This window comes from Larus michahellis, chromosome 2, assembly GCF_964199755.1.
Source record: "Larus michahellis chromosome 2, bLarMic1.1, whole genome shotgun sequence".
NCBI lineage: Eukaryota > Metazoa > Chordata > Aves > Charadriiformes > Laridae > Larus > Larus michahellis.
In genome coordinates this window covers 167,901,614-167,956,803 of record NC_133897.1, presented here as the reverse complement: position 1 = coordinate 167,956,803, position 55,190 = coordinate 167,901,614, and the positions used below count along the sequence as shown (strand labels likewise).

Here is a 55,190-nt window from a genome sequence, read left to right as displayed (position 1 = left end):
TTGACGTATCGGGACCACAAACCTCTTCTGCTAAATGACGTGACGCAGAAAGCAGTTCACCTGGAGCTGGAGATGAGGAAGAAGTGCGTTAGCTCAGTGTACTCTTCACCGTATCCCAAGCATGGAGACACCACAGCTTTTTTGGTCTCTTGTTCCATTTTTTTAACACTCACATGGAGAAATAGTTTTTCTTATATCTGACAGAATTGCTTCCTGCAACTTGTTCTCAATGGGTGTCTTCAAGGAAAGCCTAGCTCAGCCTTCTCTTTGACCCTTTTTTATGTCAGATGCTTTTAGACCCCCTGAGCTGTCTCCTCAGCCTGTTTTCCAGACTCTCATAACTCCTTGCACTGTCTGCCGTCAAGTCCCTGGCCAAACCACATGAAAGCTTGGGATCACAGAGACGTAGCAGGATAGCTCACATAATTGAGTGCTACCATGGATAGATACGAAATGCTTAGGAAGGGCAGGCCAGAGGTGAGGAAGGTGATTTGCTTTGTATGTGAGAGAGCAGCTGAAGTGCATGGAGCTCTGCCTAGGGATGGGTGATGAGTCAGCTGAGAGCTTATGGGTCAGGATGAGCAAGCAGATCAGCATAGGTGATGTTATAGTGTGTGTGATAGAGACACCTCATCACGAAGAAGCAGCTGAAGCCTTCTTCAGACAAGCCTCACATTCACAAGTCCTGGTCCTCATGGAGGGCTTTCACCATCCCACTATCTTCTGGAGGGGCAACGCAGCAGGGCAGTAGCAATCTAGGGGGTTTCTGGAATGCACTGGTCACAACCTTCCTGACCACAGGTGGTGGAGCAACCAACAAGGAGAGATACTCTTATGGACTTCATACTTGCAAACAAGGAAGAATTTGTTGTGGAATTGAAGGTTGGGGGTGGCCTTGTATGTAGCGACCATGAGGCGTTGTTAAAGATCCTAAGAGTGAGGAGCAAGACAAAAAGCAGCATCACATCCTGGAGTCAGCATATGTTCACAAAGGGGAAATTACACCTCACCAGCCTGATAGCCTTCAATGATGAGGTGACTGGCTTGGTGGATGGTGTGAGAGAAATGGATGTCTCTTATCTCTACTTTATTAAGGCTTTCAACATTGTCTCCCACAACATCGTCATAGACAAGCTGACAAAGTATGGGTTAGATAAGTGGACAGTGAGGTGGATTGAAAACTGATGGAGCAACTGGGCCCAGAGGCTTGTGATCAGTTGTACAAAGTCCAGCTGGAGGCAAGTCACTAGTGGGGTACCACAGAACTTAATGTTGGAGTCAATACTGTTCATCATCTTCATTAATGACCTTGAGGATGTGGCAGAGCTCACCCTCAGCAAGTTTGCAGATGATGCAAAACAAGGAGGAGTGGCTGATACGCCACATGGGTGTGCTGCTAGTCAGAGGGACTTGAACAGGTTGGAAAAACAAGGGAACCTCAGGAAGTTCAGCAAATGGAAATGCAAAGTCTTGCACATGGGGAGGAATAACGTCAGGCAACAAGGCAGACTGTGAACGGATTAGGATAGATAGCCGTTTTGCAGAGAAGGAACTGAGGGTCATGGTGGACACCCAAGCTGCATATGAATGAGGAATATTCCTTGGTGGGGAAGAAGGCCGGAGGGCTGCGTTAGGCTGAGTGTTGCCAGCAGGTCAAGGGAGGTGATCCTTCCACCCTACTCAGTACTGCTGAGGCCCTGTGTGGAGTCCTATGTCCAGTTCTGGGGTCCCCAGTACAGGAGAGACATGGACATACTAGAGAGAGTCCAAAGAAGGGCCCCAAAGATGATGAAGGGACCAGGGCATCTATGCTGATTCAGTCTGGAAAACAGAAGGCTCAGGGGGGATCTTATCAATGTCTATAAATACATGAAGTGAGGTGCAAAGAGGATGGAGCCAGGCTCTTTTCAGTGGTGCCCAGTGCCAGGACAAGAGGCAATGGGCACAAACTGGAACACAGGAAATTCCATTTAAACATGAGAAAAAAAACTTTCTTTAAGTGTGTCTGAATACTGGAAAAGGTTACCCTGAAAGGTTGTGGAGTTTTCATCTTTGATGATATTTAAATCCAACTGGACGCAGCCCTGGGCAACCTGCTGTAGTGACTCTACTTTGAACAGAGGGGTTGGACTAGACGATCTCCAGAAGTCCCTGCCAGACTCAGTCATTTTGTGATCTGTGGGAGTGTTTATGCTCCTCTGCTTTGTGACAAGTGCCCATGAACTGATCTTGTCTCCTATGAACCTTCTTTTGCCAGGACCATCAGATGGGCTGAACTACTCACCTGGCTGGGCAACATCACAACCAGGCGGCTTTCCTCACCTTTACCAGCACAAATGCTCCAGGAGCCAGAAGCTTTTTGGTCAGAAGACTTTTCCTGAAATCCTAAAGTGTCTGGAGGACAAACCTGGGATGTTTCTTGCAGCTGGTGCGAGATGGGTTGAGCCTGTCACCTGGGCAGTTGAGATATCTTTAGGACACTTAGGTTTTCTACTGGTTTGAGCAGACTAAACCTGAGAACACACGCCTACCAGTCCAAAGACATGTGGGTATATCCAGCTTCAATGCCAAACACTGTGGTATTAGAGGGAGATGGAAAGGGCCTGGAGGCAAAGCTCTTTCCTTTCAGTCAGGTCATTTACTGTTTTACATGTGTTGTCCTTTTCTTCCAGTCTGGGTCAATGAGAAGTGACTCAGATAAAAAAGTATCTCTTGTTCATTGGATTAAGTCTTGAAGAAATGTAGGGGATAATTAAAGCAGGTGACAGCTAAGCTGAGCAAGTGATTTAAATTCCTGCATCATTAACAATGCCCTGGAAAGCTGAATGGAGCAAATAATCTTGAAACAAGTGATTACTTCCTCAGTCAGTCAGGGTTGATGGGAAGGGAAAAGATACCAGCTTGGAAACAAAAAGAAAAAAAAGGAAACTAGAAAAATTTGATAGGGAAGGAAGCCAAATTCTCACTAGTTATAAATATATGATCAATCCTTTCTACACACATTATGAACAGAGAGGGAGAACAATTTGGTAGTTATTAACTCCTGTAAGATTCTCCCATAGGACCACTGTATCCATATGCTGGCCACTGGCAAGTGATAAATATGAAGGTCCCACCCAGAAAGTGTTAAGGTTAGTCTAAATAATAACCTAGAGATAAGAGGTACCTGCAATGAATTCAAAGGGAAAAAAAACAGGTTGGGAAAAAAAAGAACAAGCAGGTGAATCATTACATACAGGGAACAGGACTCGTTATAAAAATAAATTCTCTTCCCTACCTTCCTGTCCTGGTGAATACACAAAGCATCACTAATTCTCAGGCACGGCATACAACGCGTGGCTGGGGCAGTGGGGCAGGTATAGTGAGGTCTGGTGGGAATATGGGAAGAGAAGCAGAGTTAAAGAAACCCTTCGTACTTGCAGTCTGGTCTGATCTGTCTGCCCCAGGTCTTGCACTAACCAGCATCCCCCGTGTCCCAGTCCGCTACCAAAGTGGAAACCAGTGTGGAGAGAGCTGCCAAGCTTTCTGTACCTATCTGCAGCTCCAATCTATAGCAGACTGACCTGCTACCAGGTGTGAAAGTCACAACTCCGCTCAGCAGGATGCTTTGAGCCCAAGGCTTGTCACATGGAGGGGACACATGCCATTTCCCCAAGGGCACCTTCCAATCACTGAGTTCCAGGAATCACTCGACCTTTACATGCTAAATAGACTTGAAAGAGGGCTGAAGTGCCTTGCAAAGCTGTGCCAATGTAATGACTTTAAAACCACGCAGAGACATGTTGGATCTTGGCCATACATTGTAGGGAATTGTAGTAAAATCAATTAGTAGGAATAAGGCTGCTGTGACTAATGAGCTAATGAGCAATGCCTGAGTGGAAATGTTTCTAAGAGAGCTGCAGGGTTGGATTCCTGATGCATTATTCATAGGGATAGGCCAGATTCAGGCTTGGCACTGTTAATTTTTTACTTTGTTTTTCCAGGTTACTCTCTAACTTTTAAAGACGTTCCTCATCAATGGAGCAAACAGAGGAAGGCAAAGATATCTGTTTAATTCCTCTCTTTCCAGTGCAAAGTGGCTGTCATCTCTGGAGAATTGTGATTTCTATGACAGGTAGAGGGGGCATGCTGCATCAGAGGTGACGTTCATGGTAATTTAATCCCTGGCACTCTGCATATCAACAGGTTTACTGATTAGACTAGCCCATCCTTGCTGTTGGCTTCCTTAAGTGGCTTTCCTCATTGATGCTGTTATGAAGCTACTAGGAGAAAACTGTGAGTCGTTCGAACAAATCTCCTCTTTAGTCTTTCTAATACATAGGTTATATTGTAGTTATGATCCACAGTACCACATGCACCAACTTTCTATCTAGAAAAGGGAAACAGGTTAATTTTCCAAGGTCAGCTTGCAAATCCTTGACAGAACTTAGAATAAGTCTCTAAGTATGTGGCTTTCTGGCCAGTACTCCTGTTGCTTCTAGTAACTCATGCACCTCCTATCAGGGTTGCACAAAAATAGATGAGCATTGATGAAAAAGAAGCATTAACTAGTGGTTAAACCATGTGGAATACAATGCTGGCTCTATTTCTGGAGTCGCTACTACCTGGCTTCACGAACCTAATTAACCTCTCTGCATCTTGCCTTCCTTATGTCTGATTTTGAGATAATAATATTTACTCATCTTACACAAGTGTTTTGGGGTTTAACCTACTTGTAGATGTGCAGCAAAAACTTAGCACCCCATATGACACTGCCATATCAGCGCCCCTCCACATCTACCTTTGAATCCAATCAGAGCTTTTGGTCCTGCATCTGTCTGCTCTGGAAAGCTGTGGGACTCCTAGGAGATATATAAAGAGCTGATTAGAATCAAGAAAATGGAGAGTTTAAAATCATAGAATCATCTATGTCAGAAGGGACCTTTAAGACCATCGAGTCCAACCATTAACCTAACACTTCCAAGTCCACCACTAAACCATGTCCCTCAGCACTATATCTACCCCTCTTTTAAATATCTGCAGGGAGAGTGATTCCACCATTTCCCTGGGCAGCCTGTTCCAATGCTTGATAAACCTTTCCATGAAGAAATTTTTCCTAGTACTCATCCTAAACCTCCCCTGGTGCAACTTGAGGCCATTTCCTCTTGTCCTGTCTCCTGTTACTTGGGAGACCAACTCCCAACTCTGTACAACCTCCTTTCAGGCAGTTGTAGAGAGTGGTAAGGTCTCTCCTGAAATGATCAAGTCAAGAAGGCTCTCAGTGGAAACCAGTGCCTGAACTTCTCTAAGCGAACATGCAGCCAGCCCGTGGTACGTGAAAATCTGCCCTGGAGGAGGATGGGCATATCTTAGGACTTCTCAACCGGACCTCCTCAGCCTGGTAATTAGGCATTGTGAGCAAGTCTATTGGGATGTTATGGGATTTAGAGACTATTTCCAGCCTGAATGCAACTGTTGCAGGACTGTTCACATCAGATGAAGATGCCTCCACTCAGACACTGTCTCAGCTGGCCAGGTAGGTTAGGAAAGGGGTTTGGCAAAGGTTTCTTAGGATGGAAGTAACATTTGCCTCTCAACTTTTCCTTTTATTTATGATAACAAACTCCTCTGAAATGCAGAGTTCTTGTACTAGTTTGCCTAGAAAATGTCTTTTTTGTTTTTTGTTTCACAAATCCGTCTTGTGGGTTGTTGAGGCAGATTTGTACAGCTTGTGGCTTTTTATCTTTTTTTTTTCTTTTTTTTTTTTTTTCTCTGTAGTTAATGGAAAACCCCCAAGACAATAGGCTGTGATTACCCACAAAAGAATAAAAAGAATTCAATAAAACACTGTTTGGATGTTCCTATTATTTCTTATTATTTCTTTGGTGACTTGCCAACACTGCAAAGCAATTGCATAGGGTGTGCGTAAAAGGGGAAACCTTTCAGGCCATGCTTAAAGACTCAGATAAGATCAACTGAAACTATAAACAAGGGAGGTATGTTGTCACCCCCACTTCCCCTAAAACAACCCTCCAAACTGAAGGAGGGCACAGGTTTTAAGCAGGGTGTTGGCCTATATTCTTCCATCCAAAATCTTATAATGTAATGAAGATCACATTTCAGATGTGCACGTGAAACCAATCATCTGGCACACATTGTGTGAGGCCATTTAATACCAGAAACCAGGAACCACTCCCTTTTCCATGTTTAGGTTTGTTTTGTTTTTTTCCTAAGAACAAAGCAAACACGATCAGCATATTTCCCCTTACTTAACAGGATTATAAAATTCTCTGCTGAACATGAGGAATGCCTAACCAAGAATATACAAAAAATGCCTTTCCCTAGATATTTTTGGGCTCGAAATAACTTCTAAACTTTCATAACGAACAGAATGACTGTATTATGGAGGCCACGTGAAAACAATGGGTCTGAATTCCTGAGGGCATAGATCACACAGAAGTGGTGTTTGTAAGGGATGAGACTGTCCCTGCAGCTTTTCCTTTGGAGAGATGAGGACTGGATTGTTTACCTGGGAATAAGAGAAGACTGTTCGCTTTGAACATTTCAAGAATTCAAGTGATACTAAACCTGAATAAAGTTCTTCTGACGGTGTGAGTGATAACAAAGGTGATGGGAACATCTCCAAGAACATCTTTGTTTCAGCTTTCCCTCCTTTCTTTCCTTATTAAAAGTGTGTGTTGGGGGGTACGGCGCATAACCACAGAAAGGCTCCTTACCAGTTTTTGCATCCCCCAATCAAACTTGCCCCTCACACATGGCAGGAGGATTTATTAGCACGGGGCTGGTCTGAGGCACAGGAAAAGCAGGAAGATGCCTGGTGCAGCAGGGCTTGGGGATGGGAAAACCAAGGTTTTTGGCAAGCAAAGATGTTATGGGCTGACTGCCACATTTGGAGAAGGTTGGCTTAGACCAGAGTGGCTTCTCCACACACCATCCTTCCGGAACGGCTCAGGGTAGTGAGCCTGAGACACTCCCTTGGCCCAGACTTCCATGGCCTGGTCCTGTTTTCTTCTCAGTGCTCCTGTTGTGGAAAAAAAAGGGCTAAGAGTCACAAAAAACTCAGGTTTCGAAACCAGGTAGGTTTGTGTAGTTGGTGAATGGGGAGACAGGAAGAGACTGCCCCAAAGAGACCTTGGCATGCCAAACTGATCTCCAACAAAGATGGGAATCTTGAGATAAAAGAATGGAAAATTTCTGCTTTCATATGAAGAAAGACTGACCAATGATTTACTTTACTGTAGTTTCTTCTTTTTTGTTATTTGGTGTGTAAGACCTGGCTTATTTCTCAAAAAGTGAGCTAGCTTTACGAATTACCACCTAGCACACTTTTCTGCGCAGAACTGGGATAAAACAAATGTCTCTACTCTGTGTGTTGATTGGGTTTTCCACACTGGGGTAAGAACACAGATTTGGGACAGCATTCCCACCACCTGTGTCTTGTAGAGGACAGAGAGACGAGAGAGGGAGACGGCATCCTCCCACCCACAGTCCCCTGAAACAGCTTGGGGAGAGGTTTTACAATACAAAAACCCCAACCATGCTGTTTCCAGGGAGTTAGGGATTACAAGTGAGCTTTCCACTTCTCCTCTGGTCATAAACTCTGGCCCCTGCTGAGGGTAAAAACACAGAGGAGAAAAGTAAGTGGTGTTTAATGCCTTGCTGTTCACAGCTATGGACTCTTTTTTCCCCAAGGTTCGTGGAAATCACCCAGGTCTCTCTAACCACTACAAAAAAGAAGACATATCAACAAGCTGTAGGGCAAGGCATAGGCACTGGGATTATTTAATACCTCTGGGTTTAGACGTCATGCCTAGACACAAAGTACAGAGTTTAAACAAGCTCAGCTATTGTCCACCATGCAAGCCCTCATTTTCTTCTCCAAGGAACATGAAAAGAAATGACGGTAAGGCAGGAGGTGGGGCCCTCTTTGTAGCTCATTCAATTCATTTATAGCTCAATCAGACTAGTTTTTCCAGTAGAATTGGATCTTGGGTCAGAATAAGTACATGGCAAGCCACCAGGGGGTGTCCCATTAAAGCCTGTGGTGAAGAGAGGTGGCAGCTCAGTGACCAGGTGACGAGGGTCCGTGCAAGATGAAGGTGTTTCTGTCTCTTCTGTTGGTTGCCGTTGCTTGCATGGAGTTCGGTAAGTTCCTACTCTGACTTATCCAAACTCCTACAGGAGCTGCAGGAGATGCAGCATGACGGGATGGGATACATCCTGATCCCTCTGAAGTCCATGCCTCCCATTTTGAGCAGTTTTCAGCAAAAAATCTGTCTTTGGAATATTTCTGGCCTGTCATATAGAATTGTAGAATTGCCTAGGTTGGAAGGGACCTTTCAGATCATCTAGTCCAACCATATGTTCAGGATCATTATGGTCTCATTGGGATTGTTAGTTAAAGATCTTTAGGAAGTGTTACAAGACAAAGTGTGATTATATCATTTCATTTCTTTAATGCAATTTCTTTAATGCAATTTCCAGCTCTCACCTTTTACTGTGATACAGTAAAAGTACTTATTACATCTGACTTTCTTATTCTGGGGGCAGGGGGGTTATTGCTTTTTTTTAAAATATTTCTGTTCCTCTTTTGATATTTAACCCTGAAGCCAGCTAGCCAGTTAATGCAGTGTGTATAGCGGCTCTCTCTAATTATAAGCTGCATGTGCCATTTATTAAACTTCAGCCACTAGAAGTGAGAAAGATGGTCTGGGACACTAAGCTGGTGGCTCAGATACTGCACAGCTGATATTTCCAGCTCTGTTTAGTAACACACTGTGGTTTGGATGAAGTCAAAGACAATTTTGGTGGGCCACCTTGGAAAACAAACAAGTGTGAGGTGTCCTGGGGACATTCCACAATTGCAGGAGGATTTGAGAGTTTGTCACCACAGGGAGTGACCCACCACCATCCTCTCTCCCTCCTTTTTGTCCCCATGGACATTTTGTCCATTTTGGCCCTATGTCCCCATGGTGGCTGTCTGCCACCTGTCTGGAGGTGGTAGGCTTGAAACACAGTCAAGGTGGGCAGCCAACAGCAGCCTGATATTGGGGGTGACCCATCTGCGATGTGGAGGGAGGGAAAAAGCCCCATGAGTCCAGTCTGTACAGGGATGCCATGCAAACCTTACCCCTCCATTTTCATCAGTGTGATTCAGTTGCTTCTTCTTCATCACCCACTCCACAAAGCCAAACATGGAGGGTGTTTTAATTCCCTAGGAAGTAGAGATTCCCCTCATCACAGGCAGTCCTACATGAGTGGTCATGCCATAACCTCTAATGGTGGAAGGTGACTGCATAGTGGACAGGACACCCTGGCGTAGACTCCCCATCCCCTGATGCTGCCACCAGAGTAACTTCTTGCATAAAAACTTATTTTATAATGCTATTTCTAAGCTCAGAGTTGGTGTTAGCCTGGATGTGCAAGGTAAATCCTGTGTTGGGTCAGTGCAGGAGATGTGGTTGTTAATTGATGTATTCACACGCTCGGCAAAACTCTTCCAGATCCAGACAGTGTAGAGTCTGATTTTATCTATGCCTAGCTGGGATGTGGAGCTACATTAGGATTTTTTCCTTTGTATTTATTTCCTTCTTTTATGTAAGGACTTTTTTCTTCCTCCATCTTTGGGTCTGTAGAGCAGATTCTGCAGGGAAGGGACAAGTGGGTGGAGAAAGAAGGGGGGTTTGGAGGATTTTTGGAGAGAACACAGCTGCTGTTTGGAGAGGCAGACCCAGAGCTGTAACAGTAGCCCTGTCTTTATGTAATTCACTGACTGTCCTGTTGTCTCTGACATGTGTCCTGGCTCTGGTCATTGGTAATTTAAAGCCTTGGGGTGCTTGTGTTGTGTCAAGATCAATGGGAGCTTCCTATGATCACCACAGCTGCTACAGTAGAGATCAGTCGTCACTGGTCTCCAGAGCAGAAGGTCTTTCCTTTCATCATTATATCCTGTTCATTCTGGGGATTCATGTCTGCTTGTCAATGGAGAGACTGCAGTTCAGAGAGGAACATCATTATTTAATAGAGGAGTGAAGGGGACTTTATAGACAGATCTCCTTAGGGGACAGGTAGGAATCTGAAAGGCAGAATGGATCAGCAAAGGAATGGGGTGGGATACAGATTTAGTCTAGGATTGACTCACCAACCTAGTTTTGTCATCCTACTTAATAAGACTTTGTCAAGAGTTGGGTAGATGGGGAGGAGAAGCTCTTGCTGTGACCCAGTGCTGCCACATTTCTCATTTCTGGTCCATCCCTCTTTCCCTACCCCATTCAGGTAGTGATAGTCAGGATGGATGCTTTGCTTTGGAGGGCAAACATTGGCAGATTTTGGAAACTTGACAGTGAATATAGCAACCAGAATTTTCTTCTGCACACTCTCTCCTCTGCAAAGTTGGGATTAGACATGAGGTATCTGCAATTCCTCCAAGCTTTCTTCTGAGCATGAGTGGAATCTGTGTAATTTTGTCATGTCCTGGGAAGACAGTCAGGGTTGAAGGATGGATGATCTGCCAATATCTAAGTGAAGCTAGTAAAATCTCTTCTAAGAAATTCCAAGATTTTCTGCTTTTTTATCTCCTCGTTTGATTTCAGCACTCGGAAAATAATGTGTTATAACTACATTGAAATATTTTAGCATTTTATGTTTACCTCCTCTTTTAAAGAAGGCTTCTAATATGTCACTATTCCATTTTATAGTGTAATTTCATTTTTAAGCTACTGCATGTCTACTTGTCTATGTGCAAGTTCATAAGCTCTTAAAACAAAAAAGGACCACTACAGTTTTGTTATCTTCACAAGTATCTACCTTTCACAAATAGATCAACTAGATATTCCAAAGCTTGCTTAAAACAGGGCTTTTAGACCACAAGTCTTTAAGTCCCTAAGTCATGGTGTTTCTTCCCTGCTCTGTGAGGTGCCAGCTGACTATTGTTGCTGAGGAGCTGCCTCATTTGCAAAAGTAAAGTTGTTTCATTCCAGCTTTTGATTATTTTACTGTGTTAATCACTTCCTAATCTGCTGTCTTTTCCATCTCAAAAAAAAACCAAAAAACCAACACAACTCATAGCTATAGCTTCTATGAACCTGATAGTCTCAGTAAGGTTAATGAAAAAACTGGGTTTGCACAAGTTGGGGACAATGTTCTCTTAATTTGATATCCTTTGTGCTTATATTTTGGTGGGTTTTTTTGTTTGTTTGTGTTTGGGTTTTTGTTTTGTTTTTGTTTTTTTTTTTTTTTTTTTTTTTTTTTTTCCCAAAGAGGAACACAAATGCTGTGGCTTTGACTTGTCCAGTGATGAGTATCATGAAATCTGGGAATAATGACGAAGCTTCCTCCCTAAAGATGCATTTGACAGCTGACAGACGTAGAATTAATGCAAACAAAACATCAATTCACAATGGGCAAAACAGAATAATAATGTTTGCTTTGAATACAAGCAAGATAATTGCTGTGTCTGTTTATAAAAGGGCTCTTTCTGGCTTACTAGTTAGGGTGAAGTTGCATTATCTGTTTTTGTAAGGTGGCTTGCTTGCCTGAGCCTGCTGTTATGACACTCCATTTTAGATGTGCTGAGATGAGCTGAATTGTTTTTCTATTTTAATGGGTTTTAAAGGGTCACACAGATGTCACACAGATGGGGTAAGAACTTCTTTCTAGACCAAGAAGGGCTGCTGGTCTGTGATGGTACCAAAATGAGTTGCTATGCCTGTAAAGCACACACATTCATGTGTCTGCTAGGGGGTGGAAGACAAGACCTAGATCAAGCATTGGGTTCCTCAAAAAGGCCTGCAGAGCTAAGTGTCCTTAAAAGCTTGTCCAAAAATAGTTTCCTTGGTGATAGGAAATATGAGACACTATTTTGGCTTATTATTTTTATCTCAGAGAGCATAGCAATCTGGGCTCTTCACTGTGTCTCTCCAGAAACTCTTCACTTCAAAGGACTTTAGGTACTGAAGGACCTGGGCTGTGGTTATTCTGCATGTCTAGGAGCTACTTGGCACCTGCAGGCTTGCAAGGCCTTTTGCAGCTCAACCGGGAGGTGACGAAGAGCGCCTAGGAACTGGTGAGTGATGAGGCAGGGTGAGCTACCTTGGACTAGATTTGGGGACTTGGGTACCAAAGTCCTTTTTATGGTCTGTGTCTAAAGCGGCACATGTTCCAAGGAGTCTATTATTATGTCCACTGTCATCTTTTTAAAATAACTTTTTACACATTCTTCTCATGAAACCAGAATGTCAGCATAGGGGAAGGGTTGTGCTTAATTTGTTCTCAGGGCTCAGTAAATTTGATGGAATCAGTTCCTTCCCTCTTGGACATTCTCCTAGCCGAGAGCTCCTAGTCTTTGGAAAGAGCTGACAGAGCGGACAGTACCAGAAGAAATTCTCCCTGCTACAACTCACATTCAAGTCTGGCTTCTCTGTGCATCCAGATCCTTCACTAAAGGGAAGTAGTGCTTGACCAACCTGATAAACTTCTGTGATGAAATGATTGGCCTGGTAGATGATTGGAGAGCAGTGGATACTGCCTACTTGGAGTTCAGGAAGGAGGATCCGGGAAACTATAGACCTGTCAGTCTGACCTCAGTAGCAGGGAAGGTCATGGAGCAGATCATCTTGAGTGCCACTGCAAATCATATAATGGATAACCAGAGGATCAGGCCTAGTCAGCATGGGTTTATGAAAGGCAGGTCCTGCCTGATGAACCTGATCTCCTTCTATGACAAGATGACTCGATTATTGGACGAGGGAAAGGCTGTGGATATTATCTACCTAGATTTTCGAAAAGCATTTGACAATGTCCCCCATAGAATTCTCATGGAAAAACTGGCAGCTCATGGCCTGGATGAGCATACGATCTGCTGGATCAAGCACTGGCTGGATGGGCGGTCCCAAAGAGTGGTGGTCAATGGAGTTAAATCCAGTTGGCGGCCGGTCACAAATGGTGTCCCTCAGGGCTCAGTGTTGGGACCATTTCTGTTTAACGTCTTTATTGACGACCTTGATAAGGACATAGAGTGTATCACCAGCAAGTTTGCAGATGACGCGAAGCTCAGCGGTAGTGTTGATCTGCATGAGGATAGGGAGGCTCTACAGAGAGACTTGGACAGGTTGGATCGATGGGCCAACACTAATGGAATGAGCTTCAACAAGGCCAAGTACCAGGTCCTGCACTTGGGCCACAACAACCCCATGCATCGCTACAGGCTTGGGGAAGTGTGGCTGGAGAGCTGCCTGGCAGAAAAGGACCTGGGCGTTCTAATTGACAAGCGGCCGAACATGAGCCAGCAGTGTGCCCAGGTGGCCAAGAAAGCCAATGGCATCCTGGCTTGTATTAGAAATAGTGTGACCAGCAGAAGCAGGGGGGTGATTGTCCCCCTGTACTCAGCACTGGTGAAGCCACACCTTGAGTATTGTGTCCAGTTCTGGGCACCTCAATACGAGAGAGATATCGAGGTGCTGGAGCAAGTGCAGAGGAGGGCAACGAAGCTGGTGAAGGGCCTGGAGAATAAATCTGATGAGGAGGGATTGAAGGAGCTGGGACTGTTTAGTTTGAGGAAGAGGAGGCTGGGGGGAGACCTCATCGCTCTCTACAACTACTTGAAAGGCCATTGTAGAGAGGTTGGTGCTGGTCTCTTCTCACAGGTGATTAGCGATAGAACAAGAGGGAATGGGTTCCAGCTGCAGCGGGGTAGGTTTAGGCTGGACATTAGGAAAAAATTCTTCCCAGACAGAGTGGTCGGACACTGGAATAGGCTGCCCAGGGAGGTGGTGGAGTCACCATTCCTCAATGTGTTTAAGAGTCATTTAGATGTGGTGTTAGGGGATATGGTGTAAGCGAGAACTTTTCAGAGTGGGGTTGATGGTTGGACTCGATGATCCCAAGGGTCTTTTCCAACCTAAATGATTCTATGATTCTATGATTCTTTGACACTGTCTCCCAAAAGATCCTCATGGACAAGCTATTGAAGTATGAACTAGATGAGAGCCAGTGAGGTGGATTGAAAACTGCCTGAATGGTCGAGCCCAGGGGGTGGAGATCATGGGTACAAAATCTACTTGAAGGCTAGTAACTTGAGGTGTACCCCAGAGGTCAATACTGGGTCCAGTTCTTTTTGACATTGCCGTTAACTATCTGGATGATGGGGCAAAGCATACCCTCAGCAAGTCTGCCGATGACAGAAAACTGGGAGGAGAAGCTGGTATGTCAGTGGGTTGTGCTGCCACCCAGAGGAACCTTGCCAAGCTGGAGAACTCAGCTGACAGAAACCTCAGGCAATTCAACAAGGGGAAGTGCGAAGTCATGCACCTGGGGACGAACCACCCCATGCACCAATATATGCTGGGGGCCATCCATCTGGAAAGCAGCTCTGCTGAAAAGGACCTGGGGGTCCTGGTGGAAACCAAGTTGAACAAGAGCCAGCAATGTGCCCTTGCAGCAAAGGCGGCTAGTGGTATCCTGGGTTGCATTAGATGAAGTATTGCCTGCAGGTCAAGGAAGGTGATCGTCCCCTCTACTCAACACTGATGAGGCCACACCTGGAGTCCTGTGTCCACTTCTGGGCTCCCCAGTACAAGGGAGACAAGGACATAATGGAGAGAATCCAACAAAGGGCCACAATGATGGTGGAGGCACTGAAGTATCTCTTCTCTGAGAAAAAGCTGAGAGAGTTGGGACTGTTCAGCCTGGAGAAGAGAAGACTCAGGGGGAGATCTTATTAATGTGTATAAATAGCTGAAGGGAGGGTGCACAAAAGATAGAGCCAAGCTTTTTTCAGTGGTGCCCAGTGACGGGACCAGAGGCAATGGGCACAAACTGAAACACACCAAGTTCCCTCTGAACATCAGAAAACACGTTTTTACTGTGAGGGTGACTGAGGACTGGCACGGGTTGCCCAGGGAGGTTGTAGAGCCTCCATCCTTGGAGATATTAAAAACCCAGCTGGACACAGTCCTGGGCAACTGGCTCTAGATAATCCTACTTAGGCAGGACTGACTAGATGATCTCCAGAGGTCCCTTCCAACCTCCACCATTCTGTAATTGTGTGAATTCGTGAGTGAGTCTATGATCTCTTTCTGAGGCTCTGCTAACGCAAAGTCAAGGAGAAAAGCAGATGCAAAGTAAGAACGGGGTTGAGGTAAACCAGCTACAAGTGTGTTTATTCTCCTGTGGGAATAACACAGATTAAAGGAATTTGGGGATGTGGTTGGTTGGCAAGCAGAACAATTAGATACTAGTCATAAACATGTGAAGCAGGGCCTTTTGACTAATTGTGATAATGATTAAAATAAAAACACCTGGTTAATTGCACAGTTGAAATATTTGACTTCTCCTGGGTCCCTGCATATCTTAGGATGCTGGTGGCACCTGGGGCAAGATTTTCAAAGAATTCAAGTGCTGAGATGTCACATCTTGCAAAGTCTGTCTGCTGGCATCCAGCCACCACACAGAACAGTCAGCCCTGTCTTAGGCAACCCAATTACCTTCATGGTGATAAGGCAGAAGAAGGTGAGCCACGCAGCTCCTCCACTCTATTTTCATGAATTTACTCCTGCATTTTTTATTAATTTTTTTTTTTATCACCCTCTTCATTTTTATTGGTATTGGGATGTCCTGGCACTTTCAGCCCATATTTACTGCACGTTCTAGGGTGCAGATCCAACAATTAAATAAAATTACCCTTAAACTCTCTTGTGGACTACTTAAGACCTATTTACAAAAAAAGCCAACCCACCAAACCCCCAACAACAAAGCAAGAGCAGAAGGACCATTTTTGTGCCCCAAACATTCAGCAGCTTGGTGTTGATAGGACTTTCCTGTATCATGGGACCTTCTGTGTGCGTGGCTCGGTCCTGCTTGACTTGTTACAAGGGATCCAAACCTACATCTAAAGCTGTGCTTTGACCACCAGACTACTGTATTTCTCATTCCCATTGGTACAAACAGATTTTACTATCCCATTCCTGTTCTCAGTATGAATATTTTGGAAAGATACCCTCCCCAGAGGTACCTGGAGGGGCACGGACAGAATCTGGTGGTCCACACTGAGGTCAACTTCATATTTTTCCTCCTTGCAGCGCAAGCCTTGCAATGTTACACTTGTCATGAACCTACCGCTGTTGATAAGTGCATGAAGACCCAGAACTGCACAAAGAATGAAACCATGTGCAAGACAACCATGTATTCCCTGGAGGACGGTAAGGGCAATTACTTCTTTATCCATATTTTTAATATGATTCAGTGTTTCTACAGTGACGACTGCTGGTGTGGGGAGCAGTACCTTTTCCCACTTAAATACATAAGCCTGGAAGGGAGCATCCGTGGGGCAGAGAGCAGTCTCCTGATGTTGTGGAAAGCAATCTTCATGTGAGTGAAAGCTTAGTGAACGCAAGCTCATAGTTAATGCTCAGTGTTGAGCATGGTTAGAAATAACAGGTTGCTTTGAGCTGGAGGCGTGGAGCTAAAGAGTTCTAGCTCTCCAGACCATTTGCATGACTTGCACAATGGATGTGTGTTAAACAGTGCTCTCTCAACCCAAGAACTGTTTATGAAAGCTGGGTGGAGTAGAGAGGCCAGTAGAGATAAGCCAAGACCAGCAAGGTGGGAATACCAACTTCTGGTCATTTGGAGACAAAATAGAAGTGCCTTTGAGTTCTCTGGAGCTCTCAGGAATGTATCTTCAGTCTGACTGGTGATCCTACAAGTCATAAGCTGTGCAAATAAAGAAATGCACTGCAAAGATGCTCTCTTTTGCATGGTCCTGCTGAAAAGGCTCTGGTTGCACATGGGAGAGACAGGAGATAGTGAGTAAGAATCAAAATAGAGGCAGAAAAAGTGCTTAATTGACCTCCTGAAGCATCGAACTGATCCAGAAAGGACACAGAGAATACAAGGTGCTGTTCAGCTTGTGGCCACTCAGTCGGAACTGTTTTTTATATTACTAGTAGGAAGTAGACCAATTGTGTTTGAACTGAAGCTAAGACTTTGGTGGTGAGGCAGCTAATGTTTCACTAGGGATAAGGTCAATTCTCCTCCATTCGTCCCGTTCATAACTGTTCCTTCTTTCCTTCTTTGTTGTAGTTTATCCCTTCATGGGAGTCTCGACAGTCACCAAAATGTGCTCTTCTGTCTGCATCCCATCTGATGTGGACGGGATTGGTATGACTCGCCCAGTTTCCTGCTGTTACTCTGACTTGTGCAACACTGATGGCGCAGGTAGTTTAAGGATGAGCTTTTTGCCAGTTGGGATGCTAGCAAGTTCCCTTTGTGCCCTCTTCTGGACTAGACTGTGAGGAGCTGATGGGGAGGTCTTTCATGCTGAAGAACCCAATGAAGAAGACAATAAACCCCTGCCAGCCCAGCTTTCCATTTGGATGCTTCATGGATGACCCTCAGCAACTCCTAGAAATTGTTTTTTTTTCAGTACCTGCCCTTTTGCCAAAACCAAGAGAGAAGCAAAACTCAGGAAGTCCTGACACAAATTTTTGAATTGACTCTTCGACAACTCCTACAAAACTAACTATGAAGTTTCTTTGCTGTGCTGGTCTGGTTGGTTGGTTTTGAACTAAAAAAAAATTGCTGTATGAAGTATGCTTAAAGCAAAAAACCTTTCACTAAGAGCTTTCCATACTTCCTTAGAGCATTTTTTTCACAGGTGTTAGCCAGCAGAATAGTGGAACTGGCCATCTTCTCAGATGAAATTCAATTATGTGACAGGTCTTCTCCATCCCACAGTTTTGTATTGGCTCTTTTTTTTTGTCTAGATCTCCTTCTTTGTGCACAAGAGATTAAGGAAACACTTCTGTGTCCAAAATATGAGGAAGGAGACTAAACTTCCCATGCCAGTGATCTCATCCAAGGAGGCTAAAATCTCTTGTTTTCTGTACCCTTTTGAGCAGAATAAAAAGAATGTTGTGTTAAAACTGTAGTGATCACTAAAGTTATTTATAGTGTGCATGTCCTCTGATAAATATATTTTTATTTTATTATTTTATTTTATTTTATTTTATATTTCCAAACTCTGGTTCCAACTTTCAGTATTATTTATACAGTGAGATGAGTTAGGTATTGTGGTCAGTTCTTCCAGAAGATGTGTAAAGCTTTTCACATTATTCCCAACTGGCAGTAGCCTTCCATCAACATTTCTTCTACCTGTTCCACTGGTATGAAACTATCTTTACTGGGAAGACTGGGTGATTTTTGTAACAGTTTTGGCCTGAATTTGGGATTCAGTGGAATGACTTTGCCCCTTGCTTCAATCCTCTAGAGCATCATCTGCAATTCCACGTGTGTTTGTAAGGGCTCCATTTTGGTGTTATCCATCCTGGTCTGGTTCTTCATTTTCCTATAATCCCCTTTACAAGATTCAGCAAAAATGTCCTCTCCAATTATCACTCTGTTTGTGATATATGGAATAATCCTCTCCAATTATCACTCTGTTTGTGATATATGGAATAATCAATAACGATGTGATTTAAAGTCTTCCATGTAGCATATATGTTAGAGCAGGTTTCCAAGAGAGGTGGTACAATTTTCATCCTTGGAACATGACTCAACTGGATGAAAACGTTGGCTGACCTCATAGTTGAGACCTTTGATCAGGAACTTGTATTAGAAACCTCCTGAGATCCCCCTTCCAACTCAAGTTTCCTGTAATCCTATGATGCACCCACTAAGATCACCAGAGCGCAACCACCATCATTTCCAGGCATTCTGCAAAGTGTGGTAGGTATTTCAGCCATGATTTTCACCCGTCCTGCATTGCTTCCCATCAAAATTTGGAACAAACTGCAATTCTGGATTCACAAACAGCTCCCAGGTTGCTCAAATATAATTCCTTTGCTGGAACAACACTGTGTAAGTGGTCAGGGTGGAGGAACCACATCCCTGGCTATGGAAGGACTTTGGAAACAAGCTGCAGGCTTGCATTAGCTGGCAGTGTGTGCTTTGCAGTGCTCTACCTGTGAACTACATCCAGAGCTCAGTCCCCAGAGGTGTTTGATATGTTTTTGGCTTTCTGCTGCACAAGGGTGGTACATGGAGGTTGTCTTTTTTTATCTGCCAGTTCCAGCAGTCAGAAGTCTCAGGTTTTGCTGGCCCAGGGGCTTCATCAGGACCACTGTGTATAGTAACCAACAGTGAAACACCACCAATATGTCTTATTGCATGTTGACTTTGTTCACACTCCTGGCCTTCACAGCACCCTTTTAGGCTTAATGCCACCATTTAATTAAAGGTGGTTTGTTTCTCTTTCAAACTCTCTGCCTCACAGTTTCATTCAGACCCCTTGTTCTCGTAGATGAGCAGTAGTGAGACTCCTTGTCTACCTTTTCTACACCATTTGTTATATAGCCCTATGTCCACCCTGGTAGCTCTTTTCCAAGCCAAAGATCCCTTGTCTAAATCTATAGAATCATAGAATTGTTTTGGTTAAAAAAACTCTTAAGATTATCGAGTCCAATTGTTAACCTAACACTGCCAAGTTACCACTAAACCACGTCCTTCAGCATCACATCTACATGTCTTTTAAATCCCTCCATGGATGGTGACTCCACGATTTCCTTGGGCAGCCTATTCCAATGCTTGATAACCTTTTCCGTGAAGAAATTATTCCTAATATCCATCTTAAACGTCCCCTGGTGCAACTTGAGGCCATTTCTTCTTGTCCTATCACCTGTTACTTGGGAGAAGAGACTAACCCCCACCTCGCTACAATCTCCTTGGTGGTTGTAGAGAGCGATAAGGTCTCCTCTCAATCTTTTCTCCAGGCTAAAAAAACCCAGTTCCTTCAGCCACTGCTTGTAAGACTTATACTTCAGACCCCTCACCAGCTTTGTTGCCCTTCTCTGAACATGCTCCAGCACCTCAATGTCTTTCCTGTAGTAAGGGGCCCCAAACTGGTATCGGTCATCAACCCACGAATATACAAACCCATCTGTACTCCAGGTACCGAGTGAAATAGAGAGAGAACCATTAACAACCCTGAATGAACCCCATGGGTAAAGAAGGGTGTCAAATATTCTCACCAGTCCCAGGACATGCAGAAATGCCAAGACGTGAAATTAACACTTCATGTTCTTGCTGTGTTACTGCTAAGACCTAACACAAGTGTCTGTCACGCACTGGTAAAACGCAATGGCGACAGGCCACTTCATGGCCACATGTCTCTGTCACAGCCACCTCTCTGCTTTTCATTGCATCATGGAATGATGCTTGCTACATCCAGAAGCCCGGGACACTTTACCATAGCTGATAACTTTCTTCTACAGCCTGAAGAAATGGAATTTGCCCTGAAAGTAAAGCTGGAGCCCAGATATGTGGATAAATATTTCCTCATCTCTGTCCGTAGGCATTTGTGACAAACCCTATTTTATCTTCTTTCTCCAAATAAAGCTGAAGAGAGACACATTTATTTTACATTGTTGTAATTGAAGGACTTATTAGGACATGGTTAAAATACCTGGTTACTCACTTACTTGTTAGGGATAGAAAAAATATTAGACATTTCCTATTCACTGTCCAGAAGTGTATTTATGTTGGCACTTCTGCACATGAAACAAGCATTAATTATGTACTCACAAAATTCAGAAAGAAATACAATTTTCACAGATTTTCACTGCACTGCACTGCTCTTTCTCAGACGTGAGTTACTGGTCTCAGGCTACCCTGGGTTGGTTGATAAGCAGTGCAGTCATGGACGAGAACATCACAAAATTATCATGTCAGAGTGCATTTAAAAACAAACACATCAGCAGCCAGATTATTGTGTTATATTGTCATCTTAGAGAACAATACTAAAAATACCACTGCGGTCATCGACACTGAGAGTATAAGTCATGGGCAGAGATAGTGAAAATCCTTGAAACTGAGCCACCTTGGGAAGGTGAGAGGAGCATATCTGGCTGATGGAGATAAAGTCATGTCACTAGAAAGGTCCACAAAAGAAAAACCATTGTCTCTCCATTGCAAGAAATGATGATATACCTCTGTAACCCTGTGAACACAATACTGGCATTGCTTGTAATAGGCTACACTCTTTTTATTGAGTTTGCAAGTCCTCAGGGCTGAGGCTTGTTGGTCTGGCTTTGTCTGCACTTGGCCTGTCTTTAGCTTTGTTTTTTATTTGCTCATCTGTAAAAGCAGTTTTACTAATTGCCCAGGTGGCTATGCCTAAATTCCTTTACTTTTGTTTATCTTTGTTGTTTGCAACTGTTATCTTGTTATCTTTGCAACTGTAAGTTTACATAGATAGCCATAACAAGAAGTTGTTGCATCCAGAATGAACTATTTACGACTCCAACGTAAAGAAATACAGACCTGGTATGACAGCAAGGCCTCAAGAGTTGGAGGTGCAGGACATGGCACAGAGGAGTGCTGGCATGGGGTGATATGAGGTGGGGCAGTGGCTTGGTATTAGAGACCCCATGGCTATAAACAACTCACTGACAGTCAAAGAAATGCAGATCTAGAGGTGGACAAAATCATCTTTAGGAATAGCAAAGAGACCAAGGAGCTAATATCAAACCAATGTAAAATGCACCATACATGGTAAAATCCTCTGTGGGGTGGAGCAAGTGTTTTAGCAAACAGAATCAAAATGACTCTCAGTAGATCCTTGGTTGAGGAAGAAGAATCCATTTCCACCACCATACCCTTCCCAGTGGAGGACTCAGAATGCAAACGACTCACCGTACCTCCCTGTGAGGTGGGAGGCAGCAATGTTAGAAACTAGTAAGTCTGTGTATAACAATTTTAACCAAATTGTTATTGAAACTTTATTAATAGTAATTATTTCCTTTCTTTTTATGTCTATAATAATTTCATCTTCACTAATCATGATTCTTTGATTAAACTGTTAAGATTTCATACATGGTAATAGTAAATTCTTGCCTTTACATATGTGTTTCATTTTTGCCTATACCAAGATTTTGAGTGTTAACAAAAACATGGAAGTTCTCAGCTGGGTATGTAGGAGAGTTGATTAGGCATACAAATTCTTAAATAGGCCTTATTTCAAGGGCTGCTTATTTGTCTGTGGTGCACATCAATATCTCCACAGGATACAATCAGTCTAGCTCTTGACACTGAAGGCATCTTCACGGTATCCAAGAAACTCACAATCAAGGGACATTTTATTCTAGGGAACAGTGATTTTGAAAATTGCTAGATGTTGTGGGTAGACATCTGAAGAACTAGAGAGACACCAAAGCCCTTTGGATTATTGTGGTAAGTGTTTTCAATGGGACATAACACCACAAGGCTGAGAAGGTTATGTCACCTCTCTTCTCTGGACCTGGGGCTTCTCATGGCAGGACATGGGGGAGAGAAGCAATAAGCAGAACTTTTATCCTTTTTTCTTTTGTGCCATACCACTGCTTGAAAATGCTTATATTATGAGACTGAGGATGAGCAGTGCAAGTTCTTCCATGAGGAAAGGAAATCTGCTAACATAGGACTCTTCACTCCACCAAGCAATGGCATAACAAGTGCCTGTGCGAACCTCATGAAGTTCAACAAGGTCAAGTGCAAGGTCCTGCATGTGGGTCAGGGCAATGCCAAGCATAAATCCAGGCTGGGTGGAGAATGGATTGAGAGCAGCCCTGAGGAGAAGGACTTGGGGATGTTGGTGGATGAGAAGCTTAACATGAGCTGGCAATATGCGCTCACAGTCCGGAGAGCCAACTGCATCCTGGGCTGCATCCCCATCAACATGGCCAGCAGGGCGAGGGAGAGGATTCTGCCCCTCTACTCTGATCTGCTAAGACCTCACCTGCAGTGCTGCCTCCAGCTCTGGGGCCCCCAACATAAGAAGGACATGGACCTATTGGAGTGGGTCCAGAGGAGGCCACAAAGATGATCAGAGGGCTGGAGCATCTGTTCTATGAAGACAGACTGAGAGAATTGGAATCTTTAAGGTCCTTTCCAACCCAAACCATTCTATGACTCTACGAACAAGATACTATAAGCTGAAGGCAGACAAATTCAGACTGGAATACAGGTACACATTTTTAACCTCAGAAGCCACTTACAAGGAACGGATTGCTAAATGCTTGAATGGATTCTCTCTAAGGGGAAATATTTTTTGTAGAGAGTGATGTGACTGAGAATGGGACAGAATTATGGTGTAGACACCTACACTTCAGCCGTTCCTTGTGGCTGCCTTGAGAAGTATTGGAAATACAGAGAGGCACAATTAATTTGATGAGGGTACAATTAATTTGACCTGTAGTTAACATCTACTCTAGGATGGAGGAGACTGGAAATGGCCATTTCTTAATGGTGGCTGTTAAAGTAGCTTGAATGAATAGTTCTAGTGGAGCCTTCTGCATTAAAAATGTCCAAGGTTTGGGGAGATGGGTCCTATTTTCAGTGTCTTTTCACGTTTGTACCAAGCCTGGCATTGCAAGCCAGAACAAGGAGCATACACTGGGAAAGAAAATAAACTGTGATTGCACAGCAATCCTTGGTGGGGATTTCTCCAGCTATACCAAAACCACAGAGGCAGGCATGTGGCAAATTAGGCTGAGCACAAAAGGTGACACCTGGGAGAAAATCAGAAAGTCCCAACACCCTGACTGTCCTCTGATTTCATTAGAGGTAAACAGAGAGAATTCTTCACACAGCCGCATGCTTCAGCCCTCCCTTTTATGATGCACTTGAACCAAAGAGATTTTTTGAGTTCCCCACCAGCTAAAAAGCATTAGACACAGCTGATTGCAGCCACTTCTCAGTGCTCGTGCTCCATGACTTTGACTTGTGCATCTGCGTAGCTGTCATCGCTTCGACAAGCCACATGTGGAGGAGACTAATCTTCCCCTCCCTTCATTGGCCATGGATGCTTCACATCTTTGATCTCTGACCAGTTTGTCAGCATGTTTCCCGTATTTCAGCTATTATGGGCAGGGATCACAGCTCCTGGATGAGATCTGGTCTGAAAAGCATAAAATCTGTGTGGGTGAGGCACTGTGTTTTGTAGTTACACCCCCAGACCAAATCAGAGTTCTAAAACACAGAACAATGCTATCTGGTTAAACATTAACCTGAACCTCTCTTGTAAGGAGCAGGTAGCATGGCATGCAAAGTTAGTATAGCTCTTTTCCCACTCATCTGGTGTAGGCTGCACCTGGAAATTACGTCTCTGCACATTTATTTCCTCCCAACAGTCACAGAAGGTCTTTTTTGTTCATTTTTTTGCTAAAATGTAATTCTCTCCTCATCCAGTTCACCTCCAGGTCCATCTATTTTTTCTGGTCTTCCTCACTCTGGGGGCTGTTCAAGGCTTATATTCTCCCTGGAGGTTTGCCTGCATTTGTATAGGAATGAGTATTTTGCTCACTTACGACCTCTGCTCCTAAGCTCTCCCAATGCCTTGGATCTGTTGCCTCTTACCCTATCACCGTGCATCTTCAGGAAGAGTCTGGCTCAGTCTTCTCTATAACTTCCATTGAGTAGTTGTAGACAGGAATAAGGTTTTCCTTTCGTCTTCTCTTCTCCAGGGTGAAGAAAACTAGTCCCTCAGCCTCTCCTCGTATCTCCTGGGCTCCAGACCCTGGAAAACATCTGCTGAAGTTTCTCTGTTTTCTCAATGTCTTTCTAGTACTGGTGTCCCAAAGTAGAAGTATTTGTTATGATTTTCAGCTCCTCAACCAGAAAGCTAAATGACGTTTTTCCTTCTTATTCATTTTTCTCTCCTTTACTAGGAGAGTACATGGGTGTGAAGCACACTGTCCTATCAGAGCATTATCCCTGACGTCCAGCAGTGCCTACTTTGTGTTAGACAACCCAGGTGGGCTGAGAGAGCAATCAACTTGCTTTTTTATAGAATTACAGAATGGTTTGGGTGGGAAGGGACCTTAACGATCATCTCATTCCAACCCCTGCCCATAGCAGGGACACCATCCACTAGAACAGGTTGCTCAAAGCCCCATCCAGCCTAGCCTTGAACACTTCCAGGGATGGGGCAGCCACAGCTTCTCTGGGCAACCTGGGCCAGTGCCTTACCACCCTCACAGTCAAGAATGTCTTCCTAATATCTAATCTAAATTTTCCCTCTTTCAGTTTAAAACCATTCCTCGTCGTTCTATGGCTCCCCTCCCTGATACAGAGTCCCTCCCCAGTTTTCCTGGAGCCCCCTTTAGGGACTGGAAGGGGCTCTAATGTCTCCTTGGAGCTTTCTCTTCTCCAGACTGAACAACCCTGACTCTCTCAGCCTGTCATCCCAGCAGAGGGGCTCCAGCCTTCTGATCATCTTCATAGCCTCCTCTGGCCCTGCTCCAACAGGTCCATTTCTTTCCTGTGCTGAGGCCTCAGAACTGAACACAGCACTGAAGGGAGGTCTCCCCAGAGCGGAGCAGAGGGGCAGAGTGCCCCCCCTCACCCTGCTGGCCATGCTACTGGGGATGTAGCCTGGGATGCAGGGGGCTTTCTGAGCTGCGGGCACGCATTGTTGGTTCGTGTTGAGGTTCTCATCCACCAACACCCCCACGTTCTTCTCCTCAGGGCTGCTCTCAATCCATTCTCTTCCCAGCCTGCATCTGTGTGTGGGATCTGCCAAAGCACGTGGTGCTTGAACTGGGACAGAGACATGCAGGGATGTACCACCAGGTACTTCTCAGTGATGAGGTGTCATCACCCAAAATGAGACAACAACAATAGTAGCCTGGCTGCTTTCACACTGCTGCTTCACAATCCCATACATATCTTCCTGCACGATAGCTTGTAGCTTGAGATGAGTAGGAAGACGAGTTTCATGTAATTTCCAGTTAGATTGGGATTTTTCTTCATTCCCAAGAAGATTCTGAACCTCCTGATATTTTGGGTAATATTTTCCCTAGTAATTCCTAGAATTATGGTTGGTCTTTGATGGAAATTTTTGAATAGAAGAGTGAAATTTTTCCAGCTTTGCCCAACCTAGTGAAAAATCAAAATAATTAAATTGTTTAGAAAAGTTTTGAGAGTAAAAATAAGCTGGGAATTTTAGATTCTGGAAATAAAAAAGAACAACTTAGCATACTTTGTATCTGAGCTCTGTGTAAACATTTCATGGAGCTTCTTTGCCTATCCCTTGCAACAATAGCGGAAGTGGAAAGTGGGCTGTTTATTTTAAAAACAAACAAACAAAAATAATTAATTTTGTAAGGTAACCCAGCAAGTGTTTTGAAATGCTGGCAGAGGGACGTGGTTCATGTTACAGATGCAAGGCAAGTAGAGCTTCACGCTGAGATGGATAACTTGACATGTCCAGAAGCTGTCTAAGAAAATCAGGCAGGACTTTTGAGAGATTAGCTTTGCACAGACATCCATCCAACACTTGTATGGGGCTGGGATGAGTTGCTACCCAATTTTTTATTAATGTGAATGTCTCACAAAGTGATCTGCATTCTCTTCCTAGCTCAGCTCAGTGATGAATTTTGTAGGCCAATCTGGCTGCAGCTGCTTGCTTCAACTACCAGCCCGAGAGACATCCCCCTGGGATTTGGAGCCGACTAAGACAGGTTTCCCCAGGGAGCAGCAGGTATCAGCCAGGACTCTCGATGAACACACCATCATATATGCAGAACTAAGATACCTACAACATATTTCTCTGAATATATTGTGTTTTCTCCCTTTCCCCAGTGGCACAGCAAAGGGAGCGCACTGCTTGGGCAGGTGAGTGCTCTGCTTGGAAGCCCTCCAGGTAAAATCCAGCTTCGTGACTCCATGATATAGTGCAGGCAAGGAAACTGGGAGGCATCAAATACCCCTGCCAGAATGCTCCAGGTTTGGGACCTGGCACAACTGCCTCTGAAAGGCATGAGAAGCATGGACCTGGGTCGTGCTTTCAATCATCACAGAGTAGTATGAATCCATTGTGCTTGCTAATTCATCCTTAGAGGAAGCATTTCAGGAGGCCAAGGCATTTATGACCTCCTGCTGAGACTGCAGAGCCATTCAGTAATATCCGTAGGAGGAGGCATGGAGGTTTCCTTTTAAGTCCCTGCATAAACATGAACTTTGTTGCTGCTGACAACTTGAACCGCAGTCAGTCCCCTCTGGAAGAGCATCACTCTAATTCCCTGCTGTCCACAGAGTTGCACAGCAGGACCTCATCTCATTTTCCGCTTATTTATTATGCATGGCTGTTCTCATTTGCTGTGTTTCTCCATGCACTTTTCTGATCAAGCCAGGAGAGACTCACCTTTAGTAATGCAGTGTTACATTAACCTCCTGCAAAAAAAAATAATACCTGGATAGTTGTACCCAGAACCATGGAATGATAGAGTCATAGAATTGTTAGGGTTGCAAGGGACCTTGAAGATCATCTAGTTCCAACCCCCCCTGCCATGGGCAGGGGCATCTCCCACTAGCTCAGGTTGCTCAGAGCCCCATCCAGCCTGACCTTAAAAACTTCCAGGGATGGGGCTTCCACCACCTCTCTGGGCAACCTGTTCCAGTGTCTCACCACCCTCATGGTGAAGAACTTCTTCCTAACGTCCAATCTGAATCGTCCCATCTCTAGTTTTAATCCATTCCCTCTAGTCCTACATCCTAAAAAGTCCCTCACCAGCTTTCTTGTAGGCCCCTTAAGATACTAACGGAATTCTGGGCTGCATAGAGAAGAGTGTGGCCAGCAGGTCAAGGGAGGTCATTCTCCCCCTCCACTCTGCACTGGTGAGGCCACAACTGGAACACTGTGTCCAGCTCTGGGCTCCCCAGTTCCAGAGAGACAGGGAACTACTGGACACAGTCCAGCGTAGGGCAACAAAGATGATTGAGGGACTGGAGCATCTTCCTTAGGAGGAAAGGCTGAGAGAGCTGGGACTCTTTAGCCTGGAGAAGAGAAGGCTGAGGGGGTACCTTATTAATGTTGACAAGTATCTAAAGGGTGGGTCTAAGGAGGATGGAGCCAGACTCTTTTCAGTGGTTCCCAGTGACAGGACGAGGGGCAATGGGCACAAGTTAGAACATGGGAAGTTCCGATCAAATATGAGAAAAAACTTCTTTACAGTGAGGGTGACAGAGCACTGGAACAGGCTGCCCAGGGAGGTTGTGGAGTCCCCTTCTCTGGAGATTTTCAAGACCCACCTAGATGCAGTCCTGAGTAATGTGCTCTAGGCAATACTGCTTTAGCAGGGGAGTTGGACTAGATGATCTCTAGAGGTCCCTTCCAACTCTGAAAAATTCCGTGAATTCCGTGAATTCCGTGATACTGGTAGGCCACTATAAGGTCTCCTCGGAGCCTTCTTTTCTCCAGACTGAACAACCCCAACTCTCTCAGTCTGTCCTCATAGGAGAGGTGCTCCAGCCCTCTGATCATCCTTGTGGCCCTTCTCTGGACACGTTCCAGCACGTTCATATCTTTCTTGTAGTAGGGGCTCCAGAATTGGACGCAGTACTCCAGGTGGGGTCTCCCGAGAGTGGAGTAGAGGGGGAGAATCACCTCCCTCAACCTGCTGGCCACATTTCTTTTAAAGCAGCCCAGGATCTGGTTAGCTTTGTGGGCTGCTAGTGCACACTGACGGCTCATGTTGAGCCTTTCATACACCAGCACCCCCAAGTCCTTTTCTTCAGGGCCGCTCTCAAGACAGTCACTGCCCAGCCTATATCAGTGCTTGGGATTGCCCCGACCCAGATGGAGGTCCTTGCACTTGGTCTTGTTGAACTTCATGAGATGGGCATGGGCCCACCTCTCCAGCCTGTCAAGGTTGCTCTGGATGGCATCCCTTCCGTCCAGCGTGTCAGCCGCCCCACACAGCTTGGTGTCTTCAGCAAACTTGCTGAGGGTGCACTCAATGCCACTGTCCGTGTCTCTGACGAAGATGTTAAACAAGACTGGTCCCAGTACTGATCCTTGAGGGACTCCACTTGTCACTGGCCTCCACTTGGACATGGACCCATTGACGGCCACTCTTTGGGTGTGGCCATCAAGCCAGTTCTTTATCCACTGAATTGTCAGTCCACCAAAGCCACATTTTATCAGCTTGGAGACCAGGATGTCATGGGGGACAGTGGCAAAGGCTTTGCTTAGGTCCAGGTAAATGACGTCAGTTGCTCTCCCCTTGTCTATTGATGTTGTGACCTTCTCACAGAAGGCCACCAGGTTTGTCAGGCAGGATTTGCCCTTGGTGAAGCCGTGTTGATTGTACCCAGTCACCTCTTTGTTATTCTTCTGCCTCCGCAGTGCCTTGTGGAGGATGTGCTCCATAATCTTACCAGGCATGGAGGTGAGACTGACTGGCCTATAGTTCCTGGGTTCCTCCTCCTTTCCCTTTTTGAAAATGGGGATTATGTTTCCCCTTTTCCAGTCAGTGGGGACTTCACCAGACTGCCTTGACTTTTGGAATATAATAGAGAGTGGTTTATCAACCTCATCCGCCAGCTCCTTCAGTATGCATGGGTGTATCCCATAGGGTCCCATGGACTTGTTCACTTTCAGGTTCAACAGATCTTCACTTACAATGGGCAGTTCTTTCCAACCCCTGCCATTGTGTTCTGTGACTCCGGGAGTGTGGCTGGAACCCTTGCAAGTGAAGACTGAGGAAAAGAAGTCGTTGAGAACCTCGTCCTTCTCCATATCACTTGTCGCTAGCTGCCACGTTTTCTTTCTGAGGGGGCCCACACCCTGCCTAGTCTTCTTCTTACCATTAATACGCCTATAGAAATTTTTGCTCTTTCCCTTGATCTCTTTGGCTAGATTTAATTTCATCTGAGCTTTAGCTTTTCTCACCAGGTCTCTTGCTGTTCAGACAGCTTCCTTATATTCCTCCCATTCCAGCTGTCCTTTCTTCCACTCCTTATAAATTTTCTTTTTGTGTGACAGTGTGTCCAGGAGTTCCTTGTTCATCCAGGCAGGTGTCCTAGCATTCTTTCCTGCCTTTCTCTTTGTTGGTATAGTTTGCTCCTGGACATGGAGAAGGTGATCCTTGAATACTGACCAACTGTCCTGGGCCCACCTTCCCTCTAGAGCTTTGTCCCACGGCACTTTGGCCAGCAGAATGAGTGTCACAGTTTGCAAGCAGAGTTGTGTGTATGCATACGCAGGGAAGCAGTTCTGTACACTTGTAAAATCCAGGAAGCTCTTTTGAAAACTTGTTTTTAAAACAAGTCTAGATGATGTATTTCAATCAGAGAAGAATACCCATGGTCATAGAACAAGAAGAGATTATCTTTCACTTAATGACTATGTAAATATGACTCGTGTCCTTCAGGGCAAGGCTGTGTCATTAGTCAATAGTTGTGCACTTGGAAATCTCTGCTCCTGATGGCAAATTCACCTTCCCCTTTGCAAACAAGCCAACAGGTACAGCACAGCTGCTGTTCTGTAGTCCTATGAAGAGGAAGAATCAAGACTATTGCTGACTTTTGAAAACATATCCAGCTGTAAGCAACAACAACTGGTGTATAATGAAAGGAGTTTTGAGGGTAAAGCAGAAAACAAGGAGCTGCCCCCCAGTATGGATCCAGATCTGGAATTATAACACAGATGAGGTTGGAAGGGAGCTCTAGGGTCTGTAGTCCACAACACCCTGGGAAAAGCAGGGCTGGTGTGGGGTCCAATCCAGCTAATCTCTCCACTAGCTGCTGTTACTTTGCACATGAGCAGAGCCCACATGAGCACAGATCCGTCCTCTCCTTCCTCAGCCCCAAGGCAGAAGCATGAGCCATAGTATTACTTTGTACAAACACCTCAGAAACGTGTAGATTGAAGTCCTGATCCAAAGCTCACAGTAAATTATAAAGGTTGACAGACTTTCCCCAGGCTACAGTAGGATGAGGGTGGGATGGGAACTGAGACATCCTTCATAGTTGCCCTGAACCATCAGCTCTCCCTTATTCACCAATGAACAACATTTCTTCTTGCAAACAGAACTGTTTCTGTTTGTTGGGACATGTTTGCAACCTGCTTCTGATTTTCTTTGGAGTAATTAGTCATTTAGAAGTGGTCACAAACCACATAGAGCCTTTGTTTCTTATTTTTGCAAAGGGCTTTGGTTGAGTGTCACATGGAAGGATGCACAGGCTTGCAACATGGCTTCTCTGACTATAAAATGGGAAGAATATTTATCACCTAGCTTTGATGCTGAAGTCCTTGTGTCTAAATTCAGACACTGAGCTCCTCAGAGGGAAAGCAGCTATAGAGCTTCAAAGCCTTGTTTCTGTGCTCTTATTTGATTCATATCCAGGGAGTGCAGGACACTTTACAGATGCAAAGCTACTAGTTTTCCTGAGAGAAGGATCTTACAGAAAGCCTGAGGCTAGGTTGGAAACGTTGCAGTCTTCATCTCCCAAAATGAAGGTCTGGATGCCCAGCGCATCCTTGTCCTAGTTATCAGCCTGAATTAGAATATGCAGCTATTTATAATGGAAACCTACATCTCAGTTCCAAAAATAGCGTGGAATAAAACCTCGTGAGGAATTAAAAAAAACATTAGAAGTAACAGCGCTGCATTTTGAGAGCTCAGGTATGTCGTGGACCTGGTTTGCTTTAAAAGCTGTTTACTTCAGTGGTGACAAGCTCCACTAGCTGTGTCTTTCCAGACCTATACCCATAGCAGGATTTGGCCCAGGACTTGGGCAGATACTGAGTTCTAAGGAGAGAAGTGATTCTATGAAATAAGGAACCAAAAAGTTTGGCCCTATGTCTCTTTCTGTGATCAGGAAAAAGATGATCTGACTCTGTGCTGGACTTGCTGGGGCTGCAGAGAGGGTTAGTGTAGGTCACGCAGCAACCTGCTGCCACCCATCCCCGTGACATCGTCAGTGTCTTGGGACTTGGGTGCACCCAGGTCACAGCAGAGACATTTACTGGGGCTCTTTCTACCTAAATGCTGTGTCTGGGAGGACGTGAAGGGTCTGGAGAATAAGTCTTATGAGGAACAACTGAGGGACCTGGGGTTGTTTAGCCAGGGGAGACCTTTTTGCTTCTACAACTACCTGAAAGGGGGTTGTAGTGAGGGCGGTCGGTCTCTTCTCCCAAGTAACAAGTGATAGGACAAGAGGAAATGGCCTCAAGTTGCCCCAGGGGAGGTTTAGTCTGGATATTAGGAAAACTGTCTTCACCAAAAGGGCTGTCAAGCATTTTTGCTTGGTTTGTTTGTTTGCATGGTTCTTGTAAGAGTTAGGTTGATGGTTGGACTAGATGATCTCAAAGGTCCCTTCCAACCTAGGCAATTCTGTGATTCTGTAACATGTCAGTCCTTCCCAAAAACAAAGCATGAGGACCTTGGAGACAATCAGCTGCTGACTTCTGGGGGGGTGTAGATAGTGCTTGACATCTAGCTGCTGCCTGACTATAAATAAAGCATCTCCTAAAAGCCTCATTAATCTTACACATACCTACTCCTCCTTAATGAATGTTGTCACGTGTTATTTCAAGGTTTGCGTGATTACAGGATACCATAAAACCCATTAACTCTCCCTTTGCCTCCCGGGCTCTCAAGATCATGCCAAAGTAAACAAGTGAGATTATTGAGCAACTAAGGAGAAACAATAACACAGGCACATCCATCCACCCACGCGTAGAGTCCCACAAGCACGTGCTCCCACTGTCCTGGCATTTCCAAAACACAGCCAGTCCCACAGCTCCCAGCCCAAATACTGCTGGCATCATGGTTCAGAGGCTGGGGGACAGCTGTGCCCTCTGTGGGATGGATCCCACCACCCTGGCTCAGGTCCCTGTGACTTCTCAGCTTGAAAAAAGCATCTTTGCCCTCCCCCTGAGTACTGCAGGGTATGGGACCCAGCTCCCTGCTGGTGGGGTGGAGGATGGTTGAGCTCCACAGGTTGGTGGGCTTCATGGAAAGGAAAGGAAAGTCCACCACTAAACCATGTCTCTCAGCAATACATCTACCCCTCTTTTAAGTAGCTCCAGGGATGGTGACTCAACCACTTCCCTGGGCAGCCTGTTCCAATGCTTGACAACCCTTTTGGTGAAGACAGTTTTCCTAATATCCATCTTAAACCTCCCCTGGCACAACTGGAGGCCATTTCCTCTTGTCCCATCTCTTATTACTTGGGAGAAGAGACCGACCCACACCTCTCTACAACCTCCTTTCAGGTAGTTATAGAGAGCGAGAAGGTCTCTACTCAGCCTCCTTTTCTCCAGGCTAAGCAACCCCAGTTCCCTCAGCCACTCCTCCTAGACTGATTTCCTATTCATGAGGAACCCCAACCGGCCCTTTACATTTTTGCACAGAGCCAGCACAGTAAATGTGGGCTTGTAGAAAACCCTTCTATGATTTGAGGACATCATTAGGTAAAAAGGCCACTTTCTAGTTGCATTGCTCAAAGGCAAAGATAAACTTGATCCTTTTCCCAAGCTGGCCACGGCTGGTGGCCTGTAGCTCTTCACTTATCCTTTCTTTTCTCTGGGTAGAAGTCAGATGTCTTGCTATTAACTCTCCCTTCCTCACTAGGATGTCTTTCCTCCTCTGCTTCAAGTGTGACAGTCTTACTATCTCCTGGGTGTTTGTTTCTTTTTCAGATTTGGATGTCATCTCCAAACACAGTGACAGCTGTTTTTACACTACAAACACCTCTTCCTTCCCCTGTGTCCTCCCTCCCCAGAGCCAGGAGATGGGAAGCAGCCAGGAAAGATTAAAAAAAAATTATGGCTTCTTTTTAGCACAGCTTTACAAAGACATGGCTCATCTTATCATGGATTTGTGTGTGTGCAGGTAACAACATACAGCTGCTGGTTTGAATTCGTTGCACGGCAAGAGTTTGTGAAGTCCCTCTGAGTTTCAGGAAAACAAATACTCGGGTGGAAGACACTCTACTGAAGCCTTCACTGGGACTGAAGACAGCTCAGCCCTTTTTGAGGCTTCAGAGGATCCATGTCAAAGAACTACATCAAAGCATATTGTTAATGAGTATTTGCCGTTCTGCCACTCTCAGCACATGGTGAGGGTGTCCTGATGCCACCGGGAACCCAGAGCCCACTCCCTGCTGTGGGTCGGTGCTCCTTGCTGGGAGTGGTGGCACATCCCTCTGTACGCATCTCCCATCACTGCTGCCTCACAGTCACCCTCTGAAATCCTGCTGCTGCCCGGGGGAGAGTTTCGGCTGGCAAAGTGCCACCCGCCCCCAGATTTTCATGTAGGCAAGTGGAAAAACGTTGTGCCATAGCCTGTGTTTTGTGCATCATCTGGGAAACCAGCTGAGCAGCAAAGGTGAGTGCATTGCACCAACACTCAGAGAAGGTGCCAAGCTTCTCCCAAGCATCAGGGAGCTCCTCACCCTGCTCCTCACAAGTCCAAAGGTACTGCAGAAACAAACGCACCAACATGAGCACCTTGACATCACTCCATCTCCTTTTTCAGGCAGTCTTTTGTATCTCATTCCCATATTATTGAGAAAAGGCGATTTCTTTTGCAAGGAGATGAAGGGATGTTCATGCACACAGCTGACAACAGAGCAGGAGTGAGCTTTATTGCTCCAAACACTGGTGAGTCCAGGGCAAGGTTGTATGTTAAAACAAGAGTCAGACAGTTCTGGTGTGCCATCACTGATGTGACTGAGGGCATATCAAATTGCCCTTGCAATGGGGAGGAAAAGCATGGAAACATAAAAAATATATCCACATCTTGTATTCAGATACCTGCAGGCCAAAGGGAGCATGTAGTATTTTTGTTCAGGTGTCTGGGTTAGATTTTTGTGACTCTGACCCAAGGATTTCATATGCTATGGCCTCTGGTTGCCTTTAACATTGTGGATCGGTATGGATTTCAGCAACATGCCCAGGAGGGACTAGTGCAAAATCAGTTCATCCCAAGGAACAGTGTCCTTACCCACATTTACTAAGTGTATTCACAAGCTTAAATCGCAGCTTGCACCCAAGATGTGTTGCAGGACCGTGCCTGGAGCTACTAATGTGTGGCAATTCCTGTCTGTTTAATAGGGGCTGACTGGGGAAAGGGGATCAGGATCCAGCCCAGCCTCAGATAGGACACAGAATGATTAATTGACATACTCTGCGGTTTTTAAAACCTCATGGCTTTTTAAAACCTCTACAAACTGTAGATTGTAATCCCACGGAATGGGGAGGAAGACATTTTGGGAAGGCAGTTAATGCATGCGCAGGCCATCTGCCCCATCCTTTTACAATACTCTGAGCATCCCTCAGTATCCTAAGTGCATCCCTGCCCATCCCAAGTGATCCTAAACTACTTTGCTAAATTGAGATACAACCATCATGCTGTGCTTGCCTCCCCGCCCCCTCAACATATCTGCTTCAAATACCACAAAGTTTCCTTTTGCCTCATTTTTAGGAAATTTGCCTTATTCTCAGTCCTGGGGCCTTACTGAATAAAGAGGATTCAGATTTATGTTCCCCTGGAATTAGGGATGCGAGAGTCATGCAGGAGAGCAATGAAGGTAACCGAGAGAGGATGTGCAGGCGTGTCAGAGGCAGCAGTTCCAAGTCACCCACAGCCTAATACAGAAAAATAGATCTATTTTAAGAAGAAAAAAAAAAATAGTGTGCATGATAAGTTTTAGATGAGAAATAATTTGGGAGTGATATTGAAAATGATATCACTCCTGCTGCACTTCAGTCCTGCCAAGCGTATTCTATAATTAATAACTACTTCAGATGAAGTGACTTCCTTTTGAATGTGCAGTATTAAACATTTAAATCCCTATCTGTAAATATAAGGCTGTGGCAGATATATCCATAAGCCTTGCAGCTACATGCTAATATATATTTATATTCTAGATAGGTATTTTTAGCAAGAACTACAAGTTCTTTCTGTATTTGATTACATCAGAGCTCTATTTTACATAAATGTCTGGACTACAAAAATATCCCCTTCTTTTTCCTTCTCTTGGAGTTTTGCAATAATTTCTACCCTAGTCTCCTCTGTTTTTCTTTCATGCCCACCTGGATTAATGCAACTTTCAAGAGGACTGGTTTTTTTTTTTCCCCCCTTCTCCCCCCCAAAGAAGACAGAATACATACAATTCAAAGAAATCAAGCAGAAAAAAACATCTTCTGGTGTTTCCCACCTTGCATCTGGAGCCAGCCTGCAATCAGGGCATGCCAAGATAACTACCACCACTCATGGCTACACATGATGTGACCAGTCTCCTGCTGTGGAAAGCAACTGCAAATGATCCCTGCTGCAAACCCTGGTCCTTTAAGTATTAATCATGCTGTTTGTGTAGCTTTGCTCTCCCACAACACCAGTGATGCTTTTGCTGGAATCTTTCCCACGTCAAAGCAGCATGAATGAGACTGGGTCCTGATCCAGACCAAGCCAAGGCTGGTTGTACGCTGTGTTTCCAGAGGAAAAACTATCCTTTGAAATGTCTGTTCCACCTTAAAGACTCGTGGAGCCCACGAGGAAAGCCCACGCAAGGCAGACATATCACCCTGGTGGTTGGCTGGAGGTGGGACTCAACAAGGTATACCAGTTTGAATATCCTTACCAGTGTGGGTCTGTGAACACCTCCCTGAAAGTTTAGTCTCTGCTGTGGTTAACTCTTTAATTCCTAGATGGATTTGCAACTGGAATTGGGTGATGAAGATCAGGGCTGCACAGTAGGGCTGCCCCACATTTGCAGAAGGGAAAGAAAAGGCAACTTCTTGGCCAAATAAAGCATGAAGCACCGAGGAGCACCCTCAAGTCTGGAGATAAAGTCTCTGGTTGTGTGCAGAGTGACTGCTGGGAAGAACAAGCCCCCAGAGGGGCAGGTAAAATCCTTCAACACAGCAACAGCAATGTTGGATGCCGCCTGCTGCAAAGCCTCATCTTGCAGGGCCGAGAGGCTGCAAATCTTTTTATGGCCCTTTGGAGACACATCTCTCTCTGTTCTATTTTATTCAGCCTATATTTAAATTCTCCCTCTGTATGTCCACTCGACACAGTGATGCAAAAGTCTGCCAACTCCTTTGAATCCCTTGTCAGTGTCCTGCATTTGCTGGGGCAGTGCTGCTTGCTGCGTTTAACTCCCAGGGACCAAATAGCTAGAACAAATAAAAGCAATAACCAAAGCAGCAACACATCCAACTTTGCAAGGGCTCCCAGTGGTGGCTGTTTAGCTTGTGGTTTCTGGCTAACTCAGTGTGAACAGATGAGTATTAATGCAAAAGGACATTTTGTACCCCTGACACTCTGTGTGAAGGGCTTTTCACCTCTCCTAATCTAGGAACTTATTACAAGTGCTTTGAAACTAAAAGCTGCCTTTGTCTCTGTTTTGGCTACAGTAGAATCTCGCTGCTCTGGCAATGAAGCCACATTAACAGGCAAGTCCATGGTGACAGGAGACCTGCAACATAGACCTGATAGAAGATGCTCACAGCCAGCACCAGTGACACTAGGAGGGCTGGAGTCCACACCCGCAGAAGCTTTGCAGCAAAGAGGGGACCACAAATAGTTGCTCCCAGCCCCCTGCTTGCCTTGCTATGCTGAGCTCAGTCACTTTCTCTTTGCCTGCTGCAAGAGAAGCTGCACAAAGAAAACACCCCGTTCTCCCTCGGTATGCCCCAGATCAGCCTCCTGTAATCACTTGATGGTACTTTACCCTTCTGCCACCCTTCTCCCCTTCTTCCAGGGAGGATGGCCTTAAACCTAGGTCTTGCAAGGGGTATTTTTGCACTCTCTTGCTTGTCCCCTTCTGTAGCTTTTCCCTGCTCTGGCTCAGGGCAGTTTGGGAGCTGCAGAACCAGTCAGAGATGTGTCCTCCCTGCAGCCTGTGCTGCCCCATGCTTCCTTCCAAGGATGAGCGCAGAAGAAACATGCTGCAAGCTGAAAACTGGAAGATCCAACTTTATTCTCTTGATTCTTGCCCAGAAGGGAACCCTCACCCACCCAGTCCCTCTGTATCCAGACCCTGCCCCATCTGCATGTGCAATAGATGGAGGAAAGTTCAGCTCACATTAACGCAGCACAGGACGCTGCAGCCAGCGTGGAAAGGCCACTGGGGACAGTGACTTACTCCAAGACCTTGAAGCCAGGATGGAAAAGGGGATGTGACCTACAGATGGCAGTGATGGTGGTATGCTTCTGGTCTGACTCATCAGACTGTTTTTGGAGCAGGGAAACACAGAACAGATCAGTAGGAAGCAGAAGCTGGTGCTCTGTGTCTGCAAGGGTGGCTGTAATAGCAGTATTATTGTAACTCCCAATCATTATCCTCTCAATGGCATTTTTCCCCCCTGTAGACCTCAGCATTGCAATGGTGTCTCAGGGAAGCTGTGGATGTTTTAGTGAAGCACGGGGCATTTCAACTCCAGAAAAAAAAGGGTCTCATCAACCTCCTGAGCCCCAGGCTTATATGGAACCCTCTGCCAAGGAATGCAATGCCTTGTAAAAATTTTCTTGCAAATGGTACTGAACAGACCTTGAGAAACAATTATCTCTGTGCAATGAAGAAAAAAGACTCCTTCTGCTTATTCCTTTAGTTTCCTGGCTGGTGTCTTATGGAAACAGAGTAAAAATGGAATTTGCCACAGAGGAGGTTGCAGGGATGGTATGAACACACAAGGATGGTACATGGGATGTACACATGCTCCACTCTGCCCATGCTCTTGCAGGTTGCCTCCTGCTCCCCTGGACGCGCCCTAGCAATAAGAACAGAGTAAATGGGCAAGTTTCTTGGCTTTCCCCGACCCGAGAGGGCTGAGAGCTGGGCATGCCTGGCTCCTTTATACCTCCTTTCATCCATCTGGTTTTACAGAAGATAGGGCATAAAAATCAATCTTACAGCTGCTCCAAGGGAAAGCACAGCAAATCCCCCTGGGATTTAACCGGCATGTGTGAAGCCATTGGCTTTTCCCAGAGTTGAGGGTCTGGGATAGTCATTACTTTTCCTCTCCTGCAGTCCCTGCTGTGAAGGGACAATGGAGTGCAGAGTAACAGAAGAAGTTGCTTGAAATGGTCTGTAAAACATCTGGGAAGTGAAATCCAGGAGCTCTGATTGCAACCCAAGTTCAGGCAAAGGGCTCCTGAGGGTTTTGGCTAGTCAAACTCCCAAATTTACTTTTGCAGGTCTAACCTGCCCTGGCCTGTTAGTCCAGGGCATGTTTTGAGCTTTCCAGAAATACATCCCATACATAAAGGCTGAGCCCTTCTGAACTCATTCCATAGCTTATTCTAGACAGAACTAAATGCCAGCTTTCTTCAATTGCTAACCACACTCTGTTGAGCAGGTAGTGAGAGGAGACCAGCATCCATCTGCTGCTTTAACTCAGGAGATGGCACCAAAACTGATGATAAACCAAGCTTCTGATGGAGGTTTGCAGGACTTTTTTGGGGTTGTGCACAGGAATATAGGAGAGGCCCATAGACACAGGTTGTGCGGGAGCTCGAGTCCTGGGAAAAAAGCATAGTCCACATGGAGTGTGTGTACAGCCCCTGCTCTCACTGAGGGTGACCCCAGAGCACCAGCCTTGATGGCACTGCCCACACTCTTCTGCTGAGCAGAGTTGCAGCACTTCATCCACTACTGCTCCCCACAGAGGAAAGCTGTAAGGGGAGATGTAGGTCCTGGGGGCCAGAATCAACTGAAAGTGAAGAACATCTGCTTAGCAGCTGGAAACTGGAAATCTAAGGGGTTTAGGTCCAGGTGCCCAAACTTGTGGCTTGAATCCACTTGAATTCACAGCACTGGAGATGGGTGAAGCCACACATCAGCAAAGAAGGTTATTCCCAAGGCATCTAAGAGCTCACAAGGCAGCTTGGCAGAGAGAGGAGTGGGGACGTTTTGGCTGGAGCACAGGCACTTGCACTGTTACAGAGCGTACCGGAGGAGTGTGCCAACGACCATGGCCATCAGACCCAGTGCTGCAGAACTCCTTCCCACCCCGTTGATGGTTCTGGTGTCATCGGTGCAGAGATCAGTGTAGCAGCATGACTTGGGTTTGTTTGCCCCTATTCCATTATAGGAGATGCATTCTTCCTCACAGCTTCTGGTTACGGTGATGTTGCCAAAAAAGGGATAACCTGAAACAGGCAGATTGGAGAAGGGGAGAAGACAGAGAAAGAACTGGTGAAGGAAGGTGCAGACAGCTGACATCGAGAAACACTGACTTTGTGCAATGGAGGGGAATTAAAGTGTTTTTAGGTAAATGAAGGTAAATAAGGTGTCGAGCATCTTTAATCAACAGGTGCCTGTAATCTAGACTGCTCTTTGTAGTAACAGGTATGACCTTTCTCCCTGCTGCTCCTTCTAAATTTATTCTAGCATTGACAAGAGACAAAATCCCTGTGTATTTTGTTCAGGTGAGTTGCTCCTGCGATGGCTCTGCATAGAAGGTAGCAGTGCCAAGAAGCACTGGCGTAACGCTGGCATGGGTGCTGATGAGACAGTTGGTGCTAAGTGAAAAAGTCTACAAACAAGGAGAGAGCCCCTGGGTTTCTGCGATATGTTTGCATGTATCTATTATTTCAGGGTCTGTAAGGGCATAGGGATGGAAAAGGCAAAACAGACTGAGTAAGCGGGATAAGTCCTGTATGCTTCACTATGAAGCTCCGAATCTGATGGATTTCTCTTATTCCCACTCTTAAATTGGATAACTCCACCTGGATTCTTAAATGAAGTTAAAAAAGATAATCCAAGCTGTGACCGGGATGGGGAGACGGAAGCATGTCCAGCAGGTTGAGGGAGGTGATTCTGCCTCTCCTGGAGTCCTCAGAACAGGAGAAAGGCATGGACCTGTTGGAGCAGGTCCAGAGGAGACCACGGAGATGCTCCGAGGGCTGGAGCCCCTCTGCTGTGAGGACAGGCTGAGAGAGTTGGGGGTGTTCAGCCTAGAGCAGAGAAGGCTCTGGGAAGACCTTATAGCAGCCTTCTAGTACCTAAAGGGGGTCTGCAGGAAAGCTGGGGAGAGACTCTTGATTAGGGAGTGGAGTGATAGGATGAGGGGTAACAGTTATAAACTAAAAGAGGGTAGACTCAGACTAGATGTTAGGAAGAAATTGTTTACACTGAGAGTGGTGAAATATTGGCCCAGGTTGCCCAGAGAGGTGGTGGATGCCTCATCTCTGGAAACATTCCAGGTCAGGTTGGACAGGGCTCTGAGCAACCTGGTGTAGTTGAAGGTGTCCCTGCTCATTGCAGGGCATTGGACTAGAAGGCCTTTAGAAGTCCCTTCCCACCCAAACCATTCTATGATTCTATAATTCTATGATTCTAAGTTCATGAGGTAATTTGTCCCAGGAAGGATGCATGTCTCCTCATGAGCACTCACAGCAAGCAAAGAAACTTACCTGTGTCTACGGAATGCAGCGTTGTTGTACACACGGTGGCTTTCGGGGGGCACAGGGTGGCTGTTCTGCACTCAGCAATGTCTGTTGGATCCTTGCACGTGTAACATCGTAAGGACTGGGCTGCAGAGAGCAACAGAATGGGTCTGAGGTGGTCACAGCAGCAAAAGCAGACAGCAAGTCTGCGGCTTCTCTACTCTGTGGTGGGGACTATGTGATTGTCCGTGCTTCTTCCCCCCTTCACCAAGATACAGTGGCCTCAGAAACAAAGCATAGCTGGAGCCAGTGGCAAAGCTTGGGTATGTCAGGGGGGAAAGACCAAACCCCAACACCAAAGGACAAGGATGGTGTTGCGGGAGTTGAGCGTGGTCATTACCTTGGGGGCTCAGCATCCTAAAAAAAGCAGGGATCTAGAGAGACCTATTTCTTGGGCAGCTTTGATAGGATCTTTGCACCCTCTGTAAGAGATGCTATGGCAGAGAGCAAAATAGCTTCTTTTGTTGAGAGCAGCATTCACCAGCACCGAAAGACTGGCACTTCCCCCATTCCTCCACCCACAACGACAGCTTCTTCGTACTTGTTTAGAGGGATTTGTGCAGAACTTAGTAACTGAGAGCAGAATTTAAATTTCAGAGCCGTACCAGAGACCCTAAGGGCTGAATGTGGCCTAAAAAACACTTTCATCAGGGGCTACTGCTGCTTTTGAAAAGAAATGATGCCACAAAGCCCTTGCTGGCTGCCTGCGGACACAGGGACACTTTTACATATGCAAGCATTGATCACAGCAGTTGCTCAAAAGTATCGGTACAAGACCTGTCCATCCGCAGCCAGCAGATACAGAGTGTGCATATTTTTCGGAGTTGTGCTGGTGTGACTTGATGACAGAAACCAGCCTGGTTTGATATTTTCTATTCTACGTGTCTTCCACACACACAACAGCTGAAGAACCACCCAAATGTGTCCACTGCCATCTATTGGTAAAATTGCAGAGAGACGATGTTTTCTAGTTATAGTTCTGCAGCATCTGCTGTTAGAGAGAAACTTCTGGGACTTTGTGATAAGAATAAACATTTTTGAAGGCAGTTGTTTGAACGTCTGACTCTGGAATGAATTTTCAGGGCATTTACTTCTCTTAGAACCACCTTTGGAAAACTCAGCTGTACGATAAAGCCTACACAATGCAAAAGCTTTCTTTGTTCTCTTTGCAGAGGTAGAAAGGACTTTTTAACATGAGCAGTGGTGGTGTTCTGGTGGCCATATCTTTTGTGTGGTGAACCTGACCCTGTTACCTGAGCTGAGGACCTTTGTAGATCCCTTCCAAATGACCTATGAGAGCTTAGTTTATATTTTAACACCTAGTGCCCACTGAGAGAGAAAACGCAACTTTGTCAATCTGACAAGGATACGGATGTTTGTGAGTGTGTAGGACTGGCTAATGGATGGATGGAGCTGTGCTAGCTTAAAGCATCTGAGAAACTAATCTTCAGCCTTTGGGTTGAGCTGGTTTCTAAAGCTCCCCATTTACATGAGTGAGCAGGGCAGGGCCATGGGCTCTGGGGGAGTTAATTCCAGTTAAGAGCAGGAAGAAAACTCTCAGGCGCCTTGTCTTTCACTGACTCAGGATGCAGCACTCAGAGGATACTGGTTTTATAGAAAAGTTGCAGTGGAAGAGGAAAGCCCAAAAGCATAAAGAGCAGAACAGAAGAGAAGAACTGAACACAGAGGACAATGCTGTGTCCTGATCTAAGGCCAATACTTGACCGTTCATCACTGTCCAACAGTACCGTCTGTCCCTTGATATCAAACCTCTGGAAAGATGAATGGTCACAGACATATTCCTCAGCTGCAAGAGCTGTGCCTAGACCAGCTGCCTCCTACTGTATCATCCCAGAAAATCTATTTCTGTCTCCATCTCAGCTATAAAGCAAAGGGTGGTGATGCCTCTCTGTTTCCATAAAGTGCTCTGAGACCCGTGAGTGGAGACCTGCTCTGTCAGTTCCTCAGCAACCCCATTAAATCCAGGACAGGACTAGACCCAGAGGGAGGGAAAGAAACACATAATACACCACCTGTGAAATATCTTTAAAAAAAGAAAAAATACCAGCAGGTACTGAAATATAAAAAATTGCAGTAGCTGTATAGAAATAACCTGTGGTGGGTTTGACCCATGCTCTTCAGCCAGTAGTTGGGTTTGCTTTAGAGACAGGTGGAAGGAGTGATGAGGATAAGGGGATTAAAAAAGTGATGCAGCCTAAAGACACTCAGAACACTTCCATGCATAAAGAATTGCAAGGTGTATGCCTTTCAGCCTTCTTCCATTTGCAGCCCTTTGAATGATCTCGATGTAGCCATGCCTCCAGATGGAGGTATTTGACCCCTGCCCAAGCTGTCTTTCCTCTGAGATCTTTCAGAGTCCCACAAAAACTGCCTGAGGACCTCTGAGGCTTGTGGGCTCTAGATTAAAATCCACTGAGTTGTTGTCACCCCAAGAATGACTCTGTTCCAGGCCAAGGATGTATTTGCAGTGGATCACAAATAGATGGGAGTAAGAATACAGCGATGATGAGACCCTATTACCAGCTTGCTCGAGACCCAGACTCATCAGAGACCAAATCTAAACAGACGCAGGAGAATTTCCTATCTCTGCCTATATCCTAATCTCTAGAAATTAGTGGAAACGCGGGAGATAGTGGTTTAATGAACCTTTCTAAAATTCTTGGAGTTATTTCTCAAACCCTCACCTGTATCTATACTGAAGCCTCGCCCTCTGGTTTTCAGAACTTCCAGCAGACAGCTGGGAAGTTTTAGGGATGGCAGGAGCTCAGGATGAAAATACCCCATCCTATCCCCAGGGGGACAAGTTGGGAGTTTAAGAGCTTGTACTGCTCTGTGCCATGTGGCTGTCATTCACACCTTAGTCCTATAAAGCAGTGGTTGGTCCCCTCCATCCTGATTGGGTGACAGGTGAGCACCTATGCATCCGAACGATGTTCATTGCTCTCTGTCAAGCATCATATCTTTCCCCACCAGGAATGCATATCCCCTTTCCCCATTCACCCTCTCCATTAACCTTCTTAAATACATAAGGGCATCATTTCCCCTACCTGGGGATTACCAGGTCTTTCTGCCTTTCCCCTCCCCTCCCAGGCATTTCCCAGGTGGTCCCTGCAGTGTCAGGAACGCGGAGGTCTTACCCAACTCCACGTATGCCAGGCCAAGCAGGAGCCCAACCAGAAATGTCTTCATGCTGAGAGCAGATCTGTGAAGCCAGGACAGTAAAAGAGAACTGCTCCCAGACAGCTTTATATGTTTTCCCACCCTCCACCTCCTGTTGATCCTGTGGGCGGATTCCCTCAGGGCGTCAGGGGAGAGCTCAGCTCCAGTCTGGATTGGGATTTGTAGAGGAACAAGTTCCCCAAGGAGGTGACGTCACTGCAACAATAAGACTCTAGCCATACGTATTCTCATCTTCAGGTTTATGTCCTGGAGCTGGTCCCATGGAAAAGGAAAAAAAAAACAGCTTGCATTGCAAGGGGTGGCCCCATGCCGGTGCTTGGATGGGGAATGTGACAAGGTATGTTTGTTCCTTCAAGTCTGGCTCTGTGAGCCAAGAGCTAGATTGTGTCAGGCGTGTTGCATTGGGCAACAACAGTCTCGATGCAAGTGGGAGCAGGCTGGGCTTCTACACGCATTGGCTCAGCCTCACCGAAGCCTGTTCCATGTTTTCATGCCTACTGTTCTCCAGGCTGGCAGAAGGGAAGCTGGCGTGGCTGGATTTGCTCAAAGCATGTCTCTTTTCCCAAATCCAGTGTAAAAGCAAGCCCGGTGTCTGGTTCCTGGGGGCTTAGTTAGTAACTGAGCCCTGGTGCTGGGCTGCTGGGCATGGGAGCCCCTGAAAGGCCAGTGGAGGTGAATGTGGGAGATGGTGCCTCCAAATCTGGGATTTGTGTATGACGTTTTGTTTCAGATTTTTGTTGGCAGAGCAGGGCGCTGTGCTTTCTTTTACAAACGTGTCGACTATTTGACAAATTTTATTCTGAATGTGGGAAATAAATCCAACATGGAGAAATGGATCAACTTTCCCACTGCAGTACCTTTCTGACAGAAAATTTCACTTTATGCATTTCAAGGCAACCCTTTCACAAAAAAATATTTTTTTTTTAATCTTATATAATGTTTGTGGAAAGGCTTAAAAAGCTTGCATTTTGGGAGAAATGCTTTGCTCCTCCTTTTTGACTGAGCCAATGGCATTTTATATTTCACAGGAAAAGCTGATAGACCTTTTTGTTGTTTTTGTTGTGATCCAGGGTGGAAAAAAACAGCATTATGCAATTTCCCATAAAAGAGCTGAATATGCCAATGAAGAAAAGTTTGTGAATCACTGTGGAGCACTCAGAGGCTTCAGGGATGGAGACAAGGTGTGTGCACAAAATGATCTAATGCCTGTTGCTCATTGCGGCAATGCACGTGGCCATCGATACCATTTCCAGGAACCTATCCTTTTTCCCAGTTTGTGATTGGGACTTTTTGGGCAAGTGCTGCTCCCTAAAGGTTTGCAGTAACTCGAGAAGCATTGCTAATGAAAATTTCCACAGTCAGGGATGACACAAAGCCGATCAGGCTGGGGCAGCAGGATCAGTGATGTGCCGTGGGAAAGGGGAGGGAAAGACAGGTACCCTAATGCTCACTTGGCTGTGAGAGTGAAAATAATCTTTATTTTATCTTTCTGTGCTGTCAGAGACCAGGTACATAAAACCAAACAGTCCAAACATACCTCTCTGGGTGTACAGGAAAAACTCCGCTCTGTGAAAGCCACCAGACCTGGTTATATCCAGATCCTTTCTTGTACCAAGGCAGTTCAAGGCATATTTGAGCAATATCTTAATTAGCACGCATGAAACTGAGAAAGATCCAGTGCTTTAAGTATTCAAGGTGGTTATGCCTGAATAAGTAAGCACAGCAGGGCTGACACTCCAGCATTCACAACACTAAAACACCGCTCGGCAGATTGTGTGTATTGTATGTAGCTTGCTGAAATGGAGATGTCAGCACAAGGGTGTTATAGTGGTCTGACTGTATTTAAAAGCATTGTATACCAAGAAATCCTTGGAGTAAATCAGTGTGGTTGAAGGAATAGTGATATAAATAGGAAACTAAATGAGTCTGTCCAGCTTGGTGGAGGCTGTCCATTGCTGTGGTGTCTGGACATGGGATGCATCAACCCGGTAGGATTGTTTGCCTCTGGCCAGTGCAAAGCCACTTAACTAACGGCTTGAAAAGGTTTGAGATTTGGCAGTAAGGCAGATCATCAGGAAACCACCAGCACTGGGGTTGTTAAAGCTCCTGCAGACTGGTTGAGTGTGTGGGAGTGCCAGACTTCAAGGAGGGAGAAGTTGGGAGAGTGCCAGTAAAATTGTGGAGGAAAGGGAAGATGTACAGGTATTAGCTGATCTAAAGATAACTAGGAGCCTCCAGTGAGATGGAGCCCTGACAACAAAACCAAAACCAAACACAAACAAACACAAATGACGTCAAGTTCTGTGTTGGTGTGAAGAAGGCGGGTTATTAGCAGGGTGATTCTGGAAGTGCTAGCACCCTGGCATGAAGCCCTAGTGGCTTCTCACCTGGAATTTCATTGCCCCTATCAAGAAATAATGGACTCTTGATGGAAAAAAAAAAAAAAAAACAGATGGAAACTAATGGGAAGAAGACTGGGAGAACAGGATCCACCCCAAAAGATGACTCTGGAAAATACTGGCCCCTTTTAGTTTGACAGAACAGAGGTTGAGTGGAGATATAATTTTTTTTTTCCCCAGGAGCACTGAAAACAGATCTACAGAAACTAAAACTCCTTAAGCTAAAATGTCACACTGGACTAGAGCTGACATAAGACTAGCATGAATTAAATTAGACTGGCAATGAAAGGTAGGCTCTTAAACTCTAGGAAAATTTGAGTCCCTTCTAAAAGCAAAGGTAAAGTAGAAATCCCACATGCTTTAAGATGGATCTTGATAAATATGTGAAAGAAGTGGTTTGATATAGCAGTTAGGACAGCCTTAGACAGCTCGTAGGACTCAGGAGGACCTAAATTCCCATCTGTCTGTGTCAATGGTAGAATAAACCCTGAGCAACATTTTGAAGACTGACTGACAGGAGCCGTAAGGGACTCCAGTTGAAATGTTACTTCAGGTCTGAAGATCTGAGAATATAAATGAGGCGTGGTGTGGAGGGAGAAAGGTTTCTGTGCCAAAAACCTCTCTGAATTTTCAGTGGTATCAATCCAAAACCACTATCAGCCTGCCCCTGTGAGACTGGCCTTATAAGGTAATAATCTCTCTCTGCTTATCACATATGCAAGGAAAGGCAGATGATGGAAATTCAGTGTTCACAGGCAAGAAGGCGACATGCTTTATAACTATCTGATCAAACTTCTGTTACAGTTAATTCTTGTTTGAATGAAAAAGAAACCAGATTTTGTAAAGAAGTCCTGTGACAGAGAGTCCACACTAAGGTCTGATGAGCTTTTACAGTGGTCAGTTATCAGCCATATGTAAATTAATCCCTACGTAAAATATTTCTACTCTGATTTATAAAGCTTTTACAGCCAGTGGCTCTCATTAAACCCCTCTACTAAACTTAATTGCTCACTGTTACAGCTTTCTTCTCCTCAAGGGAGACACAGTGTTCTAGGATATCCCTTTGATAAACTTTGATGGTCTCTTTGACTCCTTCCTTGGAAGGCCTGTCCTCCAGAGCTTTAACCCTTCTGGTGGTCCATCTCCAAACTGCCTCTGATTTACCACCTTCTCTCCTGCATTGCCCAACCCAGAACTAGATGTTGCCTTGTAACAACAACCACTCCAGTCCCAGGTATAAGCAGAATGTATCTTTCTGTCATGAGATGAGCATCAAACAACTGTGTTTGACACTGTGGCCATGGCATTGTAGCCGTGACATCAGTCTACCTGATGTCAGTGCCTTTCTTGGGAGCTGCTTCTCAGGATGGAGTCTGCCATTAGGTTTCCAGATATCATGGTGATGGCTGGAGTATAGGAAAACAGAGAGACTACTGATGAACATATTGAGTCAACCTGAGTTCAGCTTCTGTGATTCAGGTGAGGTAGATTTTTTTCTGGGGACCGTTTGGATGACTGTGTCTGTGGGGTCTACCATGTTCATCTGTGACTCAGCAGTGGGAAACTATGCTGTCTGTGGCCATGGCTGCAGTGATGCTTGATGACATGTTCAGCTAATCGAAGCTCACACCTTTCACGGGTGTGCACTAATAACAAGACTATAGGCTTATTTGGGTGGAGTTGCTCTCCACCCTCCTGATGAAACTCTGCCACTGGGCAGAAAGGAATGCAGGTTTCATCGGGCTGCAGAAGGGTGAAAGTGTGAGCATGACTCCGTGAGCACCCTTCTCCTAGGAGCCCTTTAGGTCTTCCAGGGGCTGTTCTATACAAAACACAAGTGTCCCCATATAGGGGGGATATCAAAGAGAAATCCAGAGTCCCAGCGCTGACTCAGTTAATCTCTAAAGAAAGACCTCTTATCCCTTTCCTCCCATGTCTGTGCTTCATTTTGGTGGTTTGCATACCCTGTCTAAAGATGTGAAATGGGAAATTGAACCTCTCCAAGCAGAGAAGGAAATTGCATTCACATCTCCCAAGTTCTGGCTTAAGCACACTCTAGGCTAAAAAGCAGGTGCACTTCTGCAGATGGGAGGAAATCCTCCACCCCCGCTGTATTTTTGGAAAAAGACATTTGCTCTGTTCAGTGTTCTGAGAGAAAAAAGGCAAGTCCAAGGACATGGACTCTACATCTGCAGGTTCCTCTTCTTCTAGCCACAGGGTCGAGGACAGTCCCTTCAGGCATCACCTCACCAGCTGTGCTCGGTCAGCCCTGGGAATGTAGGTCTCCCAGGAATTTTCAGAGGGCATGCAAAGTGTCTGACACATGTTTCTGGACTGTATCCCAGAAGGATGGATATCTACAAGTCAAGGATTTTAGGGATTCTTTAACCTGTACCAATCCTGGTTTGCATGTTCCATGGCCCTGTTATGACCTGAACCCATTGTATCTGTCCCAGGCAGTGCCCAGGCACACTCTGAAGCATACCGTGGGCCAAGGATGTTTCCCATGAGGCCATTAAGTTTTTGGGGAAAAAGAAAATTCAGCTATGCAGGTATGAGCTGTGCCGATTGTCGTCAGGATCAGAGAATGGATCCTGTCCCCTGTTAAAGACCAGTGTAGAAGTAGCCTGGATGTGTCTTCAGATGAAAGTCTCTTCAATTCATTGTTATGTTGTGATTCCCCTTTCTGTCCTGGTGATAGCTGCTGCAAACCATATGTGAAAGCCTTTGCATTGTGACCCAAAAGTGCGTGTTCTAGCATGCAAGAGGATATTGTGACCATGTACTTTTTCATCTGAAAGTTGGATGATTTAGAGCCAAGGCTGAAAGATGCTGGGAGTATTCATGGGGGTTTCTGTTGGTTGGGAGTCTCTGATGTCTTGGTTCACACTTTGATCAGCTGATGGCAATGTCAGTCTCTGAGAAACCTTCTTGCAGTAGTGCAGGAGTGGACAACATACAAAAACCAGCCAATTGCAGGGCCTGGTTCCTCCCTCCCCTTAGCAGGGAGATTTTTCCCTCTTTATCAACTAGATTTTGGTTGTGCAGGGGATGGGAAAAGGAAATGGAATTCTCCCTATTAACTTAAGATATCACTTACCTTTGTCAAAACCAGGGACTGTAATTGAGTCTCTGAGCATTGAAGTGATTGACATCACTTTGTCAACCCTTCAATTTGAGCAGCAGTACCTTTTACTGACAGGTCTGATAGACGTATCAGGAAGCCCATCCCTCACACTACTGCTTCATATCCCATGTTAGCAGCAGTGTCTATCGCCAGATGATACAGACCTAGATGCTTCACCATGAGCTAATCTAAACAGTAAGCCTAAAAAGAAGCCAGTTCCCATCATTGGGATCTGTGTGGCCAGGGCCAAAAGTTGAGGGAACAGTAATTAACAGAAAATGCAGAAGACAATAACCTTCGAAAATTTGCATAGTCACAAACAGATTGAAGCAGGACACAAAAACCCAAGGTGGAGTCATCTGATTTAAGTGAAGCTTTTCTTCTATAACATAGATGTCTCTTGGGTGAATCACCATATGTCTTTGTTTTTGCAGTCAGGCAGACACATGCACAATTCATCAAAACTGCTTTAGACAAAAGCCTCATCAAAAAATGAATGGCACTGTGAATTACCTGTTTCTCTTCACTGGCTTTGAAAGGCATTTTTCAAAATATTTACTATGGGAGGCCTTTCCATAGTAAAGGTGTGTATTTTGTTAGCTGCATCCCACTTCAATGTTTGTTGACTTGGAAGGTGCAAGGTCAAATGTCCTGACAAAACATAACTGTCTCTGATAAGGAGCTGAGTGGCCAGTGGAAAACTCTTGTGTCCAGAGAAGGGCAACAAAACTGGTGAGGGGTCTGGAGCACAAACCTTATGAAGAGCGGCTGAGGGAGCTGGGGTTGTTCAACCTGGAGAAAAGGAGGCTGAGGGGAGACCTTCTCGCTCTCTACAACTCACCGAAAGGAGGTTGTAGAGAGGTGGGAGTGGATCTCTTCTCCCAAGGAACAGGCGACAGGACAAGAGGAAATGGCCTTAAGTTTCACCAGGGGATGTTTAGACTGGATCTTAGGAAAAAATTTACACGGAAAGGATTATTAAACATTGGAACAGGCTGCCCAGGGAAGTGGTGTAATCACCATCCCTGAAGGTATCTAAAAGACAGGTAGACGTAGTGCTTAGAGATATGGTTTAGTGATGGTTTTTGTCAGTGTTAGGTTGATGCTTAGACTAGGTGATCTGAAAGGTCACTCCAATCTAGGCAATTCTATTATTCTATACCCATGTATGAGTCCCTAGGAATGGGTTTTGAAAGGATATGGAGAAGAAAGTCTCAGAAGAACAGCTCATTCCAGATGTCTTTGAGATTAACAGTCAGGATTTGGACAGGACACTGCAATGGCTCAGACACTTCTGTTGGACTGCAGTTTTTTTTGGAGGCTGCTGCCCTCAAAGCATCTTCAGATGTTGAGAGCAGATCAACCCGAGGATGTGGCTGGGTATGAATATTGTTGGCTCATAGATGAGAGGTCTAACTTGTGGGACTGTGAGGTTATTTTGCAGGTAAAGCAGTAATAACAGCTCATGTCACAGTGATGGAAAAATTTCACTGGCCTCTTTCTACCTACATTCTCAGCATTGCTGTTAGGGTGGAGCTGTACTAGGTAAATGACTGATGGAAGAAGCTTGCTCTGGGATCCAGTGGGGAAGCTTCTGTGTAGGCTCAGGCTACAGGTGTGGAAATAGTGCTTTGCTTTCCCAACCACTAGAAAGATTTTTCTGTTAACGAACACATTTTCTTTCATGTGACATTATGTTAGGGACTTCTTGGCCGTTTTCTGGGTATATGTCTTCCTTTTGCCTAATGACAGGATGTTGCTCAGTTGAACTGAATAGATGATTGTCTATAATCCTGTTGGATGTTTTTCTGAGGAGGCTACTTTCATGGCTAATTTGGAAGAAAAAAGGGTTGCTAAAGACAAAAGCATGAATAACTACTGCATCAATAACCGTGGCTGAATCTGGTTACAGAATAATTTGGATGGGGCATCAACAAGACTTCTTTGCCAAGGAGAGCAGTGAGCAACCACAAACTACTCATGGGCTACCCAGAGTTCACACCCTGGCATGTAGTAAACTTCCAGCATAATAAACCTGTTGTGATTTTAATAATAAAGGATCAACCATTACAAATCTGCCCACTTGGTCATGAGTAAGGCGGGGATGCTTCTGAAGATGTAAATGAGAATGGCTCTGATGCATGGTCTCCAGCCTTCTCAATAATTCATATTCTCCACCCTCCCCTTATGCTTCATGAAGAGTTCATAGCTTTGGTACGTGCTTGCAAATGACAGCTGAAGAGGGCAATATTTCTCAAATGGGTTTTTATCGTGTATCTTTTTTTTTGCCAACCCTACTTTTGGGTCAGTGCCTCAAATTAAGGGACATTCTTGCTCAAATTGGAGAAAGAAATGCCATCCCCATGCAGAACTGTGCCAAACCTTCCCAGTAGGATCAAACTCCTTACTCATTCATCCATGTATCTAACTGAAATGACCCCAGCCAATACTCTCTCCATTTGCCTTCTTTAGGTGTGTTTCTTCTGGGTGTCCTACATGTTTCCAGAGCTCACTTGACTGCCCAGAGTTTAGCTGTTCATATTCTTTTTGATCTAATCTGGCTTCAGCTTAACACAGAACGATTTTCTCTTCCCTTGCTCCCCCATATCTCCTCCCCTTGCAGATACATTTTTTTTGAGATGACATAGTCTGATGGCTGAGCTCAGGAGGCTAACACACTAAGAACGATATTCTCACCTGATCCAGCTGAGTGTTGGATTGATTCAGCTAACAGATACCAAAGATAAACGTTGATATAGGGTGGCTAAAAAAACGGTGAGTGAACTGTGAGTTCAAGGATGTGGATGCAAGCCTGTCGTTGCCTAAAATCAAAGATTCAGAAACCTGTCTGGAATTTGTTTCTGTAACAAAGAGGAAAAGCGGAGAAAAATCATCTACAGAAGAATAACTGTGGCCTGAAATGGGTGAATAACCGTTTCAAACATTATATTAAGAATGAGAGGGAAGCCTAAAAAAATGGAAGGGAAAACTGAACAGCAGACAAATTTATATAGCAGAAGTTAAGAAATGCATAAAGTAAAAATTTGCAATAGTCAAATGACTTAAATCTCAGGAAGGACATTAAATGTTTATTTAAATTCTTCAGCCCTTATATTGGGAGATGAAGGTAGTGAAGATGTGATAGATGAAAAATAAATATTGAATTAAACCACTTATTCATTCAATATAGAAATTGCTTTTGACTTTTGGGGGTAAAGACAGCATAGAAACAGGTGTCCAGAAATAGAAATAAACACATCTGAGGTGGAAAAAAAGTTTAACGTATTCAAGTTGAGGCAAAGCAGGACAGGATATTTTCCATCACAGAACCCTTAGAGAACTGGCATATAGAACAAGAGGTCCAGGTCCACTCCCACATATTGTTCATAGATTGGTCAAGTTCAAGACGATATCACATGTTCAGTGTTTATCACCTAAATTAAAGAGGGGAGGCATAAAAGTCCTTCTGTCATTTGTCTGACCTCAATAGCAGGCCAGGATTAAGAACAATTTTTGAAGGAGACAATAATGAAAAACACAGAAAGGCTTAAAAACCAAGATGATGATCTTCCTGATTTCACATTAATAAAGTCTGATTTTCAAGAGTTCATCAAAGGAATATAAAAATATAACATGGGAATATTTCTTAAGATGGCATGATGGAAATTAAGTCAATATAAGCTGAGTGAGAAGTTTTTAGAAGATTTGAAGTGGAAGGGCTAAAAGTTTTTTACAGTGCTTGGAGGGGGATGAATCTGGGGGAGGTCAGTAGTGCAGATCCTCAGGAACTGGTCTTTGAGTAAAGACCTTGACCGATGCTAAATGGGATCACGTTAATGAAATTTACCAAAGATATGAATTTGGGATGCATGAACAGTACAGAGAAGGATCAGGATATCATAAACAACCAGGTGGCTTGGAAGCATATTATATACTAATAACATCATAGCTGTAATAAGTAAGTTATACGGTAAACTAAGAGGTCACCTGTAAATGACTGGAGAGATGAAAGACATAAGAATATCTTGATCACATGCTGCGTATACGTCAGACACCTGATGAAGCGTGAAAAAGCTGTCATGATTAGGGGCTGTGTCAGGGAGGACAGTGCAGGACTAAGGCCATTGTGCAATGCACCAACAAGACCACGCTTGCAATGTGGGTGCGTTTATCACCACCCGTGCCCAAGGGAGATGAAGTCCCATACAAAAGCTAAGATGAAAACAGAAATGCACAGCATATCAGACTAAAAGAGCTGGGATTTCTTAGCAGAAGGAGAAAAGGTTCCCAAATAAGGACATACTCAACAGCAGGCAACTCGGAAGGGAAGACCTATCTGAGATAAGAAAGATGGTGGCAATGGACACATGGGTGGGATCTGTCAGTGAAAAAAAGCAAGGCTGTAAATTAGAAATGTGTGCACGAGAAATGAGTTAGTCTTCTACTAACAGATGGGGAAAAGAATGAACAGCTTGATTTAAGATGGAGTTTGGAGTACGGCTAATTGATCTATCTGTTGCCAAGATGATGTGTTTGGTATGGCACAGAAGAGAGACGTATGGTACTGCCCTGTCATACAAGGATGCATCATTTGGGATAGCCCCCAAAAACCCCAAATAAGAGTTTATGGACAGGAATAACACTCAGCTCTGGGCACCAATGAAACAAGTTTTTCCATATGCCAGGGGCCATTTTGTCTGTGCCAGTGCCGTGGCAATCTGTGTTGATGTAATTCATAGAATAACAGAATCATCTAGGTTGGAAGGGACCTTTCAGATGATTGAGGCCGACCATCAACCTAACACTGCCAAAACCACCACTAACCCATGTCCCTCAGCACCACATCTACCCATCTATCTACCCATCTATCTACCCAAATACCTCCAGGGATGACTATTCCAATGTTTGATAACCCTTTCAGTGAAGAGATTTTTCCTAATATCCAGTCTAAATCTCCCCTGGAACAACTTGAGGCCATTTCCTCTTGTCCTATCAGTTGTTACCTGGGAGAAGAGACCAATGCCCACCTCTTTTCAGGTAGTTGTAGAGAGCAATAGGGTCTCCCCTCAGCATCCTTTTCTCCAGGCTAAGCAACCTCAGTTCCCTCAGCCGCTCTTCATAAGACTTATGCTCCAGACCCCTCAACAGCTTTGTTGCCCTTCTCTGGACATGTTCCAGCATTTCAGTGTCTGTCTTGTAGTGAGGAGCCCCAAACTGAACACAGTATTCGAGATGTGGCTTCAT

General features: G+C 45.0%; 2 protein-coding genes across 2 annotated transcripts; one reads left to right on the top strand and one right to left on the bottom strand.

Moving 5' to 3' along the window:
- Window positions 1-15,214: 15,214 nt before the first annotated feature.
- On the top strand, window positions 15,215-18,317 carry LOC141738465 (ly6/PLAUR domain-containing protein 2-like). The gene is made up of 3 exons (XM_074573682.1): window positions 15,215-15,507; window positions 16,077-16,196; window positions 17,080-18,317. The coding sequence occupies exons 1-3, from the start codon at window positions 15,354-15,356 to the stop codon at window positions 17,289-17,291; spliced, it is 486 nt and encodes a 161-aa protein (XP_074429783.1). The 5' UTR covers window positions 15,215-15,353; the 3' UTR covers window positions 17,292-18,317.
- Window positions 18,318-37,726: 19,409 nt separating this feature from the next.
- On the bottom strand, window positions 37,727-44,779 carry LOC141738464 (secreted Ly-6/uPAR-related protein 1-like). The gene is made up of 3 exons (XM_074573681.1): window positions 44,378-44,779; window positions 41,187-41,306; window positions 37,727-39,920 (listed from the first exon to the last, which is right to left on the bottom strand). The coding sequence occupies exons 1-3, from the start codon at window positions 44,427-44,429 to the stop codon at window positions 39,709-39,711; spliced, it is 384 nt and encodes a 127-aa protein (XP_074429782.1). The 5' UTR covers window positions 44,430-44,779; the 3' UTR covers window positions 37,727-39,708.
- Window positions 44,780-55,190: the final 10,411 nt, after the last annotated feature.

What these genes read in the sequence shown, in the direction of transcription:
- LOC141738465 (XM_074573682.1), top strand. Translation starts at nt 15,354, where the DNA reads ATGCTGGTGGCACCTGGGGCAAGATTTTCAAAGAATTCAAGTGCTGAG. An exon ending in TGGTGATAAGGCAGAAGAAG is followed by an intron (nt 15,508 to 16,076) that starts GTGAGCCACGCA and finishes TCCTCCTTGCAG; the next exon opens with CGCAAGCCTTGCAATGTTAC. An exon ending in CATGTATTCCCTGGAGGACG is followed by an intron (nt 16,197 to 17,079) that starts GTAAGGGCAATT and finishes TCTTTGTTGTAG; the next exon opens with TTTATCCCTTCATGGGAGTC.
- LOC141738464 (XM_074573681.1), bottom strand. Translation starts at nt 44,429, where the DNA reads ATGAAGACATTTCTGGTTGGGCTCCTGCTTGGCCTGGCATACGTGGAG. An exon ending in CCTGGCATACGTGGAGTTGG is followed by an intron (nt 41,307 to 44,377) that starts GTAAGACCTCCG and finishes TGCTCTCTGCAG; the next exon opens with CCCAGTCCTTACGATGTTAC. An exon ending in GCTGCATTCCGTAGACACAG is followed by an intron (nt 39,921 to 41,186) that starts GTAAGTTTCTTT and finishes TGCCTGTTTCAG; the next exon opens with GTTATCCCTTTTTTGGCAAC.